Raw genomic sequence first — 72,089 nt, 5'->3', positions numbered from 1 at the left:
AACATTGCACTTTTTGCGAAACAAACCCAAAGCCAAATTAAAAACGGATAAAAGACCCGAAATACCCTGCTTTCGTGCTCGTGACATTTCAATTACCAGTTATCAAACACTTGTAATATTACACATAATAGATTCATGTCAAACTTTGGGATTTCTTAAGTGTTTGGTCTTTTTTATCTTTTGCTTGGCAATTTTCTTGAAAGAATTGCATAAGAATGTTAAAGCTCCCAAATGAGAATTACGTGAATCTATACTCAACTTGATGTTTTCATACTTATTGCCGTTCATTTTGGCTGCCACCTGTTATGCAAAATCTTAATTTATTGCGCCCAAATTTCGCTCATTTGCATTAAAAAATTTCATCTCTTAGTCCTGTTTGAGGATAATTGAAATTCTTTGATTTGACCACCAGTTATAGTGGTAAGAAAGCCAACTGTGAAATTAAAAATTTACTTCATTTAGAGCTTGGCAATACCTAAGGGAGGTAATGAGACTCTGAACTGATCGATACGCAGGAGAGCTTAATAGACCTTAGAAGGTTTTTCTATCTCTACCACAGTAACACTGAATGAGTTGTCAAACAAACAAAGAATAGCGACCAATTTTCTAAATAAAAAAAAAGGTCGGCTATACATTTTTAATAAATAAGGTAAGACAAGTTACCTTGATTTAGATCAGTATTCTCAATAGGTGCCGGTTCGATTTTTTCGGCTTCATCAAGTACTCCTTGAAACAAAAAGGTAAACACTGTCTTTCTTTTTATTTTAAACTAGTGAACAATATTGTACCTTATTTTCCATTATCTCATTATTAGTGATTGTTTCAAAATCAAGTCAGACTATTTTTTTTTTCTTTATTTCAAATATTGACAATAACTGGAGACAAAATAACAAAGAAATTTTTCAAAACTTTTAAACCTAACAAAATTGTCTTAGAACACGAGATTTGTAGAATTTAGAACTAACGTAATGAACGATGAGGGTTGGATAACTATAATGATGTAAATGAACTGTGTTGATTTGTATGTACGAAAATATCCATCTGACCCAGATCTCTCCAGAAGTAGAAAAAAAAAACTACCATTAATACAACATATTGTAGAGTCTTGGCAATACAAGCTAACAGAACAGCAACGAAAACGTACGGAGCTTTTATCTACATAAAGATGACATTAGAGAAGAAACTTTAGCCTACCCTGTTGTGGACGACGCACATCAACATGAGCCAGTTCGATAACTACACCCTCGACTTCCCCTTGAAAAAAATAGTTAATAAAAAATATAGTCAGAGATTGCACTGTGTTGTCATTCACAGTTTTCATGTCCGTACTGTGTTCACTAGAAGGAAAAAATGTCTTACCTCCCAAGCCGCCATGTTGTTCAATGTCTTCCATGCCCTGTGGGTTCCGTTGTTCTCCATCTCCTTGGCCTTTTTAAAGAAAGAAAAGAAAAAAAATTGTGAACGAGCCAAGAAACAAATAAGTGATGGAACGAAGGATTTTTTCTGACGAACGCAGAACGAGATCTACAATTTCAAACTACTAAAACGTAATAGACAAGAAAGGTTGGGTAATTAAAATGATAATGATAAAATTTATTTGTGTGTATGAAAATATCCTAAAGTCATAGATCCCTCAGTTATAGAGGAACAGAAATACAATATAAACTAACAGAATAGCATTGAAAACTTGACATTGAATTAGAAACTCTAACCTTACCCTGTTGTGGATGATGCACACCAACACTCGCCAATTCGATATCTTCACCCTCAATTTGTCCTTGAAAAGAGAAAGTAGATAAAAAATGTACACAGACTAACCCTGCGTCCTCGTTTGAACTTTGTATGATATGTTAACTGACATCTGAAAGGTTTTTACCTCCCTCGCCCCCATGTTCTACATTTTCTTCCATTCCGTGCTGGTTAACTTGCTCTCCCTCTCCTTGGCCTTTAATTTTAAAATTTAAAAAAAAAATAGGGAACATAAAAAGAAGAGAGAAGACATAAAAAAATATTTTTAGTCACATATTGCCCTTCATTTCCCTCGTTTATAGTTTTCACGGTATTTCTAGAAATACGGGTAAGGATTTACCTCCCTCGCCGCCATGTTGTCCATTGTCTTCTACTCCCGGTTGGTTCGGTTGTTCCCCATCTCCTTGGCCTTTTAAAGAAAACAACGAAGAAAAAGTCAATGATCGAGTCGGGAAATATTTAGTTCGTACAACAAATGAACCGACCAATAAAAGAACGATTGACCGAACGAGCGAGTAAATGATTAAATGAATGCCTCTATGCATGCATGAGTGAATTGATTTATGACTGAGTGACTGAATGAACAAATCAATAGATCAATAAACTATGTTTGCAGCAATCTGTTACTTTACATCGTTTTTCGGTTTATTTCTTATCAGGAGCTGATAATTATATCGCACCTTCCTGATCCCGACCACAGCAGGTGGAAACGGTCTTCAAGTAGTTCCAGACTTTTTCCATTTTGTTCTTCAGAATGCCTCTGACCTGGATACAAAATAATCGAGATTTCGCTCACTGCCTTGAGCTGAGCTCCGATGACAAAATAGAAACTAACGAATTTCTGTTGTCCAATGCTTTTGAAACATTGTCAGTGTCCATTGCAAGTGAACAAAGCAATATTGAGCACTATTATACACTGCTTATAGTCGGCTGAAAACCATTACCCTTCCCGTACCTAGCCATTATAAGTCTACTTACGGATTTTATTATCTTGATTACTTATAATGGATTAAAAGCGCATAACTTACCTGTTCTGTTGACATGGTGTACAGGATAGGATTCAAGGCCGAGTTGATCGGAAGGGCAAATACAGCGATCCAGACAGCGAGGTCTCCTTGCGCTTCGTAAGACTTCTCGATGATGGTCCTCATACCAATCACTATCACTGGCATCCAGCACACACAATCACTCAGGATGATGAAGAACACCCGCCTTGCAAGAGCCGTTTCCCTCCTAAAGTTTGCTCTTCTGGCCTGGATCTCTCTTTCAGTACCCTGACGGGCCAGTCGCCGGCTAGACAAGTAAGACTTGACGAGTATCATTAGATAAGCACCCATGATGAACAAGAAAAGAGCAAAATTCAAAGCGAGAAAGATAGCCACAGAATACTCCCAACCTGCCGGCTTATCAGAAGTAAGCTGCAAGGGCAGACATACCACACTTCTACCATAGTAACTATGGTACCTGAATGGGTCTTCAAAATACTGAATACCAAACATAGGCAAAAAGGCCATAAGGAAGCCGATTGCCCATATGATGAAGCACAGGATATGTGTTGTGTTTGGTTTCAGAGAAGCACCTTGGTAAGGAAACACAATATTTTTAAGCCGATCAGCAGATATCAGCGTCATCATCATAACCGACACCTCACTTGACAGAAGGGAGATTGCTCCAATTATTTGACAAGACAAACCAGACCTCCACTGGAAGTCATGCAAGTAATACTCTCCTCTCCACAACAGATCTTTAGTGCCAAGAGAGAGCAGGTAAATACCCATCAAACCATCGGACACTGCTAAGTGGAGCAACATGATGGACTGAACCACGTTCTTTTCTTTAAAGATCACTCGCCAAGTGATAACAAAAACTGCACCAATCAGAGAAAATACTCCTATCACCCAGATACTCTTCCTTGGGGCAGAATTCTTAAACATACTCTCACAGTTGGCAAAGTCGTCGTTGTATGTGAAAGCACAGTCAGCGTCCTCCTTGTGCATATGACAACACATCAGATTTGTGTCGAGACTCCTGCAATTGTAAAATATCATCCACTGAGAGAAGTTATTTCATAAAAACTTCACAGACCTTGTCGACAAGAACTTGCTTTTAAGAATGTATCAGTGGCTGATGGCTGGAGTTATTCATTGACTTATACAAAATATTTTTTTAAGAATCCAAGTCTTCAATTCTTTTTGCAAAAATTTAAATTTCTCAAAGATGTTGTCTACTCAGAATATATAGCTTTGCTCAAAAACTAATAATTTGCGAATGAATTTTATCAAAATCTTACACTCGCTGTATATCCTTCAACATATCGAAAAAACCATATGGAATCTCCCTCATCTTGTTGTACTGCATATACCTGGAAATTAAAAATCAGTAGATAAAAATATCATGATCAAAAGCCGCAAAACTCCATAACATAATTTAATCTTTCGAATAGGCTCTCTTAATCCCACATTGTCAACGAAGTCTTTCGTTTAACAAACCACTTACAACCAACAATTCCTGTATTCTTGGACGAATGGCTAATGCTCAGACGTCGGCTTTTGAGGATTTTAGCCAATCAACATAACCAACACAGTTGTAATTAATTAAATTTTGGATTAGATCGACCATGATATTATCATAATGCTTAGGTCTGAGTTATCCGCCGAAGCCGGAGGCCGAGGCATATAAAGCAGACACAAGATTTCACAGTCCATGATATCATGGGAAAACCGAAATCAATAACTGTTTTATTGTACATTTTAAAACACTCTGCAAAATAAGACGTTTCTCTCTGAATTTGCAAAAGTTTCAGGACGTCATATTGACGAGGGGCTTGGCAACTAGTCAGACTTTGAACTCCACGTTATAACCCAATACCTGATGCAGATATCGGTTATCATGTCAACTTTATACGCTCTTGTATGTTGACCTTATGCTCTCAAACAATCAGAGTTTTAAAGTAGAATGACACCAAATATCTTAAAATACCCTACACAGACGCAGCACCAAAGTTTCTTTACAAACTTACTCCCACTAAGCAAATAATCAATCTGCTGATAGGAAAGAATTTTCCGGTGAGTTGCAGATAAGTTAAGAAGCTTTTACAATAAAAGCAGCGATTTGGAGTGTTTTCATTATATTTCAATTTTTTGGACACCTCAAGGTAACAAGGTTCGTTTCATAACTTTGTCATCACTTGATTAATTTTAACACTCACAGAATTTTCAACTGTTTAATGTCTTTGAAGTTGTCGATAGAGACCTGAGTCATTTCGTTTTCCAGAATTTCTCTAACAAAAAGAAAGTGCAACAATGTTTCGAGATTGATGTGTAAATGATCATTTGATGTGTAAATGATCATTTAAATTACTCACTAAATAAGTTTCATAGTCAACTTACATAATCAAAAGCTTCTTTAAGCCTTTAAAAATTCCATGCGGGAAGTATCCGAGTTTGTTTCTCGATAGATAGCTATTGAAGAAAGGAAGAAAATGAGATGAATGTTCAACATAACGGATTAAAGAACTGGACATTAGTAATCGTTTTCACAAGAATCTAAGGGATCATGAGAATACTCGCTAACATGTTGCAATATAATTACAAGAAACTTTTGGAGAAAGATAACTGATAGTCTGGGAATCAGGAGATTTCTTTTATGGAGTATCACGAACTGCAAATGTCCCAGGTTGTATAACAAAATAACCCTGGTACTGAAAAACCCCTTGCGTGATGTCCAAACCAGCCCATCCTATACAAGAATCGCCATCACCAAGAAAAAGGTCCTACACAGACCCTCATCATGAATTAAAATAAGGAATTGCAGGAAATGAAATGATGTCTTAAAAACATGAAAAGGTACATCGGATTAAGCATTTTTCCGCTTGCAGTAATAAACAAATTCAGCAGTCAGGCCAAAATATGTTACCACTACGATAGTATATTTTCACTTTTGATAGATGCTTAGATTCAAAACTTGTGCAATAGAGAAATGCTCATGAACTACTCACAGGTCAGACAGCTTTACCAGTCCCCGAAACTGTTTAGGATGCAGCTCCTTTAACTTATTCTCTTCAATTTTTCTGTTAAATTGCAAATCATATATCTGTTCTTGGCCAGTTTTCTTTTCATTTAAACGTTGAATGTTATACCAATGGTCGGTAGTTAGAGTGCCTTTCGAATGGATGTCCAAAAGTAAGAGCCAGAGCAATCACAATAACCAATTAAAGCAAAGGGAGACTATGGAACCAGTCTACATTAGAAGTATAAACGATTCAAGCACAAAGCTTTACGCACCAGAAAATGCCAGAGATCAAGTAGCGTTTGGTTTTAGTTTGGTGCTCGATTGGTTGATGGGGTGGCACAGGTTTTTAGATTGATCATAGAGGGATTAAAGTAAAACGAGAGCAATCTTTTTCTTGTTTCAATTTCTTTTGGCATTATATTAAATTAACTGAATAAATTTTGTTTTTGACCTCAATAGCTCAAGAATTATCGAATTCAAAAGCAGTTCTCAGAAAATTCCCCCAGAAAACTACTTGTTCGTACTTTACATGGGGTATCTTTTGAAATTTGCTGAAATTTGATGTAATTATTTTTAATTCCCCAAAAAATCGATCGATCAATCAACTAATAATTAACAAGAGAGGATAATCCTCCCCAACAATTATTCGGTCATCAAAACTATCCATCATTACTCACATTGTCGTTATGTTGGTAAGGTTAGCAAATATCGTTGGCGGTAAATTTCTTATTTGATTGTTGGACAAAAGCCTGCAAGATTAAAACAATTAACTACATACTACGTTTCACTGCAAAGCAGAAAGTTCTCGTAGATCATGATGGCAACCGGGAAGATCCAATTAGCGATATCCTTACACATCTCTAGGATACAAAGATATGTATTTATGTTCATTCGGCGAGACACGTATTAACGAACAGCTTTAATTAGATTAAATCGAAGGAAATATGGAATGATAACATTTAACGAAGACTCAATTTCAAGTTCAAAACTTTTATTTACTTTGTGTGATAAAATTCACGCAGAAATGGAGAAAGTTTTGCAACTCGACAAATCAGAGAGAGGATTGCTTTTATCGACGTGCTTTTAATTGTTTTGTTTAGTTTCTTTTACATATTTTCGTTGTTGACTTACAGCGTTGTGAGACTTGTCAGATTGCTGAAGATTTCTTGAGGGAGATCCTCAACTCCGTTATTAGACAGATCCCTAAAAGTTTCAAGGAAAAATGAATTAACCTTTCAGAAAAAAAAAAAAAAATTCCAGCCGGAATGTAACTCCCATAAAAAGTGAAACAATATGGGAAGACACTCTGACGAGCATTCTTTCGCTACGTTTCATAGGCACTTGTTGTATGCTATAATCCTGTTATATGGCGGAAGTGCATTATGCTGCTGCAGATAGTTTTCATGCTCTTTGCTCAAGTAAAGAGCATGATGGGAGGAAAACGTGATCCATCGATGAAACCCAAGACTACCGGGGAACAACTACTGGTCAGAACCCGAGACCAGCGAATTTCGACGCTATCAGCTTTCAGTAACTCTGCCTTCTATAATGCACCATCATCTCAGGATTGCCATGTTGCAATTGATTGCGACATGGGCACTTGGTTTATTTTCCCATGTCTGGTATAAGGAACAGAAAAGTGATGAAGAGTCAATACTTTTTATAAACACATTACATTATATTGATCAAACTCACAGCTTTTTCAAAGCAGTCAAATCTTTGAAAACATGTTTGTGTGGCGTTTCAATTCTGTTGTCTTGCAGCCCTCTGAATAAAATTTGGAATAATACAACAATCATTTTTACTTAGGTAAATTGTCATTACATCGTCTAATTTGGGTCTGTTTCCAATACTTATATTAGTATTACCTAATACTGATCAACATCAAGACTTTTTTCAAGTTGATTTTTGATAGCTTTCGATAAGTTTGAGGCTATCATTGGCAACCTCGTTTTCCTATTGTGTTTTGTTTGTGCAAAACTGTTGTTATTAAATGTTTAAAATTTGGAAGAACCACCCTGCGTTTTAACTCACTCGTTCATCCAATCAGCATACATATAAATGTAAATGAGCTTTTCTGGCCTTCGCCAAAAGTTTACTGTCAATAGAAGTTTTGATCTAAAGTAGCGCCAGGATAGCTTATTTGCATAACTTAAATGAATCACAATTACGCCCGCCATTATGGAAGAGGCCTACACCATAGTGCATGGTCACCTTTAGCGATATGTTTTCATGTTTTCCCTCCTTACTCAAAAACACATAACTTTCCACCTTCATTGCAGAGGTCCCGCTTGTTTTAAAAATAATTTTAACTACTCATTTTGCGTTTTTTTTTGTATTGAAAGTTTCCTTTTCTAAACTCACAAGTGCGTCAATGCTTTTAAACCGTCAAACAAATCCTTCTCTATCTTTTCCAGGTTGTTGTTGTTAAGTAGTCTGTATGAACAGGAGAGTTTAAAAAAAGTGTTACAATTACTCTAATTTGAATTGGTTGAAATAACATTATTTGAACCTATTGCCTGTCTAAAGCTTATAATTTAGGAATTGACTAGTACTGAATGACCTCGAAGGTACTCCTAATTCAATTAATTCGACTTTAACACCACCCTTGTTTAAGTTTTCTTGCATAACACGAGAATTTACAAACTAGACGAAAAATCATGATATCACTTGCTACTAATGTACAAGAAAAAAATTTACTCTGTTTCCTCTAAGTCGTGTTTATTTCGTGTTATGGCTTACTGATTAATAATATATACAATTCATGTAACAGTTATTGAACGCTTGTAAGCGCTTAAAAATACGAATGAGAGAAATATTTTTTACCTACTTTGTACATAAAACACATTTTGTAGATCTCTACAGTGAAAAACTGAAACCATAAACTCTGGGTAATAGAAAAATAATTGGGAACCATTGAAGTTGGCAAAAAGCTGTCATAAATAAATGGGTTTCCAGGTTGCCTTTAAATTCATTCGAACATCTTGAAGCAGTAATGGTCCTTAAAGGCAAAGAGCTCCTTGGAGACTAAGCAACTGCTAGGCCGCTTGCCTTCACGTTGCTGCCAGTGTGTTCGGGGTGTTTCTCTCAGAAGTTGCTTCGAACTCCTAAACTTTCTGTTATGAAAAATCGAGCGTTTGCTTACTTTCTCAGTTAGGTATCGTGTAGTTGCAGGAACCAGTACACAAAGGCTGTCACGCTCGTAATCTTCCGCTTACTTCTTACAAACTGTCGCGATTTTTATTTTCAGGGCCTCGGTTTGTCCTCTTCAATACTTTCGTTTCAGCTATTTTTTTTTTGCTTCGTTGAGTGTTTTCATTCTTTCACTCTCTCTACCATTTTTTTTGTGTGTGTGTGCTTCCGCGACTTACTTGTCAATCAATTCAATCTCAACTTTCTGCCCTCAATCTCAACTTCAACTTTCTGCACTGTTTTAGAATAATTGATATGTTCTCAGCCAATGAGCTTGCTGAAATTTCTGCATGTTCATTATTACAGACCAAAATTGCACTAAACGAATTTCAATTGCCACTTTATTATAGCTATTTTGGAATAACAGAATTCAGTCGCTCAAATACAGGCTTTTTAACTCTGTACAAATAATTTATTGATCTAGTATTGAGCTGGTTTGTAAAAAGTTGCAAAAGTTGTCTTTCATTTTCCTACAATTTGAGTGTTTTCTTTGAATAAGCCTTGAATCTGATTGGTTGTTATGAGCTTGAAAAACATGCGATTGCGAGCATAAAATGGTGCAGGCTATTCATAATGGTAATTCAGTCCAGTTGAGTGCAATTTGAAAAGCTAATCACCGGATTTCGAGTGCAATTTCGGATAATTCAGTAAGTAAATTTGTAGTCTTTTGAAAAATTCACTGGTTCTTATTTCGTGTTATTGCCTAATCGCTTGTCGCTTGTCTTTGCCTTGTTGCCAAAGTTGTCGGGCTTTTGCCCCAAGAACTTGTTCAAACTTGTAAAACTCTCTCAAGATTAGTTGAGCGTTTTTATTTTTTCCCTGTTAGGTATTCGCCGACAGCAGTCTTTCATTTGCTCCTAATTTGAATGGTTTCTTTACTCAAGCCTTGAAATAGAGTCGGTAGTTTTTTTAATATATATAAAATTTCCCATCAGCTGGGAAAAATATGGGATTTAGAGCAAAAAACTGGTGTGATTCGTAAATTAATCGCACCGATTAGAGCCCACCAGATTGCAAGGATCAAAAGAGATTTCAAAATGGATTTAGTAAATCTTGATATATGAACACATTTCCTGTAGAACACTTACCTCCCTGTGGACCAAAGATATAAAAAAAAAAAGAGCTTGCGTGGAAAAATTTAAAGCAAAAGTTAATATCCTGTCAAGTTAACGTAGATCGATATAAAAGTAAGCTTCCTGACTTACAGAGACTGCAGCTTCACTAATGGAGTAAATAAATCACCACGCAACTTCTTAATCTTGTTTCTGCCTAGCGACCTTCAAAACAATTGTTTTTAAGAATTATGATCAACTATCATTTTAATAAATAATCAAATCTAAGGAACAAGATACAGCAACCTTAAGGCATCACAGAAGGAAAATTAGCGTTTTCATTCAAACTGATATAGCGTGAAAACAATAGGTTATATATCAACGACTAAGAATACATGAAAGTCAAATATTTGAACTGCAGATAAAGACGTGAATGAAAGTGATCCTTGCAGTTATGACCACTACTTGAGCAGTAGTGAAAATAAGGCCTGAAAGGCTCATCATCAATCTCCTTAGCAATTTCTGCCTCGCTATATATGTTTCTCCGATCAAGCACATTCTCTACGTCATCTGCTGATAAAGTTAATCCACAATGATCAAATCCGTGAGTGTGAGGCAAGTAGTAAAGTTCACCGGGAAAACCAGGCACTGTACAATACCTGTACTGTCTTATGAAATGGCTGTTCTATTTATGTTTCACTTTATCAAGATCAAGTTGCAGGTACACTTTCGCGTCACGATCTCCGGTTATCTTACTCTCGTTCGAAGGTGTCACGAATATAATTTTGCCTATTCCATCGGGAAACTACGTTTTCCATCGGAATCTATTGGTGTGTATTGGAAATGTAGGGCAAAAAGTCCGCATCTACCTTTGTTTTTTTTTTGGTGCTAAGGTCCAAGAAAAACAAAACAGAAAATTAGGTAAATTGTATTCCACTGTTAGTCTTGAAATGTAAGGAGATTAGGAACAATCGAGATTTCAGTAAAGTTTGGAAACGTGATTTAGAGATAATAGATAAATCGTGTCCTTCTCGGTGAATCTTAACGTAATGTTAGTCATAACTTTGGAGATGTCATTTTTGATATCATAACCCTGGACTGCGTAAAACTATGGGCTGGAAAAAAGGGAGTTTAGATCCCCAATTTACACCCTCCTGTTTTAACTCGTAAAGTATTATGGGTGAGATGGTATCAATGTGAGCCTATATATGTTACTTACAAGTAAGTCAATTCGGTGTTGTTATTGAAGACTCCAGCTGGTAGATCTTCTATTTCGTTGCCATGCAGGTACCTACAAAAGCGTTATATCGTGGATCCTATAGTTTATTCTGAGTTAGGAAAAACCAGTTTCCCTAACTAAATAAGTGTTTAAAATAAGAAGAGTCGCAGGTTAAACATGGAACTAAAACTTAGTAAATAGCGTGCTTTAAAAATGAATAATATATAGTATTGTGACCGTACACCATCTATGAGTATGAAAATATGACCAAGCAATAGGCATGAGACATATGAGATCAAATATTTACAGGAGGTTGAGGTTCTGAATGCAATCCAAATTTCAATGAGGAGAATAAAACGACATTTAGGTAAGCATTTAGCCCGCAGAACCGGCGTAACTTTTTTGGGTTTTCAGGCCAAAGGAAGCAATCGCGAGTTGGGCGCGAAGTGCAAGTCATTCCTTTGGTCACTGGCGTGAAAAATTCAAAGCAAAATTTAATATCCTGTCAAGTTAGAGTAGATCAATATAAAAATAAGCTTTCTGACTTACAATGTCTGCAGCTCAACTAATGATAATAAAATACTAATGATAATTCTTATATTCCCTCCTTTGCTCGATACATCAGCTCCTCAATACTCAGTTCGTCTGGTGTTGTGGTTGTATAAAAGTGTTTTCTTTCCCTTTCTTTCATGTTATGTTTTTTTTTTTTTCGTTTTAAATTTTGCTTTTTGTTTATTTCTATGGAAAATAGTCCGTGTCGCGGTTCTAAAGTAAGAAACCCCGGAAGTAGTGTGGGTGATGTTCATCATGATTGCTGTTTTAACTCTTGTTGTGATTGTTGATTTGTTGTTGCTTTTCCCTCTAGAGAAGTGAGGGGATTCTTTTTTCCCTCCTTATATGACTGAGCTCTTTCTGTGCTCAAAATGTCAGCACATCTTTCAAAACATCTTTCAAAATAGAAAAAATAAAAGCAAACTTATTTCCAGATTTTTCAACTCCTCTCACGTTGGGAGCGAGGCAACTCCTAGAAGGTCAAGGAACGAACCTTTTTCTTCTTTTTTCCGGACTGTTCTGTAATTTCTAAAATTCAGCTCACCTACGTTTGTCATGGTTCTTTTCCATTTATCTCTTTGCAAAAAGCATAAGTTTTCTTCAAAAAAAAGATGAATCTTCCAAAATTTTCCTCACTCATAATGTTTAGCTTTGTAGCTTAGTTTGTAGTATCGCCCAATTAGTATCTGGGTGAAATGGGTTCGAATCCTGTCCGAGTCTGAATTTTTTTAGTTAACTTTTCTTCAATCCGCAAGTGAAAAGAAACTTATTTCGTTTCAAATTCATATCGAAAAGTCGCGCTAAAAATTTAGCTTTCGTTTCGACGATAAAATGTTTCTAACTGTTTTGTTATACGCAATTAAAAAAAATATTTGAAGGACAATGAAAAGAATATAACTGAAGCAAATATTCAGGGGCTATGGGGCGTCCTATAAAAGTAAATGGGCGTAAAGGTTGACAGTTATTTCTATAGCTCCGTTGGTAGTAGTGTTATAGGAGACCTGGGTTCAAATCCCGTCCGAGCCTGAGTTTTTCTCTGACTTCTTTTCTGCAATTGGTAAAATTGCAGCTCACCTGCGAGGATCATGCCTTTCTTTGATTTTACATCGGCGGCTCCAAAGAAATTAAAATTTTTACAAATACACAACTTAAACTTACGCAAAGAGAACCTTTGTTTTGACAATATACTGTTTGTAAATGATTCAAGTGTAATAAACAAAATATCCCTGCTTGACCCAACCATGTGTTCTCAAAGTGGAAGGGGAGAGGTGGGAATGTTTATTTTTAGCAGTCATTGTATGAAAAAAAGTCCGAATTGATTATTTTTTCCTAATGATTTCTTACGTTAGGGGAAAGGCCCCATAAAGGGTGAATTTAAATGGAATTAGTAACGATTGAAATCTGATTTGATGCAGCCGATCGCATGGACCAGTGGGCGATTAAAATTTGGAACCGAGTTTTGGTAAATGCGCGATGTGATTTGTTCGATTTTGATCTCAATATTACGAACTAACAATATGTTCTTAAAGTGGGAGGGGGAAGTGGGAAGGAGGAGGTTGGAATTTGTTGATTATGATTTTGACTAGCTGAGTTTTGAACTCTCCATCTTTCGTTAAATTGCGTCTCTCTGAACCTTTCTTGAAACTAGTGGGATTAATAAAATTTTAATAGAAATTCCATCCCCACTAATAACAACGGCGATGGGATTTCCATGAAAATTTGAAACCGGGCCTTGGTAAATATACCAGTTGAGATATAGGATTTGGATCCTGCCATTATGAACTGTAAACTGGCTCCTCTGCAACGCACGAACTTAAGGGTAAGTAAAATTTGAAACCAAGATTTAGTAAGTACGTGAGCTGAGCTATTGGATTTGAATCTCAACATTACCAACTGTTATGGTTTACACGTGTTACTGGGTCTGTATAAGCTTCCTAAAAATAAGTCTCGTGGAATAAGCAATTAATATTGTTTACTTACAGTCGAATCAACTTGGTGTTGTAGTTGAAGACTCCACTTGGTAGCCCTGCTATCTGATTGTCCTGAAAGTACCTACGTAAACGATATTAAGAAAGACAATAAAGCAAATTAATCATCTCATGAAGTTTTAAGACTTACAGAGTTTGCAAAGTACATCTGTAGGAATAGAAATTAACTCTTAACCTCTTTCCAGACTCCTCTTCTACTGAGGGAGACCCTTGGAATTTCGGCCAAATCCCTCGAGACCTTAGTAACCGTTCATCATTTATAGCTTAAGCAGCGGGAAAGGAGGAGTCAGAGGATTTGGGTTTTGTCGCGATAAAAGTTATCTGATCCTTTTTAGGAGCCGCTACAAAAAATGTGGTCTTGCACAAGGGGAAGAACTCCATGAAAGGTAAATGTAAATGGAAATTTAAACCAAAAACCGTGATTTGAAGTCAAAGGTAAACTTGTCCTTCTAAACAATATTTTTTAAAAAATATTTTGAGATCAATATGATCTGCACTGGAAGATGATATGGTCGCAGTTAATTAATAACTAGGAGGCACGAGTTCGAATCTCGTCCGAGGCTTTATTTTTTTAAGGCTTCTTTTTTTCAATCGACTGAATTTCAGCTCACCTGCAAGGACCATGACTTTATTTCATTCTCAATCCGCAGGTCCATATATTATTTCATTGTGAAGAAAAATGAACCTTCATTTTCGACAATAAATTGTTTTTAAATGATTTATTGGACGCACTTAAAAAAATGTCTTAGGTATAATAAGCACAATATTCCCATTTGACCTGACAGAGTGCTTGTAATGGATATTTGTCCTTTAACGTAGGTTGTTCGTTGAAGCTCATACTTTTTTCTCAGCTTGTGTCCCGCTCTCCATTCATTTTCGGAACAGGTAATGTGTTACGTCTTCAATTTGTTGTAGATTGCCCCAGCAAGTGAGGTGTTGAATAGACTTGGCGTCCATTTCTGCTTTTGTAGTGTTTTCTCTTTTACAACATGGTGTCAAAAGTTAGTTTCCAATTGGAAATTGGTAAAATTTGCAGTTCGCCCAGGAAGATCGTGCCTTTCTTTAAATTTATATCGGCAGCTTCAAAGAAATTAATTTTGGACCAGTGGGCAATTAAAATTTGGAACCGAGTTTTGGGAAATACGCTATGGGATTTGTTCGATTTTGATCTCAATATCACTAACTAACAATATGTTCCTAAAGTGGGAGGGGAAGTGGGATGGAGGAGGGTCCGTGTGTCCTTCGTCCATTCAATTTTCGTTTAAAATCAAAAATTGATGTCAATTTTTTTTATTTTCGTTATTTTTTATCATAAAAAATACGAAAGTGCCAAATCGAAAATTTGACTTTTTTTTCTAATGAATTTTCGAAAGAATGTTGAAACATAAATCATATTTTTACTTCAATCCTGTCAAAAATGAAGGGAAAATTACAACTGAGCGGCAATTTTGCTTTTCCGACAATGCTGCAGTCTGCGGCATGGCTTAGTTTTTCAGTTTTCAGCGGGTCTAAAAATTGAAAATTGAAAATTGCAGAAACATAAATCATATTTTTACTTCAATCCTGTCAACAATGAAGAGAAAAATAAAACTGAGCGGCAATTTTGCTTTTCCGACAATGCTGCAGTCTGCGGCATGGCTTAGTTTTTCAGTTTTCAGCGGGTCTAAAAATTGAAAATTGCAGTCAATTTTCAATTTTTGTTTTTTCGGCAAAAACATTTCAAATCGTTGACAGAACTACCCAAGAAGGAGAGGGAGGAGTCTATTCGCACGTTAATTTTTTGCCCCTAGCGCCCTCTCCCCAGATCCCCTTCCCTCCATGCGAGTTTTTTTTTTTTGCCCCTGACCCCCTTCCCCTCCCCCCCTTCCACGCCACTCTTCTCTGGAGAGGAGGAAGCAAGAAATTCGTATTTACAGCGTAGTCACTTTTCCAAACATGAACGACTTCAGTGCTGAGTACACAAAGGATCTTGTAATAACTCAAAGAAAAACAGACTCCGAGGTGAGCTTATTGCTAAAAGAAAGATTTCCCGGCAAGAAAGGCCGAGGTCAGTTAAGAGGTTTTGTTTAGAAAATGGAAAACATTTACACATCTGCCTGTCAAATGACGAGCTTGAGCAGTGCATGCGGGACGTCGTTGCTCGGGTAAGTATAAGTTTATTAGACTTAAGTGCTTGTTGTTCGCTATTTTCCTCTTTTTTCTACCTTCATTTCTTTGTTTGCATAGCTGTCTATATGAGTACCCTTCAGGGTTCAAAATGATTTTTCAGCTTTAATGTGAATTTGTAGGCTTTTGTCAGGGCTCATTTTTTTCCCGGCTGTCAATGAGCAGTCAGCACATGTCTTCAACACTCAAAATAATTTATTAACAGTACTGAAAGGTATGAAACATTTAATGCGTACGAAACTGCATCAGAAACTTTATTTTAGTCAACATGTTTTGTTGCGACAATTCCCTTTCTAACAAAGCGTAGTGAACGGCTCAAGCTCGAGAAAGCCTCGAAACTGTCATATCTCCCGTTGCTATTCGTAATTTAAACACTTTTCCGTTTCTAGTCAAATCAAAGGTTTCATTGCTTGCCATGATGGCGGTGAATGGACAGTTCAAAACAGCGCGAAACTTTCAATTCCTTCACAGACTCCAGGCGGGCCATTGGGGATGGTATATGAATGGACGAATGACACACGGACCGAGGAGGTTGAAAATATCCATTTCTCGTCTTCTTTGGAGCGACCGATGGAAACTTCACGGAGAAATACAGCGTCACGCCATCGTGATAACGTACATGTTTCTAACAAATGACCGGTGTGAGGATAGTTTCGTGTAAATCAGCCGGCTTCACCATGTTTTAAATAACATACAAGTAAAACAGTGTATCTTTTGAGGACTTCAGATCTGGATGATGTGCACACGATGTGAGGTATATGTTTGTAGTCACGTCGAGTAGTCCTGCATGAAGTTTGATCAATTTTTCTTAAAAGATGACAACCAGAGGGGAGATTTCTCTTCGGGATATTGCTCATAAAATAACATTCTTTCAAAGCCTTCCATGTTTCATTTTTCTGAAACATTTTTTGTTGAGAACATTAGATGTAAACATCGCCAAGTTATGCAATATTTGATTTTGAGCTTTTTTCGCGAATTGCCTCCATAAAAAAGTAGAGGCAGGCCCGCAGAGATTTTTACATATTTAAAAACTAGAATATTATAAACAGCTAGGTGGGTAGTTTCAGTTCCAGAATCGGTGTACTTTTGGAGAAATTCAGATAAACGTTTTCTCTGTTTTACCCGACAACTAAAATAACCCGAAACTGTACCGAAATGAATAATCTATGGGTGTGTTCACATATACTCCCAGGGAAAATTGAATTAATCAATGTGAAGACAAATGATGTTGCTATGTATGGTAGAAGTGCCAATTTGTAATGTTGTATTTAGCTTGAGATAGAGAAATAAACATTTCACTCTTTTTTTGCGACGTTTTTGTATGAAAATAAGGCCCCAGGCCTCGAACAAGCAGCCGTTGTTACCATGGCAACAAGAGTGCTGCAACCTTTGAAAGGGCATTTTTGTGCATCCCCCCGAATGCCTAACTGCGTGCAAAATTTGAAGGGGGGTTGAAAATTTTCATTTCCCAAGATGTTTGATTCTTACAGAGACTTGTTCTTAACTTCAAATTTCTTTTCGACTGGCTGAGTTTTGAACTCTCCATCTTTCGTTAAATTGCGTCTCTGAACCTTTCTTGAAACTAGTGGGATTAATAAAATTTTAATAGAAATCCCATCCCAACTAATAACAACGGCGATGGGATTTCTATGAAAATTTGAAACCGGGCCCTGGCAAATATACCAGTTGGGATATAGGATTTGTATCCTGCCATTATGAGCTGTAAACTGGCTCCTCTGCAACGCATGGACTTAAGGGTAAGTAAAATTTGAAACCAAGATTTAGTAAGTACGTGAGCTGAGCTATTGGATTTGAATCTCAACATTACCAACTGTTATGGTTTACACGTGTTACTGGGTCTGTATAGGCTTCCTAAAAATAAGTCTCTCGGAATAAGCAATAAATGTTGTTTACTTACAGTCCAATCAACTTGGTGTTGTAGTTGAAGACTCCACGTGGTAGCTCTGCTATCTGATTGTCTCTTAAGTCCCTACGTAAACGATATTAAGAAAGACAATAAAGCAAATTAATCATCTCACGAAGTTTTAAGACTTACAGAGTTTGCAAAGTACATCTGTAGGAATAGAAAATAACTCTTAACTTCTTTCCAGACTCCTCTTCTACTGAGGGTGACCCCTGGAATTTCGGCCAAATCCCTTCGAGACCTTAGTTACCGGTCATCATTTATCACTTAAGCGTCCGGAAGGTAAGAGTCAGAGGATTTGGTTTAAAATTGCAGCTCGCCTGCGAGAATGGTGCCTTTCTTTAAATTTACATCGGCAGCTCCAAAGAAATTAATATTTTTTAAAAAAAATACACAGCCTAAACTTGCGCAAAGAAGAGAACCTTAGTTTTGACATTGTACTGTTTGTAGATGATTCAAGTTTAATAAACAAAATATCTCTTTTTGACCTAACAGTGCGTTCTCAAAGTGGGAGGGGGGAGGCGGGAATGTTAACTTTGAGTATTCATTGTATGGAAAAAAGTCCGAATTGGTTATTTTTTCCTAATGATTGCTTGCGTTAGGGAAAGGCTTTATGAAAGGTTAATTTTAACTCGAAGGCGCGTTATAAATAATTTGGCTCCTTCCCTTTGTTTCATCTCAAATGCAAAAATCATCCAATATGGCGACTAACGTTCCCACCATGAGTGAAATGGTCTGCATAGAAGACACACTTAAAGTGTTTTTTTGTGTCCATAAATTTGAAGATATTGCGTCTTGTTGACTCTCATTCCCATAATTGAGCTCATTTTGATATTAATTGGCACAAATTTATCATTTGGCCGCTCAGAGCGCCATCTCCGGTCGACGAGACATTCGCACAGTTGTCTTTTCAAAATTCGCGCCGTGTAACTTCGGCTTATGCCCCAAGCCCCTAATACACACTGGTTTCTCGAGCCTTCAGATTATTCCCATTGAAACTAGCGGATTCATGACACATTCTATGCGCAATGCTCAGACTATTGTTATCTGTGACAACTAAAGTATGGATGATTTCACAAGTAAGTGCGATTTTGAGTCAGAATTTCACAACTCTAGTTCAGTTTGGGGAATAGTCTCGGCTGTCGCTGCTCGAAAGATATATTTATTGGGAAAGTTATTCGTTATGGCTGAGGGAAATAAGCCATCTGTACCCAGGAAAAAGCGTCCAACGGATCGAGGTCCTCAGTTCTCGTTCAACATAGAAGTTCCTCGAACTCAGGAGAGCAGACTTCTCGGCATCAAAGACCGCATAAAGATGGAAAAAGGCTCGTTGAATCTTACAAAAGCGACGACAAGCACAGAGAATGCAGATTTGATGGAAGCTCTCCTGTTAGCTTTTGAGGAGAAAATTGAGAGGAAACGACTGACATCGAGCGATCTGAGCTCCGAACCGATCTCTTCTTTCTACACCATCCACAACTGCACGGTTTTCAATTCCTTAAGCTTCTTCCATTCCATCTTCGCGTATTTCTTTGCCTTTTGCTGATCCTTTTTCTCCAATTTCTCCTCCACAAGCAGAACGTACGCCACAAATAATGCAAATCACTGCATCTTCATCAGAAAACGACTCCATATATCTCTGCAGTGAAGTCCTAAGTTACCTTTCTAATGTATTGTTCCAAAGGTTAAAGATCATTCAGTATTGTTGTAATCATGTTATACTTAGATTAACAAAAAAGAAAAAGAAATCGCACCATTTGTGGAGGAAGCCCGTACAGATGATTCCTTTGGCGACATCGATGCCTGGACATGTCCAAGTGAATCGGTGGTTGGCGGCGGTTCACTCGCGCGCTCCAGAACTTCGCCTGCAATGGTCGCTCTGCTTTTATTTTTCTTCCGTTGGGTTAACAGCACTTCCCCTTGGCATTATTGAAGAAATGCCTGGAACATTTCTTCATCTTTTCTTTTTATTCTAACGGTCATCTACATCCAGTATTTAAAAACAGACATGAAATTACGCCATGGCAATTTTAGGCGACGGCGAAGCGAATCATTTCGAATTTCAAATTTACCGACACATATGAAGGTTTCGATCGGAGGAAGGTAATACAAACCTTAAAAAATTCTTCCATTGTGATGAAAACGTAGAAATTTTTACCGAGAAATGCGCCTCTGGTCAGTTGGCCACGACGGTTGATTGACAAATGATTTAGAGGTACCTAAAGCACCTCTCATTTTATGGCGCGCCTTCGTGTAACGATTGAAATCGGATTTCTGGTTAATTATAAAACTGTGAATCGATAATAAAGGTAAAATTTTTCAGAATGTTTTGGGATTGATGTATTACATCGGATTGGGTGATGATATGGTCGCAATTGGTGCGTGCTCAATGGATGGTAAGACAGCGAGCCTCCTGCCGAAGAAACAGCAGAAGAAGCGGATTGTGCCTGTTAGGCTAAAGTGGCAGGAAAAAGACAAAGCTTTGGCAGCTTTCCGTTCCTCCGTCGCTGGTAAGAAGAACCCGAAAAAAGTTCAAGGGAGGAGTATGAAACTGATCTCTTTAAGGTTTATATCAAACCAGAAATATATGCCCAAACTGTCTGCAGCACTTCACGACATCCAATAGGCGAGGCCCTAGGGCGTTAATTGTCCAGACCCTTGGAACTGGGTGTGACTAAGGACCTAAACAAATCAATCATGGTGCAGTTAGACACTACCTCCACATGCAACACACCACCAGATAGAATTGCTCAATCGTTGATCCCTCTAGGGCAGGTGAAAAAACCTATCTCACCCACAGCAAAGCAACCTTATTCGCCTATGACAACTCTTAGCTGTGGTGAAGTTTTTCTTTGCTCGAAATTGATTTCTTTCGTATTATATGTTTTATTATTTATCAAGCAAGTTGATATTTCGCTACCGCTAAAGTAGATGCGAATAACATACACAGGAAGAAATATCAAGAGTCCGTAAACGGAAACGTGGAAGAAATATGTGAAAACGTTGCAGAAACACGATGCTCAACACGCGTTTCCGCTGTCGGTTTGGTGACGTTTTCTCGTGTTTCCGTTGCTGCGGTCACAGCGGAACCGTACCACTTTTTTACATGTTTCCGTCAGGTTTCAGTTGAAGGAAAACAAACAAATGTATCTGCAAGTGTAACTTCATGTTAACATGTGCGGAAACACATAGTAACGTGGCGGAAACATGAATTTTTTATATTTCCGTCGACGTCATCATACCTAAACGTTCACGGAAATACAAGGTCACGTCCGGAAACACGTTTTTCTCTTGTTTCCGTAGACGTAATCAGACAGAACGTCGACGGAAATACTGCTGACGAATTCAGATCTAGAGTGGACGGAAACACTAGATTTTGTTCCAGAAACACTTTTTTTCTTGTTTCCTCTATTTATCGGACTCTTTCAGCACTCGTTATTCGTGATCTTCCTTTTTCATTACAGGACAGGTAAATATGTTCTGATCGTGCGGTTTTATATAACCCCTACCAGACTTTTATACCGTCCGTTTGTGAAATCTATGCTCCACTATGTAAAATCACACATATACAAGAACTATATTTTCTTTACAGCTTCAATCAATTTATTTTATTCTTCTTCTTTTCTTCAATCGATCGACCGGTGACAATTTTTATTATATGAAAAGTACGTATATATTCCCTCGTCGTCCTTGTCATTTGAACATAACATACCTGAAATTCCTTACTTAACAAATCAACATCAGGAAAAATATACAGCTGGTATTTATGAAATGTCAAATGTTCTGAAAATGTATAGAATTAGTCGCTGTGGACAGCCCAACGAGGGCCGTTAGGTGGGTGAGGGCGTGGTGATTCATCGTCAATCCGGTTGACACGTGCACTAGTACGACGTTGCTTCTCAGTCAGTAGCAGAAAGCGCTTTGGCATGGAATAATCAAACTAGTTGTGCGTGCGTACAGTGATGTATCTGATCAGGTATTTTCAGGGCATAAGCTCGTAGATTATCAAATAAAACCCCTCGTTACATCTCTCGGGTAGAACGTGCGCTATGATTAGTCCATTTAGCGCGCCGTATTTCAGTGCATGGCCCGCTAAATTCAAAAGTTTGTTTTGATCGCCAAAATATCGCTTCAAGAAAAATTTGAATCGACTTAAGGAAAAGTGCACCAACGAGGAAAAAGAGCAAAACTTAGAAGCAGATATCCCAATCTTTCGAGTCGGATTCTTCGAGTTTTTGAGTAGGACAAGCGGCAAGTAGAGAAATTCGACTACCTACGACGAACATAATTCGGGTCGTAAACCAGATTATTTAGTTGCAGCCGAAAGGTCGTCGAATACTTTGAAAAGTCAAAATGCGAGTGCAAAAAGTTTGTAGGGTTTTAGGAACAGCAGTTTGATGGAAATTCTAATGTAATAAGCATACCTGCTGCTCTCGATAAGCTCCTAGGCAAGTTCTTTAAAGGTGTCGACAAGCAAAATGACAGTATTTTAAGCTTTCAAATTGCATATTCGAGTTATCTTCGTCTAAATCGTCTCGTTTTTATTGCTCCTAAAGCTCTAAAAAGTAGGTTCAGCTCTCAAGCGAGTCCACGCCTTTCTTTCATCGCGTCAACAAACATCGACTCAATGTAAACCCGTTTTTAATCTTTTTTTTCAGTCTGCACCGAGTAATCCACCCTGCAACTTCTATGAAAACGCCACAAATCACCAATACTAATCGTTAAAAAGGTGCTTGTGCTGTTTTCGATCGAATTGATAAAATTCATTCATTCGTTTGACGTTGACACTGACATTGAACAAAGTTAGCCGTTAGTTCGCACTCTCTACACAGAAACGCGTTGTGCTTTGCAGATTTCAGGAATTAAAAAAAAAAAACTCTCGACAAGAGTGTTACTTATAGAACGTTTTATCTCACTTCCTTACAGAAAACCTTGGTATACTTAAACTGCTGCTTTCGTGTAATTTTGCATTATTCTAAACTATGCATGGGTAATAAACGAATATTTTGAACTTTTGAACCAAAGTCCAGTTTTTATTGGAAGCCAATAAAATATTCTGGTGCTTACAATTTGACGCTCGTTAATCATCACTGGCCGTTCCGCTTGAACTAAAATCTTTTTCCCTTCTAATTGAATCAAGAGATATAGTAAATATCGTACTAACTTCGTTTTTCTCGGTCCGTACTGCAAGTTAAATAACCTCGTTTTTCCTGTGCACTTCGCGCTTGTGCCATAAACCCAGCGGAAAAAAACTAGGTCCGTATCTTACAGTACGACCCTCGAACTCGATTAGTAAAAGGTATGCGTGATGGAAATTAGTACTCTCGAATCGCTTTGAACGCGAGCAAGCCTTGATTCCTTAAATTAAAACCAAATCATACACGATGAACGAGTACGATTTCAGTTCCCCAAGTATACCAAAAGAATGGCTGCGACAAAGAGAGGCACTTATGATGCTTGCGAAAACGATTACCAATATGGCAATCCTGTCTAATCGGCGATTCGTTCAAGTTTTTCCATTTTCTTGGAGCAGTTAGACAAAAGCTGAGAAGGCAAAGGTGGAAAGGGTCATGTCATCGAAATGCGTCGTTCGTGTACAAGAAAGACAGCTATGTGTACAAGAATAAACAAGAATAAAAGAGAGATCTTGGTATTCCTTTACCTCGTCCGTTTTGACTTTCTTCAAAGGCTGCACTTAAGCCACATATACATGAACACCCTCTTGTTTGAACTGAGTTGTTACCAAAGATTCCACATAACCATCGATGAATAGGAATTTATCTTAAAATGATATATAAGCGGCGAGTCCCTGACAAATCGGTGGAGTGGTACTCAAATGACTAAAAATGTCTTACAATCCAAACGGCAGCGACGCGTCCACATTGTACACAGTCTTTACGAAAGATGATTTGGGAATTTGTATCTCCTGATTAACAGAATGGTTTGAAGAGGTGGTGTCGTCTTATTGGAAATTTGAATCCATTGGCAGAACCAATTTTTCAACTGCGGAGACGATTTCCACGATCGAAGTTTTCAACTATCTGCTCGCTGAAATCCCCCGATTCCTCGAAATATTTTTAAAGTTCTGCCACATTGACAGCGTTGAAATCGGTTCTTATTTTGTTTACGCTTCTTTCTACATTCTTCGCATCTACTTTGGCGGTAGTGAAATAACAACTTGCTTGATAAATAATCAAACATATTACGCAAAAAAGAAATCAATTTTGTGTATAGAGAAGCTTCACGACAGTGGAAATTATCTACAACAAAATGTCGAAGTCCTTACACGGGTCGTGGGTAGCTGACCCAATGTCCGAGCTTTCGCGGTTTGTTTACAACAAAAGTGATGTGACATTACACTAAATCGAACGCCGAAAAGGTAAATTCCCCGTTTTGAGGATATTTTGCCACAACTGAATGGTGCAAATTATTTTGTGGTAGCTGATGCGATATCTGGTTTCACCAACATACTTTAGATCACTAATGAAGCTTAGCCACAATCTCTCATACTCTTTTTGGCTGGTACTGGTGGCGACATCTGCCGTAGCGAGTCTCTAGCGAAACGAGGGATATTAAACGAGACAGCAGTAAGCCCTGGCAGGAATAAAAGGTCTCTGTAACATTGCGGATCGTGTTCTTAAATATGGATGTGGAATAACACAGGAGGAGGCCGAGAAAGATCATGATGAGAATCTTCGCAATTTCCTGCTGCGAATGCAACAAGTGGAACTCGAGCTCAACCCAGCCAGGTAGAAGTTTAAAACCCCAAAAGTGATTTTTACGGGATTCCAGCTCAACTTCAAGGTGTTAGCCCAGCCCTAACCATAGCAGAAGCAATTTTCAGTATACCGAATGCTGAATTTTCTGGCAAAGTTAGGTCCAAACTTGAGTGATGTGGTCAAGGATTTAAGAAAATTCACCTACAAAGACGTTCCCTTCCAGTGGACTGACTCACATGGCAAAGCTTTTGTTGAGTCCAAGAAGCTTATCGCTCAGGGCCCTATTTTGTGTCATTTCAGTCCTCAGTTGCCTATACTACTTCAAGTGGATGTGTTTAGTGTTGGCGTTGGTGGAGGGTTCTGGAAAAATGTGAACTCGTCGCAATAGGAAAAAGACTATCTGATGAAAAGCGGAAGTGGTGCAAGCTAATATTTCAAGTCTCTCTACTATATTTTGTACTGCTTAGGTCGGGTACAAAACATGATTATATACGCCGAAAAGAAAATGGGCGGAAGAAAAACTTTCACAGGCAAAAGACAACAGAGCAATGTGTCCTTGTATTAAAGAAAATTTTCCAAAGCTCATTCTAAGTAAATGTTACATGAGTATAGATGCGCGATGGAAACATGCAACAAAGTGGTTTCGGAGAAGTTTTCCTTTGTTTCCGCTGACGTCATCAAGAGATTACGTCACCGGAAACACATGTTGCTTTCAACTGAATACTGGCGGAAACATGTAGAAAAGTGATCCGGTTACGCTGTTTCGGCAGCGACGGGAACAGCAGTAAACGTCATGATCCTCTCTATGCAAGCACATGTTAGCTGTTACGATTCCGCAATAGAAACAAAGGTTGCAGCAACTAAGAATTAAGAAACCCAACAAAGTCCAGTAACTTGCTGATACTCGTTAAGTATTTACGGATAAATGTAAATCCAATCGTCTCAGTAAACACATTTAATGAGTTGTAGTTGAGTGACTTCGTGTAATTTACACGCATTTTACACTCACACTTACAAATGCGTGTAGTGACACGCAGTTTGCGTGTTGCGCGCGTGCAGCCTTTTAACTGCATGCATTTTTTACTGCATGCATTTTAAACTAATTATTTAGTCATGGAGCTTGTAAAGCACGCTAAACGTGTAAACTTGCGATCGCATTCTACTCGAATATGTAATTACAAGAAGAGTATAAGCCGGAGTTAGAAGAGGGGACTACTAACTCTATTTCAACCGAGCTGTTTTTTTTTTTTAAGGATAAAATTAAATCGGTCTCCCCAGAGAAAAAGAATCAAACCACTAAAAGGGCTTATTCAGAGACAAGGTAGAATAAGCTGCAAAGTTCTCACACAAATGCAAGATGGCTACACTTATCGGCTTTCCATAAAAGTTCTAAAGGATACGTATCGTTGCCATACAGTACGTTAAAGACATCTCTGATCTCTCACTTTTTTGCTTCATTAGCTTCCAAAATAACCTGGCGACTTTGGCGGGTAAAACGAAAACTGAGAACGCAGATCACAGTTCCATAGGGCAATTTTACCAACATGGGCTTTGTTTTTTCTTTAGCGTTTTGACAATGTTCACGCAATCAATCAAATCCTACTCAAGGTGTTGGCTTACATTCTTTGGGTATATCGATCGTTTTCAAATTCATCGGAATCTGAATTTTGATCTTTACCCTCGGAAATAATCAGGCTCTAGGTTCTGGATGCAATCCAAATCCCAACAAGAAAAATAAAGCGATATCTAGGTCAGCATTTAGGCTGCAGAACTGGCGTGATTTTTTGGGTTTTCAAGCGAACGGAGGCAAGCGCGAGTCGGGCGCGAAGTGCAAGTTTTTCCTTTTTGTCACTTGTGTGGAAATATCTAAAGCAAAAGTTAATATCCTTTCAAGTTAAAGTAGGTTGATATAAAAGTGAGCTTCCTGACTTACAGGTACTGTAGCTTCACTAATGGAGTAAATAAATCACCACGCAACTTCTTAATCTTGTTTCCCTTTAGCCACCTACAAAATAAGTGTTTTCTTGAGAAACTGGTTTCTCAAGATTTGATAAATAATTACATCTTAAACAAAAAATACGGCAACCTTAACCTTATTCCGGAAATCAATTAGCCTCAACACTGACGACAACCGGTGTGAGTATAATTTCACTCACATTCGGTGATTGACAAAATTATGTGCAAGTGGTGTTTGAACACAAATAAAGACATACACATTCTTTAAGTATCAAACATGAATTTATGCTTTGATGTTTTTATAATTCGGCCAACTCAGTATTGCTATCGTAGACTCCAGGTGGTATCTTCTCCAGCTGGTTGTCTTCCAAATCCCATATAATAAAAATGTAGCAAAATACCATTGAGGTTTAGCGTAAAATAATTCTTCTAGCGTATCCGACGAGAAAGTAAACCACTTATATATTGAACTGCGAGTTAGAAGAGATTGTAAAAACCTAGGTGATTTTTGAAATGCTCATTGTTTAGGCTACCTCAAAAAAATTTTAAAACTAATTTGATGATAATTCTAACATCACACGTTTAAACTCTTGCTGCAGTAATGCAACTCCATTCCTTTGCACGATACATCAGCTCTTCAATATTAAGTTCGTTTGGTTTTATGGTTGTGTGAAAATGTTTTCTTTCTCTTTCCTTTTTTAAATTTTATGGTTTTTTTTTTAATTTTTATTTTTCTATAGTTAATAATTTGTGTCGAGGTTCTGAATTAAGTAGAGACTCCTGAAGTAGTGTGTGTGATGTTCGATTGTTTTTACTCTTGTTGTGATTATTGGTTGGTTGTCGCTTTTCCCTCAGGAGAAGCGAGGGGAATTAATTTTCCCGCCTTATATGGCTGATGTCTTTCTGTGCTGAAAATGTCTACCTGGGTGTTTCATTCAAACTTCGGGAGATATTTGGACTCTTTGTACAAGTACATTTACAGAATTATGGTCTGGCATTCTTAATTTCGAGTACTGAAAAAAATGGAAGTAACTGCATGCCACCGAAACGGGAAATCCGGCGACACACCACATTGTGTGATTTGTAGCTCTAATTAACTATTATGAAGTGAATTTTGCTACTGAAAAGCATTTTTAGTACGTTGATCCAAATAGTACTCCCTGCCCTTAAATTTGATAAGTTCTTCAAGCCATCAAACCTGGTTATTGTTGTAAAGATCTACGCTTAAATAGCAAAGTTAAAAGAGTGCTACGGTTTCTTTATGTCCAACACTGTCATTCTCAAATTATCCCTGACCTGGTTTTTTCTCTTCCTCTCTTAATAACAAGGTCACTTTTCAACTTAAAGAAATTTGCATACAAATTTTGTGAATGGCGAGAGGCAAGTTTTCAACGTCAGAGGTTTTTTGACACCCTTGTCATGAAGATATAACTATTTCTTCAATTCCACGTAGGCCCATTGGTAATTTTTTATCATTATTATTTTTTTCTTTCTAGCGTTAAAAGTTCAACTCGAAGTCAAACTCAAATTATAACTTGGACTCGGAAACCAAACAACAAAAAGAGGTAGATTGTATTCCTCTGACCAGTCTTGACATATACGACAATTGAGATCGGATTTCAGGTAAACTTCAGAACCGTGACTTTAGGATAATAAGTCATTTTTTATGATTCTGAACAACACATGATTTCGAGTTGTTCATTTGACTGTTTTTTGTTTTTTTTTTTTTATTTGGTTGGATAAACTAAACTGGGAATGAGTCTAAACAATATTTAAAATTTTTTTGAAGTCCTTAATAGACAAAAATTTAGTAAATCAGTGAACTCAATACACCTAAAGTGTTGATCAAACATCGTTCGAAATAGAAAAAAAAAACAAACAAAAAAAAAGCTAACTTGTTTCCAGATTTCTATACTTTTGAGCATGGAAAATCCCTACAGGGACTTGAATTTTCTCGAGTTGTCGGCGTTTGTTTCCACTTCACGCCTGTAAGGGCTGTTATCCAGTCATACACTGTTTTGCCTGTCAGCGGTGATCCGTAGAAAGGTGGATGTTGTTAAAAGCGGGAATGGGGAATTGGGAATGTGCAAAAAGTCTCTCAACAGAAAGGTGTTTCAACAGAAATAGAAATGAAAACATTCTCTACGCATAAACCTGGAATTGTGATTTATTTTTTTACAATTCGGCCAATTTGGTATTGCTAGTGTTGACACCTCTGGCTGGATGTCTCACAAGTCCCACAGAAATAGAATGTAGCATAAATTCATTGAGGTTGGGTATTTAAGCAATCAAAAAAATTATTTTTAAGTGTATCGATGAGCAACTAAAACGTTTATTTTTCTACGAATTAGAGATCGGTCAAGGTTATCCAAAACTAGGTACAATTTTTAAAAGCTTACCATTCAGACTTTCGCGACTTAATTTTGAAATTTATTAAAGATTAGATGACTACAACATGTTAAGTACTCAACGACGCCAAATAGAAAAATATAGCGAAAATTTAGGTGATCATTCAACGTCTTGTCGTGCTGTTTATGTTGTTGTTATAGATATAGTTTTCTCGTTGTTTTCCCATTGGAGAGGCGAGAGGATTCTGTTTTCCTCCTTGTATGGCTGATCTTTTTCTGTCCTGGAAATGTCTGTCAGAGTTTTTCGATTGCAAACTTTGAAAAGATATTTAAACGCTTAGTACAATTAGAGAATTTTGGTTTGGCACGCTTAGTCTGATATTAAAAGTATGCTGAGTAACTGCAAGTGGTGCATACCAATGAAACGGGAAGCCTGGCGACTCACAATATGTGCGATTTATGATTGTGATGGGTGGAGCACTTTACAATTTTGGTTTGCTTTTACTTCAAAAACTCCATTCTATGATCATTAAATTCAAAACTTCAAGTGAACTTATGGCAATCGGAAGAAACTGTTGTAAACATGTAAACGATGAGGAGCTGATCACTGTGTTTTCTGGGGTAGAATCCCTTCTTAATTTCCCGTCCGTTGACTTATCAGAGTTCAGATCCACGAGAAGATGTTCCATTGACCCCTAACCATTTCTTGCAGGGCCAAATGGGGGGACAGTTCGTGCCTGACTCCGTTGAAACCACTCCTTTGCCTCCGCGTCAACGATGGCGAAAGGTCCAGGGCATTATTTCACAAGTGTGGAGGAGATGGCTCAAGGAATGTATTCCTGCCCTTAACAGCCGACCGAAGTGGACTTCAGAATTCCGATACCTAAGAGATGTAGAGATGGAGATGGAGGTGGAGATGTAGTTCTTGTGATTCAGCCCGATACTCCAAGAGGACGTTGGCCGTCAGGACGAATTGCCGAAGTGTATCCCGGACGTGATGGCCACACCCGTGTTGCTAAAGTTGCGTGTGGCGTCAAAACTGTCGTGAGACGAATTAATAAACTGATTCCGCTTGGAATTAATGTTCAATCACTTATTTAGGAACACACTAGGACTACCTCCCAGTGTTAGGAGGGGTAAAATGCTAAGAAGAAGGTACGGAAATGGCGTGTCGTGCGTTTAGCGCGCGCGCGCTGAGACATTTAAATTTTACCAGTTCGTACGCAAGTTACGCGTACGATTTCTGGCGTGTGTGTTTTTCAGTTTTAGTCGCATTTTTTTCAGTTTTACCGTCTTTTAACCGATTAAACGTGCCTGCTTTTTAAGGAGATTTTCGTTATCGCTTCCGAACAATCATTAAATTCAAAACTTCAAGTGAACTCGTGGCAATCGGAAGAAACTGTTTGAAGAAAAGCGGAAGCAGTGTAAGTTAAGGCGGCTGGTACCAGTTTTCATCTTTTTGATGGTTTGTAGCTTTGAAAGAATATAACAAAAAGACTAACCAAGGCCAGTTGAACACTTTTACAGGGTTGAAGTATATAACCATTGGTTATCCAAAAATAGGTGTTATTTCGTCACCAGCAGTTTCCATGGCAACACTTTCAGAGGATTATTCAGACGCCTATTTTAGCTTATGGCTCAAATAATTTGAAAACTAACTCGGCGACCCCTTGATTTTTCTTAGTGACTGCTTTTGGCACTTGAAAAAGAAAATGCACAAAGACTTTAAAAAAAATTATACGGAGCGGAATTTCAGAGAATTTAGAAAAAGGCAATTTTCACGCATCGCAAATGTCCTTCCGTAGAATTTCCTAATTTTTTTCTGATGATTCCTTTCAATGTTATTATTATATTGGAACATTAAAAAGAAGGGGTCACCGGACGTTTTTTCATGCAAAAGCTTTCGTGAGTCTAGCAATTCCCACGCGCGTTCTCGCGCATTTAAAAATCCGGATTCCATTATATCGACGGTTGTTCATGATTTGTTACGGCTACCGCTGACAATTGCGTGTGCTCGCGCGAGCTCCTACTGCATCCGATCTGATGTTCAGAAACGTTTACTGCTCAGAAAGTCATTCAGCAGCCGTTAAAGACAGCCTTCTGGGCCCACCTTGGAAGATATACTTCCAGCTTCTGACTATATTATCCATATTTTTATTGAAAAACAACGAGCGAAAGTTTGAAATGGAAAACACGTGTTGGTTGGCGCTTCGATCGGAATGTTTGTTTAGAGATTGCGAGTCTTCTAATAGGTAAAACGTTATGCCTGAGATTTTTTCGGGCATTTCTCCTTATTCTTCGTTCCTGGTTTCTTCGAAGTGTCTAACTATGGCGGCCAATATCCTCTTCGTCCGTGTGACTCGTGTTGTCTTCGCCGATGAAGTTGCTGGTGGATTAGACAATATGGCGACTAGTCCTCTTCTACCAAACCTCGTAACCTTGTGTACAGTTTGTGAAGGTCATCGTAAGAGAGATCACTGTCAGCGATGTTTTGTGCCATTGATCTTTTAATTGGTCCGGTGTCGGTTACGTTGAACAAGTTGTCACTGAATGTTAGAAGAAGTTCGTGGCGTTGATCTAGGTAGAGCATGTTTGCCACTGCGTGGGGAGCACTGATGATACTGGAATTCTCAACGATGTTTTTCCTGGAGAGGCTTAAAAACGATCCAAAAAGAATTTTTCTCAGCGCCCTGACATTTTCTAAAGCATCATGGGCGTCAAATTGTTCCTTGAACTAATGGTTGTAAAAGTTACTTTGGTTTGGTTTGCAGTATCCACTAGAATCGAGCTCAAGTGCTTTATGTTTGTTTTTAATCAGTTTTTTCATCAGATGTAGACTATCCGCAAAGTAAACATTCATGTCAGTAATGCCATCCTTGAAGTTTTCATCACTATTTCTTAGGAGAGTAAGGACATCGAACGTTGTCGAATTATGACCAATTAAAACAGTTATTTGATTTTCATGTCGCTCAGAAGACTTGACTTTAGTTATAAGAGTCAGGAAGTCACCAAGTGCTTCCTCTATGGTTATACTTTCGACAGGAATGCTTCCTTGGCACAATGTCTTTACTCCTTTTATGGTCTTTATGGTCAGGCCATTGACAAGGTAGGCACTGTAACTTATGTTGCTTTTGGGAGAATGTAAATGGAGAATTCATGTTTCCCATTTCCACTTACAGCAGACAGTTTGCACATCTCAGCTAGCTTCCCTGTGCAAGTCGTTTATGTGTCAAAGATAACGAATTGATATTTCTGTTTTGAATCATATTGTAAGTGCACAATCTTTGGCCTTACAGTGTAGGGTGGTGTTATTTCTTCATTTATCCTTTTAGCTCAGTGAGTGATATTTCTGTAGGCATTTCAAATACATTTTGTGACACTGTTTGATGATTTGTTGGGTCCAAATTTAGACCTGCTGAAGACTCATAGGTGACCCCTTCACTGACTTCCCTCCTGAGTGTTTGCGAGGTTTTTTGTTAAGATAACTGGTTACGCCTTCTCTTGAATTTCTTTTTTTCTTTTTGTTGTTTGTCATAAAAAACCTTCTTGTCCATTGCTTCAGCATGTCTTTCATAGAGAGAACCAAGCTCAATATTAAGAATCTCTAATGTTTTTCCAATGTGGTTGTATCTAATATTGGTTTGTGCCACCCCACATGCTACTCAAAAATCATTACTTTCACTGCCTCCATAAAAACAAGTTTTGGAGTTCTAAGAACCAATGGTGCTATTAAGACTTTCATTCCTCTGTGAATTAGCACATGGAGTCAGTTTGTTCACTACAATGTCATTAGAATATTTGTCCAGAATGTCACTTAAGGCAATTTTTAGGGAATCTCCAAAGAGATTTTTGCCATTTGGCAAGTCTGTATATTTGTAGGCAACAGGATTTTGCTTGAAACCACACCATGAAACATTACAACAAGTATGCTCCCCAAAGGCATGGGGAATAATGTTTTTGAGACCTAGCTTTAAAGATTCAGGATCTCCCACATTTGGCTGACACAAAAGCTGAAGCACTCAGTGATGTAATTTATAACCTTTGAACTGAGAATTGAGCAATTCAATCCTTTGAAACAGTCTCCAAGATTGTATAGTCTGGTATTAAGGGATTTCTTGGCATGACCAACATTGGACCATTTCTCAACACCATAAGGGACTTTGTTCTTTATGTCTGCAAGGGTTGTTGAGTCATCATCCCCTACATAAATTGAAAATTTGACTCCAGATTGAGGAGCTTTTCTCCACAGTTCACAAGCAACATCTCTTTCCATTGATTTTGATGACCATAGTGATTATTTCAACAATCAAGCTTTTTTTCTTTCCCAGTTAATTTGTTGGCTACATACTCGACACATCTTGCATCTTGTGGAATAACTCACAACTTTTCCAGCAACGAGACCCATGGCAGCCCCATGACCAGTTGCAGAGTTGTGTCCCCTTCCCCTTTTTTGCCAACCCATATCATAGGAGACAGCTTCTCCAGGGAGATGGTCTGCAGATAGACCAGAAGATTTCTCGCCAATTTTTTTTTTCTAAATTTAATTTAAATTTACAGCTGTCTGTAGCAACCTTCTCTAGGGCATTTCCAACTTCTCTTTCTCTTCTTTTAAACAGGTTAAAATTCTTTGTTGGTACATTCTAGAGAGTAAATTATTTAGGTGGGTATTCCCCATGCCAGCATGGAGGGATCCCAATTCTGCCCTTGTGTTGATATCGTTAACAAGAGGACCACGGCTTCCAGCTCTGTGTTCAGCAGAGGATTTTACTTCACTTAGGTGACTACAGAAGCTGCATTTAATGCTGAAGATACTACTAAGACCACTTTGGTTTTCTTCCATAATGTTTGTAAGGGATAATGGACCTGTGGGTGCAATAAATGGCCTAGTGATCAGACATTTATTTATGCATAGAAGCAAATAGTTTGAGGAAAGCAAACAATTTAAGAAAGTGGAAGTTCAAGATGACAGGAGGTAAGATATTGTACTCTGAAATTTAATCAGCAAGAAAAGTCATATTTGAGCCTGTCTAAATGCCCATACGCAATAGCTAAAAAAAGTTTCCTGCACTGTGTTAAACAATACTAGTAATATTTTAAAATATTTTATTTAACCTAAAAATTATTTTACCCACCTTACACAACAATACCAGAGACAAACATTTTAATATACTCATATGAGATTTATAAAAAGATCTATTATTTTTACCGACTTATTTTGTTTTGTGTGTCTCTTTTTTTTTCCCTTTATTTTCTTAAGGCTCCTACAGGAACTTACCTCTTTTGCAACTTGAGCAAGATTTCAACTCATTTCGAAGAACTGGAAGTTCAATCAGTCTTGTACCACAAATATCAACCTCATATTTAGTGTGCTGTAATAATAAAAATTTTTGCTTAGCTATTTGATTTCGGGTATTTAATTATCAAGAATCAAAAGAAGAAAGGGAAAGAAGAAAATGTAACAAATCTCAGTCGAACCAGCCAAAATGCAACAGCGATGTAACACATAACTTACCTGTTGTGACCTCGTTTTATTTTCCTTGGAGGTTCGCAGTCTTTCTCTTCTTCTGGCAGATTTTCTTTCACTTGAGTTCTCTCTTTTTTTGCTGTCACGAGATTTCGTATCGATTGGATTTTTCGTTTCGATGCGAAGTAGCCTTTATGTCGCCGAGAATCGCCTTCTTTATTTTCGTTTCTGTCTCTTGCATACGCAGTGGCCGTTGAATACATCAAATACACTCTGGTGGGCAAACTTCTTACAAAATAAGAAAAAAATGCGTAGACCGTAGAAAGCCTCGCGCCGCCATGTTTGTTGTGAATTTTTCGCCTTTTAAATCTTGCGCTTCCTTCGCGCGTTTCTCTCGCGCGTGACGCATGAGAGTGACCAACTCCCCTGTGAGGAAACTGGTACCAGCCACCTTTACACTCGCATTTTCATTAATAAGAAACGCAACAAAGTGCAGTTATATTACTGGCTGATGCTCGTCAAAAATGTTACAAACAATTTTCCTTCTAATTGTCTCAGTTAAAACATTTAATGAATTGTAATTGCCAGATTTCGTGTAAATTACACGCATCTCACAGTCAGACTTGCAATTGCGTGTAGGAAACGAACGCAGTTTGCGTGTTGCGGACAACAAGTTGGAGTGGACAACAAGTGCATTATTGATGTTAGACGCCAGGTACTTTCTGGTGATCGTTAAGACTTTAGCCTTTGACTCGTTGATTGGAAATTTATTTGAGTCAGCTCAGTGACGTATCTCATTTGCGGAGATATTTAGGGAAAGTTAAAGTTGAAGTAAATTATTAAAGTGAGCAGATGCTGCAAGGGTACCATCATCATAGAGGTCTTCTTGTTAACTGACATGCAGTGGTAGATCGTTGATGAATAGTATGAAGAATATTGGGCCTAAAATACTTCCCTGAGGAATTCCACGTTCCATCGGCATCCCACTTGACTCCTTTCCACTCAGGTGAACTACTTGCTTCCTTCCGGTCAAATAAGACCGACACCATTTAAGCTCCGTATTCACCATGCCATGTGCCTCCAGTTTCTTCAGTAATAGTTCATAGTCAACCATATAAAATGCTTTGCAGTAGTCAATAAGCACCACTCCAGAGACCCTGTCCTTGTCCAAATTAAATAGGTCATCGATTATCCTGATGAGGGCAGTTTCAGTTCTGAGGTTTTTGCGAAAACCAGACTGCCTTAAAAAAATCAAGTTATTATCGCAGAGAAAAGTGCATAAGATGCGCACATGGCGCTCAATGACTCTCGACAAAACCGGTAACACTGAAATTGGACGCTAGTTACACGGATCACATTCAGCGCCATTCACGGGGCGTGTAATGAAATCCACAAGCTGTTTGGAATGCAAATTACGAAGTCCTTTCGCAAGGCGATGTTAACCATAGCCTAGTTTCTCTCTGAAGTCGATGTTGATATCGGAAACAATCAAAGTTTCTTTATTTAATTAATGAACTCTTTCGATGCTCGCTTCAATGCTCATGTCGTCAGCTTTGTTAGAAGGTGGTCAATAAATAAATGCTTGCAACTTTGCACAATATAGCACGGAGACCGCGCCAATTTTATAACACGCTTCTGAAAGTTAAAGTTGCTTTCGATTTGTACAAGAAGTACGTCCTAAGCTTTAAGGCTTTTTAGCTCACTGATACGCCCGGCCGATATACGATACTCAATATCCAATGCAACTAATTCGCCAAACATGAAGGAATATTTCGACTTATTGTCCTTCATTTAAAACTGTGTTTGAGATTTTTCCTTCATTTTCGAATTCCTCATTTTCCTAAAACAGCTTTTAAAACACGGGCAGCAAGCACAAGCTCTTTAAAATGATTAAAACAAACCTGTATAACTCAAAGCAAATGGCTACTTTGTTGAGGGTAAACTGTGTTCTTACCGTGTTTGTCTGTTGTGCTAGTCTCCGAGGCATTACGACAAGCACGACAGTCCTTATGGTGCAACAGTAGCGTCATCTTTTATTAACTGACAATCTATTTGCCAAACTTTAGGCGTTATAGATTCCTTTGACTGTCTTCACCTAACCTATTTGTAAATGCCTTATTTTGGGCAGATGAATGATTTTCTAGTCTGCGTTTTATGCCTTTTTTATTCTCTTAATGATTAGCAATGTTCATATGCTAGGAATAGCCAAAATCAAAATAATTTAGAACGCGGTTTTGTTAAACAATGGCTAAAATCTGTTCAGGCATGATATGAGCTGTTTAGCTTCATGGCTTAAAAAACGGGCCATATTTCATGCATACTGCATTTGTTAACGTAAAGCGCTGTTTTGCTTAAAAGGCCTGAAAAAACAAGGTATAAATTCAAGTCATTCGCGCTTGAAAAGAGCTGTTTCGCCCTATGGCTTTAAGAACTTGGCGTATTTCGTTTATACTACACTTGTCTGAGGTTAGGTTAACCACAAGACCAGTAATTTCGGTGAACGTGGATGGACACCGTTAGATTCCCATAAACCCCATCGGATTCCATTCGACAAATAGGTATCGAAGGATACCATCGGACAACATTATGTGCCCTCTCTGATTTTCATCTGATTTCCGGTACCTTTTTCGCGTCAAACGTATCTTACTTCCCTTGGAAGGTGTTAAGAATAGAATTTTGTCAATTCCATCGGAAGACTACGTTACCCATTGGTGTAAATTGGTGATGTACGTCAAAAAGTCGATATCTACCTTTTTTTTTCTTTTTTTTAACTACTTAGGTCAAAGAAAAACAGAACAGAAAATTAGGTAAAGGTAACGAGATAAGGAACAATGGAGATATGATCTCTGGTGAGGTTTAGAAACGTGATTTAATGTCCTTTAATGTTCATGTCCTTCTCGACAATATAAAAAGTAATGGTAGGGATAACTTTGGAAATGCTATTAATGATGTTACTACCCTGGACTGGGTAAAAATATGTTCTGAATAATCTGAATTTAGATCTTTACAGTTTAACGTGTGTTGTATTATAGGTGGAATGGAATCAACATTAGTTGCTTACAAAATATAACAATAAGTGTTGTACAAAACACAATTTTTAAAGTTTGAAATAAAATAGTATCGGTAGTATCAAATATGAAGCTACAAATGTTTTACTTACAGGTCAGTCAACTCGGTGTTGTTAGCGAAGACTCCAGGCGGTAGATTTTCTATTTGGTTGCCAGAGAAGTAACTACAAAGATTAGGCATATGAAAAAGCGTGATTAAATAGTTACAGCAGGTTAAAGAACTGGATAGAATTCAAATCCTAATAAGAAGAATACAAAGATCATTTAAATGAGCATTTAATTTTTTTTTTTTTGCTGATTTTGTCCTTGTTGTCCTTATTGTTGTTGTTTTTCTATCTACAGAGGCGAGGGATCATATTATGATTTTTTCTATCCATCATTATCCAGTACGGGTTGTTTAGACGTTTCTTTAATGCTCTTTTGAATGCAAGTGCCTCTATTTGCTGATTACTTGATATTGTTAAGAACACTATGTTTCCAATTATATTTGTCTTTATCTCGAACTTGAGTTGTTAACTGATGTAGCATTGCGATCGTTTTGTGTATTACGCCACCTGCTGTGCTAGTAGCTTAGAGTTCTAGAAACTGTGTGATATTCATTATTCATGAAGGAACATGCGTTTTAGTAAAATCCTGGAACAGTTAAAGTAAAGCTAATAGGTTTGCAGGTTGAATAATTCAGAAAACAAATCATTAGACAACTTCTTGATATCGTTTATTCTTAACGATCTATGGATGTGTATGAAAATTTGGTCAAAGATTAGACAGGATAACATACGTGATAAAACAGTTACAGGAGGCTGAGGTATCTAATGCGACCCAAATCTAACTTAGAAGTAAAAACGATATTTTAGGTGAGCATTTAGCCCACAGCACTCACGCAAACAACTTAATTTTGTGCGTTCTGAATTTGAGATTTAGAGAACAGACATCAAGAAAAATTTGGTGACACGCCTGGCAACGAATTTTAAAAAGCACATCAAAATTTTTCATCGATGCATCAATGATTGTGATCGGGGAAGCGCTTCACAATTTTTTTTGTTCAAAAACCTCATTTTAAAATCAGTATATTCAGATTTCAAGTCAACTCATGCAATCGGAAGAAACCGTTTAAGGAAAGTGGATACAGTGCAAGTTAATCTTCGAAGTCTCGACACTCGCATTTCTAATTCATAAGAAACCCAATAAATTGCAGTTATTAGCTTATGCTCGTCAACAATCTTACGAATAATTAAGAATCCAATTGTCTCAGTACACACATTTAATGAGTCATGGAGCTAGTGAAGCACGTTAAACGTGTCAATTTGCGATTGCATTCTACTCGAATATGGAACTGTACGAGAAGAGTATAACCAGAGTTAGAAGAGGGCACTACTAACTCTGTTTAAACCAAGCTGTTTTTTTTTTTTTTTAAAGGATGAAATTATTTTACACCGCAATTCAATGGTTTTTGCTCTAAAACCTCAAAAATCGGTCTCCCCAGAGAAATCGCTTATCACATCACTAATAATAATTTATATTTATAATTCGGTCAACTCAGTATTGCTATTGTAGACTCCAGGTGGTAGCTTCTCTGGCTGGTTGTATCCTAACTTCCATATGATAAAAATGTAGCAAAATATCATTGAGGTTGAGCATAAAATAATTCTTTCAGTGTATCCGACGGGGGAAAAAAACCTTTATTTGACTACGAGTTAGAGAAGGTTATAAAAAACTAGGTGATTTCTTAAATGCTCACCGTTTAGGCTACCTTAAATCAATTTTTAGGAAAATTCATTGCCTAACGAGGGAATTCCGCGTTAAATTGCACGCGAAAACTGACATCGCATGAATCGCGAAGCACGGTTTTCGTGTGCAATTTAACGTGGAATTCAGTCAGGTAATGGATTGTCCTTGAATCGCATAATAGAATAAAAATAAGAAAAAATAGAAAACAGCAGTAATATTGTTTGTTTTTATCCTGAGCGCGCAACGATTGTGAATTTGATAAACCGAATAAAAAGTACTTATAATGGTTACTTGACTAAACCTCGGCTGCGAGACCGCTGAAGACAATTCACAAGCAAACCTATTTCAACTCAACTCTATGTTCAAACGCTTTTGTACTGTATGGTTTAAGGAAATAATTATAAAGGGGTCAATTTCTTATCATGAAACATTCAGAGGAGATAAATAACCGAAACAAAGCCAGAACGAAAAGGGGCGCGAACTCGAGAGGTTAAAAAGACCGATACCCGCAATACAATTTAGACAAATTTCTCCTCTTGAAACAGACCTGTAGCATATGCAGAATGGACGGAATTCTGTGAAATTGACCAAATGAAGAAAATGAACGTTTTTATTCTTTTTTATTGATTTTTTTATGCAATACCGTTCACTCAGCTGACTCGGAAGAGTAACTCGACGGCAACTTTTCAATTCTCAAACTACTCGACATATCGATTGTCAGTAAAATAAAAGGAATGCAGGAAAATGCAGACATAGTTTGAGAGAGTGATCTCTGGTAACTGACATTGTGCAATTTCATATTTCTGTTTATGAGCTGTTTTGCGTCAGAGCTTTCAGGACGAGGCATATTTCCCGTATACTGTACTTCATATTTCTGTGTTAAGTGTTTTTTTTAAGGCTTAAAGAACGAGATTTGAAGTATTCCGCGCTTGAAGAACGAGGTATCTTTCAAGTCATTCGCGCTTGAAATGGGCTGTTTAATAATTCAGGACTTTAAGAACGAGGCATATATCCCGTATACTGTACTTTATATTTTTGTGTTAAGCGCGTTCTTTTTTTTAAGGCTTAAAAAACGATATTTTAAGTTTTCCACGCCTGAAGAACGAGGTATCTTTCAAGTCATTCGCGTTTGATATGGGCTGTTCCGCTCCATGGCTTTAGAAAAACGAGGCATATTTAGCTATGTACCACGCTTGCTGCATTTGCTCAAATAAAGCGCCGTAAGTCGCTGTAAGTCATTCGCGCTTGATATGACCTGTTTCACTTTATGGCTTTACGAATGTAATTTTGCCCATTTTGTCGGAAAACTACGTGTCCCATAGGAATCTACTGATGCGTATTGGAAATGTACGGCAAAAAAAGTTAACATCTCCTGTTTGTTTTTTTTAGTGCTAAGGTCCAAGAAAAACAAAACCGAAAATTAGGAAAATTTTGTTCCACTATAAGTCTTGAAATGTAATGGCATGGGTTCGAATCTCGTCCGTCTCGTCTTTTCTGCAATTGGTAAAATTGCAGCTCACCTTCGAGAACTATGTCTTTATTTGATTTTAATCCGCAAGTCAAAAGAAACTTATTTCATCACAAATTCATATCGAAAAGTCGCGAAGTAAAATGAACCTTCGTTTCGATAATAAAATGTTTCTAAATGTTTTGTTATACGCACTTAAAAAAAAATTTGAAGGACACTGAATGACCAGAATGTAACTGAAGCAAATACTAAAGGGCTATTAAGCGTCCTATAGAAGTAAATAGGCATAAGGGCGGAGGAGTTGACATTTACTTCTGTAGCTCAGTTGGTAATAATATTTTGGGAGGCCTGGGTTCAAACCACGTCCGAGCCTGAATTTTTCTAAGTCTTCCTTTTCTGCAATTGGTAAAATTGCAGCTTACCTGCAAGGATCATGTCTTTCTTTAATTTTACTTCGGCAGCTCCAAAAAAATTAATTTTTTTACAAATACACAGCTTAAACTTGCGCAAAGAAGAGGACCTTTGTTTTGACAATATACTGTTTGTAAACGATTGAAATGTAATAAACAAAATATCCCCTGTTTGACCTAACCATGTGTTCTCAAAGTGGAAGGGGAGAGGTGGGAATGTTTATTTTAAGCAGTCATTGTATGAAAAAAAGTCCGAATTGATTATTTTTTTCCTAATAATTGCTTACGTTAAGGGAAAGGCTCCATAAAAGGTGAATTTAAATGGGATCAGTAACGATTGAAATCGGAATTTCAATGCAGCCGATCGCATGGGCCAGTGGGCAATTAAAATTTAGAACCAAGTTTTGGTAAATACGCGATGTGATTTGTTCGATTTTGATCTGAATATTACGAACTAACAACATGTTATCAAAGTGGGAGGGGGGAAGTGGGAAGGAGGAGGTTGGAATTTGTTGATTTTGCTATTCTTGTTAACTTCAAATTTCTTTTGGACTGGCTGAGTTTTGAACTCTCCATCTTTCGGTAAATTGCGTCTCTGTGAACCCTTTTTGAAGCTAGTGGAATTAACAAAATTTATTAATAGAAACTGAATCCCACTCCCACTAATAACAACGGCGATGGGATTTCTATTAAAATTTGAAGCGGGGTCTTGGCAAATATGCCAGTTGGGATATAGGATTTGATCCTGCCATTATGAGCTGTAAACTGGCCCCTCTGCAACGCATAGACTTAAGGGCAGTTAAGAGCTGAGATATTGGATTTGAGTCCCAACATTACAAATTGCTATAGTTTACACTTGTGACTGGGTCTGTATAAGCTTCTTAAAAATAAGTCTCTAGGAATAAGCAATAAATGTTGTTTACTTACAGTCCAATCAACTTGGTGTTGTAGCTGAAGACTCCACGTGGTAGCTCTGCTATCTGATTGTCATCTAAGTCCCTACGTAAACGATATTAAGAAAGACAATAAAGCAAATTAATCATCTCATGAAGTTTTAAGACTTACAGAGTTTGCAAAGTACATCTGTAGGAATAGAAATTAACCCTTAACTTCTTTCCAGACTCCTCTTCTACTGAGGGAGACCCTTGGAATTTCGGCCAAATCCCTCGAGACCTTAGTTACTGGTCATCATTTATCGCTTAGGTAGCCGGAAGGGAAGAGTCAAAGGATTTGGTTTAAAATTGCAGCTCGCCTGCGAGAATTGTGCCTTTCTTTAAATTTACATCGGCAGCTCCAAAGAAATTAATTTTTTTTTGAAAAATACACAGCCTAAACTTGCGCAAAGAAGAGAACCTTAGTTTTGACATAATACTGTTTGTAGATGATTCAAGTTTAATAAACAAAATATCTCTTTTTAACCTAACAGTGTGTTCTCTAAGTGGAAGGGGGGAGGTGGGAATGTTAATTTTGAACATTCATTTTATGGAAAAAAGTCCGAACTGATTATTTTTTCCTGATGATTGCCTGCGTTAGGGAAAAGGCTTTGTGAAAGGTGAATTTTAACACGAAGGCGCGTTATAAATAGGTTGGCTCCTCCCCTTTGTTTCAGCTCAAATGCAAAAATCATCCAATATGGCGACCAACGTTCCCACCATGAGGGAAACGGTCTGCATAGAAGACACACTTTAAGTGTTTTTTTTTTGTGCCAATAAATTAGAAGATATTGCGTCTTGTTGACTCTCATTCCCATAATTGAGCTCATTTTGATATTAATTGGCACTAACTCATCGTTCGGCCGCTCAAAGCGCATCTGCGGTCGACGAGACACTCGCACAGTTGTCTTTTCAAAATTCGCACCGTGTAACTTCGGCTTATGTCCCAAGCCCCTGATACAAACTGGTTCTTCGAGCCTTCAGATTATTCCCATCGAAACTAGCGGATTCATGACATATTCTATGCGCAATGCTCAGACTATTGTTATCTGTGACAATTCTGTGACAAAACCTCTAAAGTAGGGATGATTTCACAAGTAAGTGCGATTTTGAGTCAGAATTTCACAACTCTAGTTCAGTTTGGAGAATAGTCTTGGCTGTCACTGCTCGAAAGATATATTTATTGGGAAATTTATTCGTTATGGCTGAGGGAAATAAGCCATCAGATCTGTACCCAAGAAAAAGCATCCAACGGATCGTGGTCCACAGTTCTCGTTCAACATAGAAGTTCCTCGAACTCAGGAGAGCAGACTTCTCGGCATCAAAGACCGCATAAAGATGGCCAAAGGCTCGTTGAATCTTACAAAAGCGACGACAAGCACACAGAATGCAGATTTGATGGAAGCTCTTCTGTTAGCTTTTGAGGAGAAAATTGAGAGGAAATGACTGACATCGAGCGATCTGAGCTTATCATCAACGGGAAGTCCGAAATACACCATCCACAACTGCACGGTTTTCAATTCCTTTAGCTTCTTCCACTCCATCTTCGCGTATTTCTTTGCCTTTTGCTGATCCTTTTTCTCCAATCTCTCCTCCACAAGCAGAACGTACGCCACAAAGAATGCAAATCACTGCATCTTCAGCAGAGAACGACTCCTTATATCTCTGCAGTGAAGAATCTCCGCGAACTCTGTTTTCTTTTTTCTTTAATACGCTAACGACATCATGTTGTTATTGTGGAAAACCCCTCGCTTGCGAGTCATTTGTCTTCAATCGACAGAGTCGTGTAGTGTCGGTGACAATTTCATGTGTTGGTGGAGATTCTTTCAAATGGCTCTCCTCCCCTATCATGGGAGGATCTCCTCCAAAGTACTATGTAAATTTGAGGTGAGCACTCTTTTATTTTTGCTCGAAATTTACAGAAATTTGTTATCTCGACAGAGACTGTAGAAGTCCTAAATGTAATAAAGTCCTAAATGTAATAACTGTTGGTCCTAAATGTAATAAAGCCCTAAATGTAATAACGTTCGGTCCTAAATGTAATAAGGCTCCAATGCAATCGTTTAACTGCGCTAACATTGAGATGTGAAAGTGACAGCTGTTATAGAGACGAAAAGGATAGTGCGTTACTATTTCGTAACATTGCGTGACTTCCGGTTGAGTTAATAATATCAAATGTAATATAAGATGATTTTGTAACATAATAAGAAAGCACATTGAAAAATCAAGTTTGGGTACGTGTGAAATCGAACATCGATCCCGAATTTTACAGGAAATCGCGAGTTATCGAACATCGGAATTATCGGAAACAACATTTTGGTCCTTCGAGCCGGATTTAAGCTAGTTTATCGGAGTCGGAGTGGATATTAATCGAACAAAATCGGACATTCTTGAATTTGGGGGTGGGGCGCACAGCCATCAAAGCCCACGATGGAAGCCATTAAATCGTTGAAGGAATCGAAAAGAACACTGAAATCGGCGATAACAAAGACACTAAATGACTTGGCGGTACGCTTGGCCGTTAAAGAACCGGATTGCGCTCAAATCTCCGCAAGTTTAGAGCACATCGAAGCGAAGAAAGAAGAAGCGCTGGCGATCATGCGGGATCTGGAGATAGAGTATGAAAAGCTAAAGAAAACTGCAGACGCAGAGAAGACGAGCGATGAAGCAGATGCTTTGGTCGACCGAGTGGATAACGATACCAACACTGCACGTTCCTATTTAGCGGCTCAAGCAAAAATATTCTCGTCTAAACAGAAGGAATCCTCGGAAATCGAAGGACACACAAACGCACAGCAAGGGGCGAGCGATCCAAACAAACAATTGGAACGCATCAGGATACCAATATTTTCGGGAAACAAAATGGAATTTCACCAGTGGTTCGCCGCCTTTTCCACTTGCGTCGACAAAACGTCACTTGCACCACAGTTCAAGATGCTGAGGTTAGAAGGTTGTTTACGTGGAGAAGCCGCCGAGACGATTAAAGGCCTGGGTTATTCGCAAACTGCATACGACGCCGCATTGTCAAGATTGCAGCGAAAATACGGCGGGGATCGGCGTAAAGTTCAAGCGCAAATCGAAGAATTAAGAAAGATGAGGCCAGTTAACGAAGGTGATCCAAAGTCGATGGATAAATTTGCTGATGCCCTTGAAAGAACCATCGTTGTTTTGAAAGATAACAGTCTTCACGCGGACTTAGGGGGCGGAACCCTATATGGAATCGTGGTCGAAAAACTGCCCGAGAATTTTCTTAAAGAGTATTATCATTGGGTCAAGGAACAAGGAAAGAACGAAACAATGGTAACTCTAAACGAATGGGTGGCCGTGGAAGCGGATTTGCAAACTCAAGCGTCGGAGGTGAAACATGGCTTTACTCGGATATATGAAGACAGCAAGTGGTCGCGGCGAGACGGGAGAAACAACAAATCATACGGCGCGAGTCTACAAGATGGCAAGAAGATCAGTAACGAAATCGAGAGAAAAGGAAAATTGTGCAGAGCTTGTGGAGAAACGCACCATCTCGAGAAATGCAAAGTGTTTACTGGATGGTCTTTTGAAAAGAAATGGGAGGCAGCGAAACGATTTGGAGTGTGCTTTCGTTGTCTGGATTACGATTATTTAGGACACCAGTGTCCAAAAAGTAAAGCCTGCGATGTCGCTGGATGCAAGAAAACACATCACCCTCTGTTGCACGAATCACAACCCCGACAAGAAACAAAGGTACCCAGCACGGAGGGGGATACACAAACAACGACTCTAAACACCATCGAAAGACACGAAGAGAGGATTATTGCACTTCGTACAGTCCCTGCGATTCTCAAACACGGAAAGAGGCGATTATTAGTGAACTGTTTTCTTGACGAGGGCAGCGACACCACCTACGTAAATGAAGATGTGATCGAGACGTTAGGAATTAGTACAGAGAAAGAAGAAATCACCATCAATGTAGCAAACGATCAGAAGGTACGACTTATGGCTGCTACTCTTGAAATTGGCCTAGAAAGCGTTGATGGAAAAGTCGATACAACGATCGTGGTGAAAACCAGTGACAAGATTTGTGGAGGAATGAAACCTACCGACTGGGTAACAATGAAGCAACAGTGGAATCATTTAAAGGACATTCCTTTCCCACACCTAGCAGAGAAAGGAGTTATCGATGTTTTGCTCGGATCGGATTACTATCACTTGATGTTTCCCATGCAGGAAATTCGAGGTCAGGAAGACGAACCAGCCGCTAGACTTTGTCCTTTGGGCTGGACCGCTATCGGAAGAATCGGAAAATCGACACAACCGAGAGGAACAGCATGTGTCAACACTGGCTACTTACATACGTTCCGTACGTGTGCACAGCAATTAACCCCAGACATCGTTACTGCATCGGATGAAGATTTGAACGTCACACTCAAGCGTTTCTGGGACCCCGAAACACTCGGCATCGTCCCACAGAGTCAAGAAGAAAACGAGTTGACACCCCTGGAGAAGATAGCCCAGAAAAAGGTTGAACAGTCGCTGTCATACAACGGTGATCGGTACGAAGTTTCAGTACCGTGGAAACAAGATCGACCTAACCTGCCAAACAATCGACAGATGGCCGAGAGAAGATTACAGCTTGTTGAAAAGAAACTTCAGAAGGACACGCAACTGGCCAACGCCTACTAGGGTGTAATCGATGACTACCTGAAGAAAGAATACATCAGAGTTGTACCCACATCGGAACCAAGACCAGAAAGCGAGTGGTTTTTACCGCATTTTCCAGTGGTACGCCCAGATCGAGAAACAACCAAGGTTCGCATCGTGTTCGATGCGTCGGCACAGCTGAATGAGAAGAGCCCGAATACAGAAGCGTTGCCAGGTCCAAAGTTACAGAGCAACATATTCGACATCCTGGTACGATTTAGAAAAGAGCTGGAAGTGTTGGTTAGTGACGTCAGTCAGATGTACCATCAGCTGGTTCTTAAACCCGAAGACAGGCCTTTCCATCGATTCCTGTGGCGAAATCTTGACATACAGAGCCCACCGCAGGTTTACGAGTTCTCCAGATTCGTTTTCGGAGGCTGCTACTGCCCGTTTTGTGCTCAATTCACATGGCAACGCCACGCTGAAATCCACAAGACACAGTACCCTTTGGCCGCAGACGCTGTTAGGAACCACTGCTACATGGACGACCTGATGCCTTCGGTGGCAACAATCGAAATCGCAAAAGAAACAAGAAAACAACTGACGGAACTGGGAAACTTGGCTGGGTTTCACCTGAGAAAATGGATGTCCAATCAAGCAGAAGTTTTAAAGGACATACCAGCCGAAGACCGAGCACAAACCATCGACTTAGAAGAAAACAAGCTATCGACAACCAAGACCTTGGGGGTACTGTGGACCGCAGACCTAGACACATTCTCCTTTAAATATTCGTTGACCCCAGAAACAGAGCTCACCAAGCGAAAAGTACTAAAGAAGACAGCAACCATCTTTGACCCGCTTGGTTTCCTAGCGCCGTACGTTGTTAGAGCCAAGATCCTCATTCAGCAGGCCTGGGTAGAAACGACCGGTTGGGATGTCCCCCTCCCAGGCCATCATCAGAAGCAATGGAAGTCCTGGTTCGAAGAATCCATCGGTCTACAAGGAATCCGCATTCCAAGGTGTTTAAAGGATCGTCATTCTACAGCAGTCAAAGCCTCTCTTCACACGTTCTCGGATGCTTCCGAAGCAGCATATGCCGTAGCTGTTTACATTCGACACGAGTACGAAGACAAATCTATCACGACACGTTTACTTGGTTCGAAGACCCGGCTTTCTTCATTAAAGGCAATGAGCATCCCACGACTCGAGCTCATGGGGGCAGTAATCGGACTACGGTTGACGAAATAGATTAGTGCTGCTCTGGAGATCCCTTTGTCACCAGCAACGTTCTGGGTTGATAGCATGAACGTTGTCTATTGGATACACGGACAGAGTCGTAACTACAAACCATTCATTTCCCATCGCGTAGGGGAAATCCACGAACAGTCGGACCCCAACCAATGGCGTTATGTTCCCACAAAACAGAATCCAGCGGACTTCGGAACCAGGGGACTAACAGTTTCAGAATTAGCAGACAGCGAGATGTGGTGGAAAGGTCCGACCTTCTTGGCGTTTCCAGAAAGTGACTGGCCTAAACCAAAAGCAGCGAATCCAAAAGAGGAAGCCTTGACAGAAGTGAGAGCTGAACGAAGACCAGATCTAAAGAACCAGCTTTCCAGACAAGAGGAAGAGAACGACAATCAAAATTCAGAACAGGAACATTCAACCTTCGTTATTCTCGAAAAGGAAACTTGGCGTTTAAACCCAGCAAGATTCTCCAAATGGTACCGAGCTTCTTCTCAGGGACAGTTAGAAATCGGATACTCACTGGTTCGGGTGAGGAGTTGGGTCATGCGATTTATCAAGAACTGTAGAGTCCCTGAAGAGCAACGCATCAAGGGAGAATTGACGACAAAGGAACTCTCGGACACCGAACTTGACATCATCAAGGAAGTACAGAAAGAGGTTTTCAACGAAGAAATTATTGCACTAACGGCAAGAAAGGAATTGAGCAAAAGAAGTCATCTGCTCCCCCTTACACCGATGTTGGCTGGAGGCCTATTACGATCAAATACAAGACTTCGGCGATCAGATGACCTGGCGGCTGACACCAAGTTCCCGATTATTCTGCCAAAGAAACATCACGTGACACAGCTGATTGTGAAGTATCATCACGAGATGGAAAGTCACGAGATGGGTGTCAACTATACACTCAATCACCTGCGATCAAGATACCATGTGATTCACAGTCGACAAGAAGTAAAGGCATGCATTCATAACTGCTTTGAATGTAAGAGGCGTTTTCGACTCCACCCTGCCAAGCAACAAATGGCCCCGTTGCCGCAGTTTCGCTTACAGATGACTAACAGACCGTTTACCAATTGTGCAACAGATTATGGTGGCCCTTACTTGACCATGCAAGGACGTGAAAGAGCTCGAACCAAACGATACCTGTGCCTTTTCGTTTATTTACAAACCCGCTGCTGCCACCTGGAAATGGCCACATCCCTAGACACAGGTAGTTTCATGAACGCGTTCACCAGGATGACTGCTAGAAGAGGATGGCCCAAGATAATGGTTAGCGACAACGGATCAAACTTCGTCACTGCAGACAGAGAAATTCGAGAATTAGTCGCAGAATTAGATCAAGAACAAATCCGACGCACAACAGCAAACAAAGGCGTGGAGTGGTACTGGAACTCACCAGCAGCACCGCACTTCGGTGGTGTATTCGAAGCCTTGATTAAAGCCGCAAAGCGAGCTATTTCAGCCATTTTACAAGACGCAGACGTCACAGATGAAGAGCTGCAAACCTGTTTTACAGGAGTCGAGAGTTTGCTTAACTCGAGACCACTAACGACCATCAGTGATGACCCAAACGACGAACCAGTATTGACGCCAAACCACTTTATCATTGGTCAGATGGGCGGAGACATAGTTCCAGATAGTGTTGACACGACCGAGTTCAACCCTCGTCAACGATGGAGGCGAATTCAAGAGCTCATTCGTCGCGTATGGCAACGTTGGTTGAAAGAATATCTGCCATACATTGGTTCTCGACACAAGTGGTTCTCTAAGGAAAAGAACCTGAATAAAGACGACGTAGTGATTGTGATCGACCCCGATGCAAGACGACGAGACTGGAAAGTAGGCAGAATTCTTCGCACCTACCCTGGAGCGGACGGTCTCGTGCGAGTAGTAGATGTTAAAGTTGGAGATAAGATTTTGAAGAGACCTATTACCAAACTTTCACCGCTAGAAATGCAAGAGTGACACTGATAGAGACAATGACAATCTAGTTTATATTTCGGTTTGAATTTTGACTCAGTATTTCGTGTTCAATTGTTATATTTTTCGTTTCGTTATAGTAAGAATTTCAACATTAAGGCAATGATTGTAATTCTGGAGGGGGAAATGTTATAGAGACGAAAAGGATAGTGCGTTACTATTTCGTAACATTGCGTGACTTCCGGTTGAGTTAATAATATCAAATGTAATATAAGATGATTTTGTAACATAATAAAAAAGCACATTGAAAAATCAAGTTTGGGTACGTGTGAAATCGAACATCGATCCCGAATTTTACAAGAAATCGCGAGTTATCGAACATCGGAATTATCGGAAACAACGTTGCACCAAAGAATCGTCTGACCAGTATTCATGGCATATTGCGAGCCCACTGATATTAATCAGCGTCTTTTTATTTGCTAAAGACGTAGATTGAGAAGCATTGGCTCCAAAACCTTATACTGATACTAATGTGCTTTTGGCAGCAAATTGACGGACGTAAAAGCAATGAGAAAGCTGACCAATAGCTCTCTTTATATCATTGGCTCAGACTCTTAAGTGTGACAGATTTTGACGATATACTTCCGTCATCAGTGCTGAAGTTAACACCTCATGAACCGAATTACAAGGAAAAGGAAGTCCACCGACTTATGCGTTAGAAAAATTCCGGGCTCGGAAGTGCATTTTTTGTACTCTCTTCCCTTGCCAGAATTGTATGGGTCTGCATAAAATATATTCATATGCGTTTTGACCAAGCGTGAGGTCAAAATGGCTGGATGTTGGCCGAGTTCTTTTTTTTGCGTTTTTACCGAAGTCTCGGTCCATAAAAAAGTAGAAAGAGAACGAGGCTAATACCCAGAAATCTTGACCATACAACCTTGGTCTCGACATGTTGCCTTTTTTCCACGCAAGAGTAAAATTGAACCATTGAACTACAATATTTAACACAAGATGGTCAGTTGATGGTCTAATCAACCATTCATTTTTTTTCCCTTTTGCCCTTTATGACAGGTTCATCAGTTCCCGAACCGAAGTATTGGGAAAACATATATTTCACAGTTGATCTCGAGTTTATATTTCATTTTTTGTCGTCATCTCTTCTCCCCGCCGTGAGGGGAGAAAATGAATAGATAAATAGATGAATGATAAAGAAAGCTCAACAGTTTCCATTTAATCATATGGTACATGAACTGATTACTGAGGTGGAGTAAAGGCATAGAGGGCTAGAAATGCAATATCTCAGGTTCAAAATTGAATAAATCAGGATAGTCAGCCTTAAAAATGAACCCAAATGCTTCATTAAAATCAATTGACATTGAATAACATTGATGTGCAAAATTTCAGTAACACTACTGATAATAATAATTTTCTTTTGGATTAACATGTGGCACAGCGAAATCATTCAAACTGCTCTAAAATGGTGCATCACTACTAAAGATTTAACACGAACGATAACATCAACAATAGCATGCTAGTTCATCATCAATTGTACTCAATTTCTTGTCAAAAAAAGTCTTAATGATTACGTACCAATTGATTCCATTCTTTTAAGCTTCCAGCCAAGCACTAGCCCACTTTGGGCTGGAAATGATTTTCTTCAACTCGATCAATAGACCGCTTTAAGGACCATACTTCGACTACTGATATTTCTTATGTCTAGCAAGTAGAAAGACGCTGATTTACATCAGCGAGCCCGTAATGTGACATGTATACTGGTCAGCGGTGTTTTGGTGCAACAGCTGTCACTTTAACATCTCATTGTGGATGTCCACCATAATAACAATGTATTGAAGGAGTTAAACGATTGCATTGGAGGCTTATTACATATAGGACTAAATGTTATTACATTTAGGACTTTATTACATTTAGGACCAAATGTTATAACATTTAGGACTTTATTACATTTAGGAAAGTTATTACATTTAGGACTTCAACAGCTTCTCTCTGAACCTTTTTTGAAACTAGAAGGATTGATTAAATTTTAATAGAAATCCCATCCCCACTAATAACAATGGGGATGGAATTTCTATTAAAAATATGAAACCAGGCCTTGGTAAATATACAAGTTGGGATATAGGATTTGGATCCTGCCATTATGAGCTGTAAACTGGCCCCTCTGCGCCCCATCGACTTAAGGGCAATTAAAATTTGAAACCAAGATTTAGTAAAGGGGGTAAGTTTCTAAGTAAGAAACTGTGGTGGTGCGTCGGTGGGAGAGTGTAGCAAGTAATTTAGTGTTAATAACTGAGTTGAAAACGTCCACTGGCCACCGTAAAGGATAAAAAAGGTGACGTTTCGAGCGTAAGCCCTTTGTCAGAGCGATTGGAGGAATTGTGGGTTGTGTGTGGGTTGTGTGTGGAGCTATGCTATTGGTGGGAATATGGTGACAAGAAGACAAGAATGAATTAGTTGAATGAAAAGCGCTCGTTGATACCGTGGGAATTAAAGTACCGATTTGGAAGATAAATTGTGTTCTAATGTTTTGCGGCTTCCCGAACTCCCAAGATGTAAGGAAAGGCCGCAAGCTGTCATATGTTGTTATGAATGCTAAGGAAAATTAAAGTGTCTAGCGACTGGTTTGGATGTGTCCTTGTCATTTCTTTCCACTTCGCTAAGGTGTAAAGGTGTAAAGTACAAAGCCAAATCCCTCGAGACCTTAGTTACCAGTCATTATCATCATTTATTGCCTGAGCGGGCAAAGGGGAGGAGTCAGAGGGTTTGGGTTGTGTTGCGATAAAATTTAACTGATCCCCTGTATGAGCCGCTACCAAAAATGTGGTCTTGTGTAAGGAGAAAAACTCCATGAAAGGTGAATTCAAATTAGATTTTGAACGATTGAAATCGGATTTTTGGTAAATTGCAAAACTGTTTTTGAAGCTAAAGGTAAACTTGCCCTTGTAGACAACATTTTTTAAAAATATTTTGAGAATAATACGATCTGTACTGGTAGATGATATGGTCGCAGCTAATAAATACCTAGGAGGCACGGGTTCGAATCCCGTCAAAGGCTTTATTTTTTTGAGGCTTCTTCTTTTCAATCGGCTGAATTGCAGCTCACCTGCAAGGACCATGACTTTATTTCATTCTCAATCCGCAGATCCAAAAAAAGATATTTCATTGTGAAGAAAAATGAACCTTCATTATCGACAATAAATTGTTTTTAAATGATTTATTGGACGCACTTCAAAAAATGTCTAAGTTATAATGAGCACAATATTCCCGTTTAACCTGACAAAATGCTTGGATAGTTTTCCTTGAACATAGGTTGTTCGTTGAAGCTCAGAGTTTTTCCAGCTCGTGCCCTGCTCTTGGTTCAATTTTTCGGAACAGATAATGTGTTACGTCTTCAATTTGTTATAGATTGCCCCAGCATGGGGGGTGTTGAATAGACGTGGCGTCCATTTCTGCTTTCGTAGTGTTTCCTCTTTTTCAACATGGTGTCAGAAGTGAGATTCCAATTGGAAATTGGTAAAATTGCAGCTCGCCTGCGAGGATCGTGCCTTTCTTTAATTTTACATCGGCAGCTCCAAAGAGGTTATTCTTTTTAAAAATACACAGCTTAGACTTGCGCAAAGAAGAGAACCTTACTTTTGACATTATACTGTTTGTAAATTATTCAAGTGTAATAAACAAAATATCCCTTTCTGACCCAACAGTGTGTTCTCAAAGTGGGAGGAGCGAGGTGGGAATGTTCATTTTGAGCATTCATTGTATGAAAAAAAGTCCGAATTGATTATTTTTTCCTAATGATTTCTGGTGTTAAAGGAAAGGCTCCATGGAAGGTGAATTTAAATGACATAAGAAACGATTGAAATCGGATTTCTGGATAATTATAACGCTTTGAGTTGATAATAAAGATAAACTTTTTAAAAATATTTTGGGATCGATATTATTACTTCGGATTGGGTGATGATATGGTCGCAGTAAATTAGATCAACATAACGTAACTTGCATCCATCCCACCATTTTCCTTTTTTAAACTGTGGGATTTATAATAATCCAAATGGGATTTCTATTAAAATTTGAAACTACTTTCAATTGGAAAATTTGCGAATTGGGATGTTTTTTCACTAACAACTCTTGCAGCCTGACAAAAGGAGTAGTCAATAACCATGCAATTTCTTGATGTTATTGTTGTGAAGAAGTTTATAGCTATTTTAATACCTTTTCCTAGCAACAACTCATTGTAACCAATCAGAGAGATGTGCTCGAATATGCAAACAAAATAGATGCCCGAAAAATGCGGAATTGGTCACCAGCGATAGTTAAGAAATTATAGTGAAGTAACTGGTGAAAACTGATTCTCGCCGCTGTTCAACTCACACACTCTAAAACCCACGTCACTCTCTTTTTCGCATATTATGGCTGTAAAAGAGTTTGAATACGCTTGTGCTCATCTTTCATTGATAAAAGTGGAAATTTTCTAACTCTAACTGGAGCATGAAATCAAAGGCTTATCATCGGATTTAACAAGAGTTCATTGTGAATAACGAGGTTTTAAGGTCTTTTCCGAGACAATCCGTTAAACATCAAATTATGAATCGCTAAAGTAGATGCGAAGAATGTAGCAGGAAGTGCTTTGGCGTAGAATAATCAAAGTAGTTGTGCGTGCAGCATGCGTTAAGCTCTTAGATTATCCAATGAAACCCCTCGTTACAACTCTCGGGTAGAACGTGCGTCAAGATTTGTCCACTTAGCGCGCCGTATTTCACCTTACGGCCCGCTAATTCAGAAGTTTTTTTTGATCGCCAAAATATCTCTTCAAAAAAATTCGAACAGACTTAAGGAAAAGTACGCCAACGAGGAAAAAGAGCAAAACTCAGAAGCAGATATCCCAAACTTTCGAGTCGGATTCTTCGGGTTTTGAGTAGGACAAGCAAAAAACTCTCAACAAAAGTGTTACAGGACGTTTTATCTCACTTCCTTATAAAAAACCTTGGCATATTTAAACTCTTGCTTTCGTGTAATTTTGCATTATTCTAAACTATGGGTATTAAACGAATATTTTGAATTTTTGACGCCTCAAAGTCCAGTTTTAATTGGAAGCCAATAAAATGTTCTCGTGCTTAGGATTTGACGCGCGTTAATCATCGATGGCCCTTCCGCTTTTATTTAAATCTTTTCCCCTCCTATTTGAATCAAGAGATATTATAATTTCATCCCAAACTTGTTTTTCTCGGTCCGTACAGTAAGTTATAGAACCTCGTTTTCCCGCGCACTTCGCGCTTGTGCTATAAATCCGAGCGGAAAAAGCTCGGCCCGTATCTTACAGTACGGCCCTCGAACTCGATTAGTAAGAGGTATGTGTGATGTGAAATTAGTGCTCTCGAATCTCTTTGAAACGCGAGAGAGCCTTGATTCCCTAAATTAAAACTAATTAAAAAATTAAAACCGATTCATACGTAATGAACGAGTACGATTTCATTTCCCTAGTATACTAAAAGAGTGGTTAAGACAAAGAGAGGCGCTTATGATGCTTGCAAAAACGATTACCAATATCACAGTCCTGTATAATAAACGCAAACGGCGGTTCGTTCAAGTTTTTCCATTTTCCTGGAGTAGATAGACAAAAGCTGAGAAGCCAGAGGTGGAAAGGGTCGTGTCATCGAGGTACGTCGTTCGTGCACACGAAGGAGAGGATAAAAGAGAGATCTTAGTATTTCTTTTACCCCCTCCGTTTACACTCTCTTTAAAGGCTGCACTTTAGCTACATGTACATGAACACCCTCTTGTTTGAACCGAGTTGTTAACAAAGATTCCACATAACCATCAATGGATAAGCATTTATCTTAAAATGATATGTAAGCGGCGAGTCCCTGCCGGATCGGTTGACTGGTACTCAAATGATTAAAAATGTCGCACAATCTAAACGGAAGCGATACGTTCGAATTGTTGACAGTTTTCAGGAAAGATGATTTGGGAGTTTGCATCTCCTAATTTATTGAATGGTTTGAGAAGGTGGTGTCGTCTTTTTCGAAATTTGAATCCATTGGCAGAACCAACAACTGCGGAGGCGTTTTCCACGATCGAAGTTTTCAAACATCTGCTTGCTGAGATCCCCCGTTTCCTCGAAATATTTTTAAAGTTCTGTCACATTGATAGCGTTGAAATCTGTTCCAATTTTGTTTACGATTCTTACTACATTCTTCACATCTACTTTGGCGGTAAAGAAATAACAACTTCCTTGATAAATAATCAAACCTATTGCACATCAAAGAAATCAATTTTAAGTATAGAGAAGCTTAACGCCAGTGGAAATTATCTACAACAAAATGCCGAATTCCTTACACGGGTCGTGGGTAGTTGACCCAATGTCCGAACTTTCGCGGTTTGTTTACAACAGAAGTCACGTGATGTTACACGTGAAATCGAAAGCCGAAAAGGTAAATTGCCCGTTTTGAGGACATTTTGCCACAACTGAATGATGCAAATTATTTTGAGGTAGCTGATGCGATATCTGGTTTCACCAAAATACTTCAAATCACTAATCAAGCTTAGCCACAATCTCTCATACTCCTTTTGACAGGTACTGGTGGCTACGTCTGCCCTAGCGAGTCTCCAGCGGAAACGAGAAATATCTAACAAGGCATCAGGAAGCCCTGGCAGGAATGAAAAGTATCTGTAACTAAACATTGCTGATCGTGTTCTTAAACATGGATGTGGAATAGCACAAGAGGAGGCCGAGAAAGATCATGATGAGAATCTTGACAATTTTCTGCTGCGAATGTAACAAGTGTTACTCAAGCTGTACCCAGCCAAGTAGAGGTTTAAAACCCCATAAGTGATTTTTACGGGATTCCAGCTCAGTCCTGACGGGGTCAGCCCAGTCCCAACCATGGTAGAAGTAATTCTAAGTATGCCGAATGCTGAATTCCCTTGCAAGGTTTTGTCTAAATTTGATGTGGTCAAGGCTTTAAGAGAATTAACCAACAAAGACGTCCCCGTCCAGTGGACTGACTCACATAAAAAAGCTTTTTTTGAGTCTAAGGAGCTCATTGCTCAGGGCCCTATTATGTGTCATTTTAATCCTCGTCCCCAGGATCTTCGGCCTTTTCTCATCTCGGAAACCGGGCTGAATTTTCTCATATGAACCCAAGGTGAAACTCGTCCCGGTAAGCGGGCCAGCCCGGTCAACCGGGCTCATATGAAGAGGCCCTTAGTCTCGAGTACTGGACATTTAAAATGTGCCAATTAGCTGTAAGTGGTGCATACCGATGAAACGGGAAGCCCGGCGTCTCACAACATATGTTTTCTTTCTAATGATTTTATCGGGGGAGTACTCCACAATTTTGGTTTGTTTTTAATTGAAATATCCATTCCATAATCATTCGATTCAAAACTTCAAGTGAACCCGTGGCAATCGGAAGAAACCATTTGTAGCAAAGCAGACGCAGTGCAAGTAGATCTTCCAAGTCTTGGTTATCGTAGTTTTGATTAATAAGAAACCCAACAAAGTCCAGTAACTAGCTGATGCTCGTTAAATATTTACGAATAAATGTAAATCCAATAGTCTCAGTAAACATATTTAATGAGTTGTAGTTGACTGATCTCGTGAAATTTACACGTATTTCACATTCGCACTTGCAGTTTGCGTGTTGTGCTGGTGCAGCCTCGTAACTGCATGCCTTTTAACTTCATGCATTTTAAACTAATTATTTTGTCATGGAGCTCGTAAAGCACGCTAAACGCGTAAATTTGCGGTCGCGCCCTATTCGAATATGGAATAACCAGAAAAGTGTAGACAATAGTTAGTTAATTTTAACAACTTTTGAAATCAAATCATACTCAAGGTGCTGGCTTACATTCTTTGGTGTATCGATCGTCGCAATCTGAACTCTGATCTTTACTCTCGGAAATCATCAGGCTCTAGGTTCTGGATGCAATCCAAATCCCGATAACAAGAATAAAGCGATATTTAGGTGAGCATTTAGCCCGCAGAACCGGCGGGATTTTGTGTGTTTTCAGGCGAACGGAAGCAAGCGCGAGTTGGGCGCGAAGTGCAAGTCATTCCTTTTGTCACTTGAGTGGAAAAATCTTAAGCAAAAGTTAATATCCTTTCAAGTTAAAGTATATCGATATAAAAGTGAGCTTCCTGACTTACAGGTACCATAGCTTCACTAATGGAGTAAATAAATCACCACGCAACTTCTTAATCTTGTTGCTCCAAAGCACCCTGGAAAATAAGTTTTTTTTGAGTAACTGGTCCATTATTGATTTAATAAATAATTACATCTTAAGCAAAAATACGGCTGCCTTAACCTTATTCCGGCAATTAATCAGCCTCAAGACTGACGACAACCGGTGTGAGTATAATTTCACTCACATTCGGTAATTGACAAAATTGTGTGCAAGTGGTGTTTGAACACAAATAGAGACGAATACATTCTTTAAGTATCAAACATAAACTTATGCTTTGATTTTTATATAAAACGGTCAATTCAGTATTGCTATAGTAGACTCCAGGTGGTAACTTTTCTGGTTGGTTGTCTCCCAAATTCCATACAATAAAAATTTAGCAAATATCATCGAGGTTGAGCATGAAATAATTTTTATGGTGTATCCGACGGACAACTAAAACGCTTATTTGAGTGCGAGTTAGAAAAGGTTATAAAAAGATAAGTGATTTTTTAAAATGCTCACCCTTTCGGTTACCTTAACTACCGAGACTTACAATTAAGTAGAGACCTTGTAGAATTTTAGGTATCATAAAATAATCCTTATAGTGTACCCGACGGGTGACTACAACATTTGTTTGACTTCGAGTTAGAAATGGTAAAAACCTAGGGGATTTTAAAATACTCACCGTTTAGGCTACCATAAATCTTTTTTTTTTTTTTATGTTTTTCTTTTTCTTTTTAATTTCATTTTTGCTCTTTGTTTATTTTTCTATAATAAATAATTGGTGTCGAGATTCTAAATTAAGTAGTGTGGGTGATGTTCACCATGATTGCTGTTTTCACTCCTGTTATGAAAGTTCAGATTTGTTGTTTTACCCCAGGAGAAGCGAGAGGAGTCTGTTTCCCTCCTTATATGGCTAATCTCTTTCTGTGCTGAAATTGTCTGAGTGAATGTTTTTTCCAAACTTTGGGAGATATTTGGACGCTTGGTACATGTACATTTAGAGGATAATGGTGTGGCGCACTTAATCTCGAATACCTGACTTTAAAAAAAATGCTAAGTAGCTGCTAGTGGTGTATACCAATGAAACAGGAAATCCGGAGACGCACAAAACTGTGCGATTTATAGCTCTAATTAACTATTATGCAGTGAATTTTTGCTTAAAAACAGTTAAGTAAAAAGAGTCCTCAACACTGTCATTTTCAAATTTTTCCTGACCTCTTTTTTTTCCGTTCTAAATAACAACTTTCTAGCTTAAAGAAATTTGCAGATAAATTTTGTGAGAAGTGAGTTTTAACTCTTGTCATGTAGAAATAATTATTTCTTCAGTTCCACGTAGGCCCATAGGTATTTTTTTATCATTGTTATTATTTTCTTTTTTTTACGTTAAAAAGAAGTTCAACTCAAAGTCTGACTCTTTGGTTTGGTAAATTAAACTGGGAATGAGTCTAAAAAATATTTATAAACCATTGTGAAGTCCCTTACTTAACAAAAATTTAGCAAATTAGTGACCTCAAACAGTTTATAGCACACTCAAAATGTCGATAAAATATCTTTCGACATAGGAAAAAAAAAACAAACAAACTTGTTTCCAGACTTCTCTACTCCTCCCATATTTTGAGCAAGGCAAATCCTAGAAGGTCAAATAACGAGGTTTTTTTTCCTATATTTTTTCCGGCCTATTCGGTAATTGCTAAAATTTCAGCTCACCTGCGTATGACATGGCTCTATTTGAGTTATCTCACTGCAAATAGCGTAAGTTTCCTCCACGAAAAATTTAATCCTCGCAAATTTTCCTCACTCCCAACGTGTGGCTTTCTAGCTCAGTTAGTAGTAGCTCCCAGTGAGTATCTGGGAGGCATGGATTCGAATCCCATCCAAGGCTGAATCTTTTTCAGTCAACTTTTCTTAATTGGTAAAATTGCAACTCACCCGCTAGGATCATTATTTGATTTTAATCCGCAAGTTAAAATAAACTTATTTCATTACAAATTCACATCGAAAAGTTTTTCAGATGAACCTTCGTTTTCGACAATAAAATGGTAGCAAATGTTTTGTCATACACACTTAAAAAACATTTAAAGTACAACGAACAGAATATAACTGTTTGACTTAACAATATGCCTGGATACTTGTCCTTGAACATAGTGGACGAATAACGGAGAATTTTCATATTCTTATGAAAAATAACTGATAATCCCTGTGTTATGGGAGACTTCAGGTGATAGCTCTTCTACAGGTCGTATCGAGTCTACTGATCAAGGATATATCCTGAATTTGGTTAAAAACCTCACCTCTCGTATTTTTGTTGTGCATTTTCTATCTGGCCAGGGGAAATTTAAAAATGTACAATAATTTTCCGTAAAATGTTTGGGACACCCGATCCATTTCGAGAGCCATTCTATGTTTAGCATAAATGTGATCCTTTACAGCACCATTACTACTTTGATTCTTGCCACTAATTGTGTTCAGGCGTACCAGTCCCACTAGTTCCAACTCGTCCTCCTAGACGAAGACACTGGCCATATACCAGTATTTTATTACAGTTTTGTCTGCAGATAGATTTGTAGTCACCTTAAAGGTTCAAGTCAGGAATTTTTGTGACGGCTTCATAGGTCTGTGTGGCACGCTGATATTTCATAGTCCGTGGGGGTAGTGGTAGTTTATCTTTTTGTCTATGACTGTTAAATTAAAATTTCCTTTTGAATGGCTGAGGTTTGAACTCCTCATTAGTCGGTAAAATGCGTCTCTTTAACCGGTTGTATCAAGTATTCAAATATGATGGTATAAATGTGTTACTCACAATGCTGTTAACTCGGTGTTGTAAGTGAAGATTCCAGGTGGTAGCTCTTCTATTTGGTTGTACTTCAAATCACTACAAAAAGGATATACACTGCATATAAGTTCTTTTCTGCGCTAGTAAAAACCAGGTTCCTGATTCTATTCTGGGCTTTTAAAACTAAGCATATTAAAAACTGCTAAGATTTAAGAGTCCATAATATACTTTCGTTATCCAAGTTAAATAGTGCAAACTTATTGCTTATACATACACCTTTAGTCTTCTCATCAAAAAGTGTCTCTTTTTGATGAGAAAGCAAAAGATATATGCAGTTGAAATTTGTTTATTTTTCTATACTAAAATTCAAATGTCTTTTCCATATTTCGGTATGCAACTTTTATTAGAATTAGGAACTGGGAACTGGTAAATATACTAGCTGGGATGTAAGAGTTGGATCCTACCATCATGAATTCTAAACTGGCCCTTCTGCTACGCATAAAATTTAAAATTTGAAACCAAGATTTAGTAAGTACGCGAGCTGAGATATTGGATTTGAATCCCAATATGTATTGATATAGGTCATTAAGAGAGGTTGTCAGTAATTTTCAAGAATCCGGCGACAGAAGCAAAAATTCAACTTTTTTTTTATTTGCTCCAAAAGACCCTTTTGGTGAACTGTTTTCAGAAATAATATTCAAAAATTCCAGAGAGTTTTTATTTTGGCAAAAAATACGAACGTTCGAAATCGGCCAAAACGTACCTAATTTGCATAATTTCTATCGGGCTTTCAGTGCATTTTCACAACGCTCGTACAAGACAACGAAAAACTATCTTGGATTCATTTTTTTCCTAAGTTGTTTTTCATCCCTTGGAATAGCTTTCCCACCACATTTCATCTCCAACTAAACTTTCTTTCGTCTGTAACCACCCGCGTAAAGTACACTATGTTTTGTATTCCGTTTGTACGCTGAATTTTACCATATTTCAGACGACCATAACATCGAGGGTATACGAATGTATATAAAATAAAAGGGCTCTTTTAAACTAGCAATTCTTTGTGTTTATCATGTAAAAATATTATTTTTGGTCCGTGGAAAGCGAGCGCGCCAGATCAAAATATACAGCGTGCATTTTCACGGAGCTCGGTCATTTTCTGTGCTGTACTTTTTTTGCAAATCACACGCTATTGGGACAAAACTCGACGTGTTTGGTCTCTACTTCTGTTTTGATTCATTTCAATATATCAGTTTAACTTAAAAATTACCCTACCTTTATTGTTAAGTGAACAAACCACCGTTTTAGGTAAAGTTTTCGAGTTTATTTTTCTCGAGTGCTAAATAAACAAATCGCTGTTTACAAAGCTACCAGCTCTGTCGACGTGTTTTTAGCTGAAATTGGCCCGTCGCTTATATTGTTCTTTAATTTATAATCTATCCCACTGGCATAACATGGCAGAAATCACGAGAAACCGCAACGGACACACAAGGAGAGTAAACGTTCACATTTCGGAATATTAAGCGTGGGAAATCGACCATATTTCAAACTATTCCTTATAACGTATTAAGTCAATGGTTCCTCGCGTAACCTAACACCGCGTAACACAACGCGTGACGCTTTCATGGATAAATACATATGAGTCCAAGAATTAATATTTAATCTTTATCGAGACGCAAGCTTGGAACGCCTATGCTCAAACTTCCTAATAGCAAGCGAAACAACAACCTCAATAAACCTCACCCCAGCACCCCGGGGTTGTAAGATTGTATCTAAACACATTTTGTTTTTCGACCACGGCTGGGTGGGTTACCTCACCTACCTGGGGTCCCCCACCTCCATGTAAACAGGCCCTCAATTACAGTGACAGTGCTGGAAATCTATAAAAGCAACCAAGCAAAACACCGAATGTATATACGAGGTTCATGCACAAGCGAGTATTTTCTTGTGACAACTACCTATTTCGAATATTTTATTTGTGCGAGGATTTTATTTGGCTCACACTCACGTATTTACAACAACATTTATAGTTACATGTAATTTGCTCTAAAGTTATGCCAGTGGGATAGATTATAAATTAAAGAACAATATAAGCGACGGGCCAATTTCAGCTAAAAACACGTCGACAGAGCTGGTAGCTTTGTAAACAGCGATTTGTTTATTTAGCACTCGAGAAAAATAAACTCAAAAACTTTACCTAAAACGGTGGTTTGTTCACTTAACAATAAAGGCAGGGTAATTTTAAAGTTAAACTGATATATTGAAATGAATCAAAACAGAAGTAGAGACCAAACACGTCGAGTTTTGTCCCAATAGCGTGTGATTTGCAAAAAAAGTACAGCACAGAAAATGACCGAGCTCCGTGAAAATGTACGCTGTATATTTTGATCTGGCGCGCTCGCTTTCCACGGACCAAAAATAATATTTTTACATGATAAACACAAAGAATTGCTCGTTTAAAAGAGCCCTTTTTGTTTTATGTACCTTCGTATACCCCCGGTGTTATGGTCGTCTGAAATATGGTAAAATTCAGCGTACAAACGGAATACAAAACATAGTGTACTTTACGCGGGTGGTTACAAACGAAAGAAAGTTTAGTTAGAGATGAAATATAGTGGGAAAGCTATTCCAAGGGATGAAAAACAACTTATGAAAAAAAATGAATCCAAGATAATTTTTCTTTGTCTTGTACGAGCGTTGTGAAAATGCGCTGAAAGCCCGATAGAAATTATGCAAATTAAGTACGTTTTGGCCGATTTCGAACGTTCGTATTTTTTGCCAAAATAAAAACTCTCTGGAAGTTTTGAATATTATTTTTGAAAACAGTTCACCAAAAGGGTCTTTTGGAGCAAATAAAAAAAAAGTTGAATTTTTGCTTCTGTCGCCGGATTCTTGAAAATTACTGACAACCTCTCTTAATTAGTCGCGTCGTCATTGGTTATGGAGTGTCCTGAGAGAGTAAATATGGATTGGGGCAAGGTGGCTGAGGTTTATTTATTTTGCATGGGAAAAGAGCGAATCCAGGAACTAAGGAAAAGAGTTACCTCCTGATGCGGAAGGACAGTAGTACGCCTAAATATCATTTAAAAAAGTATTTTGAAGTCCTTCCATGCAACTGAAGCTGCATGGAGCTGGAGTTTGGAGAACTATGATTCTTTTGAGAAGTCTTAAAAGATCATCCTTCCGAATGGCTGAGTTTCTCTATGCAAAAAGTCTAATTTGATTATCTTTTATATTGCTTGCGTCAGGGAAAACCCCATGAAAGGTGTTCCTCTGATTTGTTTTGAAACTTTAAGTGATAAGTTATGACCGAGATCGGATTTCTGGTAAAAAATGAACCCTGATTTGAAGATAAAGGTCAATTTTTCCTTCTGCAAAATTTTAAATGTATTGGCATTGGTTAAGAGAATGTAAAAAGTTTATCAGATTGTGTTCTCTTGGATTGATATTATGACATTAGACCAGCTGATGATTTGGGATGAATACGTCAAATAAATATAAAATAAAATGCATCCCTCCAACCATGTTTTTGAAAGCAGTGGGATTGATAACAATAAGATGGGATTTTTATAAAAAATTTGAAACCGGCATTTGGTAAATTAAGTACTTAAGAAATGGACTGAATTCAGTAAGATCTTTCTTTCATTTGTAATCATGAATGCTAGAGAGAGTAAAAGTTCATCTATATTTTGTCATTATAGCTTTTTTTTCATATTTGAGAAGGCTGTGTACTAGCCGATATGATGGCCACTTTGCACTTACAGCCATTGCAGCTTGACTAGCTGAGAAAATGAATCATTTCGCAACTTCTTGATCTTGTTGGAATGTAGCCATCTGGAAGAGTTGAAACTTTATTTAGCAATCACACAGGAGAGTATCACTGCTGTATTGGTAAAGAGAGTGAAGAGGCGGGAGGGGTGGGCGAAGCTATACAACTATAGAGAGAAAATTTGGAAGGAAGGTCACCTTTCGAATTCTCCCTGCCTCATTTTATCTCACTAAGCGTCAGAAATTTAGCAAGACGTAAATAATTGCGCGTTAATATCAACGTAAGCATATATATTGTTTACTTACAAGACGGCCAACTCGGTTTTGTTTTCGAAGACTCCAGGTGGGAGCTCCTCTATCTGGTTGTCTTCCAAATCCCTGAATAGGGGATCAGTATCCTTGATTAAAGTCGAACGTTTCAAGCCTTTTCTTGTTTTTGTGTATTCCTCCCCCCCCCTTCCCCCTTCCCCCAACCCACCCTTCCAAAAGAAGAGCTGATATGCTTACAATTTCTCTGTAGAACAGGGCAAGCGACGTGGAACAAACTGTAAATGTTTTCCTTTACATTCAATGCGGGTAACTGCGCGCATAATTCCATCTGCCGTGGTACACCGGCAGGGATCTGGACACCCTAGAAAAAGAAGATATGCTGTTAATACCGTATTGTTGATGTAAGTTAGTGAATACCTGTAAGTCTTTTTGTCGGAATTGCTACAAGAGTGCATTTGAGTCCTCTGAAAAAGCCTCAAGGTGTCTCATGAACACTCAATACTAAAGGGGGTTAGTTTCAAAAGAAACTGTGGCACTGTGTCTTTCGCTCTAACGAAGGGCTAACGGTTGAGACGTCAGCTTTCAAACTCTTTACGGGGGCCAGTTTACGCTGTCAACTCAGTTGATAATACTGAATTACCCTGTAACATCAATAACAATCCAGTGTAAGGAAAGAGAATTTAGTGCTGGATCAACAAAACTATAGGGTCAGCCTCTTAGGTGCGGAGCCAGGTTAAAAAGCGTTAGGATTTGTTAACTTTACCAGCAATGTATAGAAACTCTGCAATTTCCGATATATTTCCCTCTTAGTCTGATTGGTTAAGAGTCACATTTTTGTAACTAAAACTCACTCTCGATGACAAGATGGATTTGTTTCTTGTCAAAACCATCCTGCGTTTTCACCTCACAGCTGTAATTGTCATTGTTTTCTCCAGTAATGTTCAGCTGATATAGTACACTTGTACTGTTCTGTACCAGAATGCCGTTCTTTCTCCAAACAATGACTGGTGCCGGTGCACCTTGTGCTGGACACCAAAGAGATGAGGAATGATTGAAAAGAACGAACTGAGTCTCGACCACTTTATTAAGGTTGGGTTTGACTGGAAAAAAAAAAAAAAAAGAATTCATAGCAATTACAAAAGCAGTTGAGTACAAGAAGCATTACCTATGGCCATTTTCCTTTCATCAGAAGTGTAAAACTCTCAAAATATGCACTGTCTTTCAGTGGCTTATTAAAAATTCAGTTAGTCAATACTTGCCTGTTGTATTAGCTGTTTTGTTACTGTATGAACCGCTGAAATTGTTATGCAACCACTGGCGATTGAATTTATCTGATTTTCTCAACCACAAGATCTGTCCGCTGGATCGCACAGTACTAGAAATATTCCTCCCACAAAATACGCCAAGAAGATTGGAAGACTCGTTGTTTCCATCACGAACCTCAAGGTACATGTCATCAATGCATGGTGTTGGATATGAAGTCTTCAAGGTGAAATTCAGTTCCACATAATGTCCTTTTGGAGCTTGCAAGAGCTGAGTTGAGTTAAACGATGGGACAACTCGTTGAAGGCGTACTTCCACTATTAGTGCAACTGCTTGTAAAACCAAGAGAAAATGAGAGTACACTTCACCAAAGCTATTGAAACAGAGCATCTTGAATGGAAAGATGATTTAAGTCAATACGAAAGCTGTGCAAAGAAACAAAACTAAAAGAATTTCAATTTAAGTTTATTCACAGAATCGTGGTGACAAAGAGAGAACTATTCAAATATGGTATTAAAACTGACGAAGAATGCTGCTTTTGTGGGGAAAAAGACTCAATCGATCACACCTTTATTCACTGTCTCTTTACGAAATCATTCATACAGAAAGTCATTCGGTGGTTTAACACAACGTACAATTCACAGTTCTCCCCAACTACGGAGGAACTTTTATTCGGAATTACCTCCAACTTAAACGAGAATAGTACCACCAAGAAATTCGACTACGTCACACTATTCATGCGTTATTATATCTATAGTTGTAAACTTAACAACAAGCCCATTGTCCTCCACGACTTTGTGAATGCAGTTCACCAAAGGGACCTAATTGAAAATACCGTCAATAACTAGCTCCTGACAAATGCGGTTAAAATATCTCAACTCTCTTTAAAAAATACAAAATAAAATAAAAACAAAATTTAAATAATAAAAAAGTAAATAAATAAAAAACTTAGTGGTACACCTGCCAACAGTGAAACTCTCACCAAAACACTTCAAACAATACTCCTTAAGTTCTTTTTCTTTTTTCACTTTTGTTACAGTTCCTCATTTAATGTATCAAAGTTTCAATGCACAAATGTAATTTAGCAGTAATAGCTTTTCAATCAACGTATTGTATTCGGATATGGTAAAGTTATCGTTTTATGTTATTCATATTGTATTATTGAACTTTATTGTAAGTAGACTAACATCTCCCTTTGGAGAGTACGGCGCAATAAAGAGATACTATTAAAAAAAAAAATAATGAATTTCATTTGCGGAAAAAAAAAAAAAATCTTGAATGGAAGCTTGTTTTCAGAGACGTTTAAGGAAACGCTAAACTTGAAATAACGTTTTTATGAAAAGCTATATACTTTAGACAACGCGGAGACTGGTTATATGAAAACTATGTGGAGGAGACATCACATTGGAAAGATATAACAATATTACTGATGAGGAGCAAAAGAGGAACAATAGAGGGAACTGTATCATCAGTATCACACATTCCAAGGAATTAATGAAGCTTTAGACTTAACCCTTCCCATGTATACATACATCTTGCTCTAATATAGACCTCATGTGGTGTATATTAGAATTATAAATGGTTTTGTAGAAGTTTAAGGTCAATATTCCGAGATTATTACATCTTATATCGATTGAAAAATTGGCCAAGAGTGGATAACGTTCGTAACTTAAGCGGATTACTCGCTGATGCTTTGAAACCTGACATGATCTGTAGATATTCAGAGATATCTAGATGACACAGACGTCATTAACTTCCTTGTTTTGTATAGGTAATCACATGATTTCGAGTGCAATTTGGAATAAATAAGCACGAGTACATTTTTTTATAGACTAACAAAATTGTACGAGCCCCTAGGGCTCGTGCAATTTTGTGGTCTTTGAAAAAATTAACAACTGCTTGTTTATCCCAAATTGCACGAGAGAAATCATGTGATTGCGTGTTAATAACATACATGGAAAAATACGCGATGGCTTATCATAATTAAGCATAAGCAAAGCGCGCGCATCAAGTGCAAAAATAATTTATTCCAACCGTGCGTTCGGTCAAAACAACCGCGTACGATCAAAACAATAATATGCAATGATATCTTCACATCTTTAAGGCGCAAAAAAGTTCAAAGTCCCGCTAAACAGTTCAAGGAATTTTTCAGTCTGTGTTCGAATCAATTTCGATGAAATGGAATCTTCGTTTCCGAGGTTTAACCATGTTTGTTTTTAATTTCGGCGTTGGATCGCTCGAGCAAAGTGTTAAGCTGAGTCGGCTCGTAATTTTCGATTTCCTTTCCCCTCTCTAAACACCACTTTTTCCAAACCGACAACCAAAAAGCAGTGCTTCTTACAGTGTTTTCTTTGTTTGAGCTGTTTTTCAGTTGTGGTGGTGAAAGAAAACCTACTAAAAAAGCCGGCCATTGTTTCGCTCGCAAATTATAAAATGATCAAATTTTGTTGCGACATCCAAGGCTCGCATTTGATTGGCTATCTGTGAGTTTCTTTGATTATTGACCAATCAGAATGTCTAATTTGTTACTCTCTTTGCACTGGATTAACCCTCTTCTGCACTGAATTAACTCTCTTCTGCACTGAATTACCTACAAACTGCATTTATCTTAACCAATCAGAACTGAGTAATTTTTCCATGTATATTATTAGAATTTTAAGAAATCGAATTTAATATGCCGATTTCAGCATCATGCATCGCGCAATAATCGAAAAACGGAGTTGATAAAAAAAATATCGCATGTCGATTGAATTTAACCAGCGCACGATTAATTTACACCGTTATTAAGATATTTTTTTCCGTTAGATATATAATTGATCTTTTCTTTCGGTTTTCGGTTTGCTTTCAAAATTTGTCGGCTGAAATTTTCTAACCAAGCGCCGTTTGGACAGGTTTTTTTTCCATGGGAAATGCAAATGTCATAATTACGCGAGAGCGCATTCAGTGCTGAACAACGAAAAGTAAAAGATTCTGAGCACCGTGGATAAGGTTCGTTTTTTCTGCTTTCTTTTCTTTTTTTTTTAATATATAATTGAAGAGACGATCGTTTTGTAGTACAATGAAGTTGGAAATTGAACGAAGAACAGCAATAACGTATTTTGTTTTGTCGACCATATGCCCTGCATAAATTAAGTCACGAACATGGTTTGCAGCGAACGTAACCAATCGGACTCGAGAGAGAGGCGAAAATAAACTTCGGTGCCGAATTGTCTCATAATTTCCCAGGGAGCAGTAACTCGATTTTCGTACTTTCCTCTAGCAAAATTCCTCCACAGTGTGTCTCTCCCGTGCGCGTGTCACTTACTTTCTCCCGAGTTGATATTATTCGGGCGAGAATATTTGAGGAAAACATAGGGTACTCTCATAAGAACCATACTTTCAGTCTAAAAGTAGTTATTTCCAATCTTTTGAAACAGGTTTAAATGAAATATTTAGTCGCTTAAAATTACACTTTAGGAAATAAAGACAACAGTGCTTACAGAAAGCAATAATAAAACCCCAGAAAGTCCTTCTGGACGCCATCGTCCTGTTTTCAGCTGATGGGCTGAGGGGAAGTTTGAAGATTGAGTTGAGCTTAAATAATATACTCAAATAAAGTAAAATGATCGAGAACGCATTTAATTTATCGGGGAAAATCCCCTTGTATGTTCTTGGAATCTCATTACATACCTCAGATTCCAAGGCTGTTCAGAAAACGACAAGATCCATTTATATCACAATTATCATGACAAATACTATATTTTTAGAAACTGCTATGTTTGACTGACACTTTCATTGAAACTTCTCTGAGCTACATTCTACACATTTGACAATAAGAACAATTTGAATTATCATAATATTATGAAATTAAACCTTATGCTAGAAAAGAAGGGTTGTAAATAAATTATTTTTATGTTTACTTCTCTCCTACCTTTGCAATTACATTTTCCTCAATGACGTAATTCTTAAGAAGGATTTTTTCTCCAGTTTTTCTTTCTTTTGTTTGCGCTTCTGAGTAGGAACCAGAAAGAACGAGTCGCCATAAACAGTTCACCGGATATAAAAACATGAAAATGTTGTTATTGTTGTAATCGCAGCGAAGAATGTCGAAATAAATATTAACAAGTAATATGGAAAATATCAAGAATCAATGAAAAACTTTCTATTCGTAATTCCCTTTTTAAGGCTGCGCAGTATTTGATGGTAGACCTGAGTAACTATGAATTTTTCATCGGCTCTTGAAGAACGCTTATGTAGTTATTCATAATTGCGATGTTTACATATTGAGGTTGCAAAAATACCAAAATTTCCTTTAGAGTCGAAAGATCTGCCCAAAACTGGATTCTTTTTCCGTCAAATTTAACTGACGTCTAATCTTATCTTTCCTTGTATCGAACTTTTTGGTAACAAAAATAAGTAAATAGTACCTGAAATATATTTTCGCTGTTCCCTCACTTCGATTCAGTTCGAATGCCTTAAAACAGCGATGAAGTCATATAAAGAAAGCCGGCTGCATACGGCTTTTTCAGATCATTATCTTAAAATAAAAATTATTATGGAAGAATTCTGTATTAATTTCAAATCATTATCGAAAACGTCCTCAAACATCTGTGCCATAACGTCAGCAATTGTGCCTTCGGCCAGTTTTGCATTTTTATGAATATAATTGACATGGCACGAGTCACGAACAAACTACCGACCTTTAAAAAAACTCTTTAAGATAAGTCACTTTGCCAAGATCGAGGACTTATTCTCTTACATCTTCTCCATGTGAGTTTAAATGTCACATTCGACCTCACGGAGTAACGCTAGCATCGTTATTGGCAGATGTTACAGAACTTTCCAACATTCCAAAAACATACATTCACAGACATCTTTGAGATAATTTATCCCCCTCCCCCATTCAACGTTGTCAATTGTCAATGTTTCTATGCCATCTTATTATATCTCTTTGTTTGTGCGTGCGCTATGATTGTTTATTTTAGCGGGCCGTATTTCACTCTACGAAGAAACACGTTATAGTCTGAGGATTTCGACCATTTGAAAAAACTATCGACAAAAGCGTTACCTACAGAACGTTGTATCAGAGTTCCTTGCAAAAAACCTTTGCCTACTTGAACCGTCACTTTCTTGTAATTTTACATTATTTTGAATTGTGGATCTTAAACAAATATTTTGAACTTTTGACTACTCAAAGTCCAGTTTTTATTGAAAGCCAATTAAATGTTCTTGTGCTTAGGATTTGACGTGCGTTCCACTTGAATTGAAATTATTTCCCCTTCTTTTAGAGCCAAGAGATGTACAGCAGTAAACATCCTACGAACTATATTTTTCTCAGTCCGTACTGTAAGTTACGGAACCTCGTTTTCTCCGCTCGATTTATGAATCCGAACCAGGAAAAAAAACCGTTCCGTAATTTACAGTACGACCTTTGAACTCGGTTAATAAGAATTATTTGCAAATCAACATTGAGAGAGGCAGGGGAGGCAGAGGGTGTCCCAACAAATGTGTTGGGAGCGCTGCACAACGGAGGATGTAGAGATAATCCTCTTCCTGCCATTGTGCTTTCAAAACTTTTGTATGGCCTTTTAGTTATGCAACTAGTATTTCTGGTCAAGAGACGCCACACACAAGTTCGTCATTACCTTCACAGACCTTCAAGTAAGAGACCGATATCTTTTTTAATAAATTCCCGCAAAGATGTTGACCATTCATTACGTAGATTTCATCCCAGTTGTGAGGAATCATCTGCGCGCCCTAGAAAAAAATCCAAATATGGATGATGAACGTTTTTGAGAAATTTGTGTCAATACATTTTTTTAGGCATGATTTAGCCGTAAAGATTATAGAATCTAGAAGTTTTCGATTTCTCAAATTTCTTCATTTTTTTCAATATTTGTTTGTATTTGCAGTTTGTAACATCTTAATATAAATTTATAATGATTTTTTTCGTGAAGAATAAGTGGAGGATAATACGTGGGTGCGCTTAGATATGGAATTTCTCTTCCAGTATTCAACTCAATAGTTCAAAGTAAGCGCAGAGAACAAGCGGGATATCGAATTGAACACGAGAAGAGAAATTCTATATCTACAAGCAGACATGCATTATTTGTTTATCATTCACAAG

At 38.2% G+C, this 72,089-nt stretch overlaps 4 protein-coding genes and 1 pseudogene across 4 annotated transcripts in view; 4 read left to right on the top strand and 1 right to left on the bottom strand.

Annotated features, from left to right (window-relative positions):
• The window catches only part of LOC131798300 (G-protein coupled receptor GRL101-like), a 15,587-nt gene extending 1,200 nt beyond the window's left edge, over positions 1–14,387 (bottom strand). The window contains exons 1-18 of the mRNA XM_066163578.1: positions 14,375–14,387; positions 10,041–10,044; positions 8,125–8,196; positions 7,456–7,527; positions 6,892–6,963; positions 6,438–6,509; positions 5,747–5,818; positions 5,139–5,210; positions 4,958–5,029; positions 4,040–4,111; positions 2,778–3,777; positions 2,430–2,514; positions 2,090–2,158; positions 1,877–1,945; positions 1,718–1,777; positions 1,360–1,428; positions 1,195–1,254; positions 664–726 (exon numbers count right to left, since the gene is read on the bottom strand). Of these exons, the coding sequence (XP_066019675.1) occupies positions 664–726; positions 1,195–1,254; positions 1,360–1,428; positions 1,718–1,777; positions 1,877–1,945; positions 2,090–2,158; positions 2,430–2,514; positions 2,778–3,777; positions 4,040–4,111; positions 4,958–5,029; positions 5,139–5,210; positions 5,747–5,818; positions 6,438–6,509; positions 6,892–6,963; positions 7,456–7,527; positions 8,125–8,196; positions 10,041–10,044; positions 14,375–14,387 (2,068 nt within the window). The remainder of the gene's footprint in view (positions 1–663; positions 727–1,194; positions 1,255–1,359; positions 1,429–1,717; positions 1,778–1,876; positions 1,946–2,089; positions 2,159–2,429; positions 2,515–2,777; positions 3,778–4,039; positions 4,112–4,957; positions 5,030–5,138; positions 5,211–5,746; positions 5,819–6,437; positions 6,510–6,891; positions 6,964–7,455; positions 7,528–8,124; positions 8,197–10,040; positions 10,045–14,374) is intronic.
• A 28,897-nt stretch (positions 14,388–43,284) lies between these two features.
• Positions 43,285–43,837, top strand: LOC136279590 (uncharacterized; annotated as a pseudogene).
• A 539-nt stretch (positions 43,838–44,376) lies between these two features.
• On the top strand, positions 44,377–47,811 carry LOC131770692 (uncharacterized). The gene is made up of 2 exons (XM_066163519.1): positions 44,377–46,488; positions 46,606–47,811. The coding sequence occupies exons 1-2, from the start codon at positions 44,377–44,379 to the stop codon at positions 47,809–47,811; spliced, it is 3,318 nt and encodes a 1,105-aa protein (XP_066019616.1).
• A 54-nt stretch (positions 47,812–47,865) lies between these two features.
• LOC136279522 (uncharacterized) lies at positions 47,866–48,916 on the top strand. The gene is made up of 2 exons (XM_066163473.1): positions 47,866–48,762; positions 48,896–48,916. The coding sequence occupies exons 1-2, from the start codon at positions 47,866–47,868 to the stop codon at positions 48,914–48,916; spliced, it is 918 nt and encodes a 305-aa protein (XP_066019570.1).
• Positions 48,917–48,999: 83 nt separating this feature from the next.
• Positions 49,000–49,776, top strand: LOC131788487 (uncharacterized). Its single transcript, XM_059105581.2, has one exon. It carries the CDS (start codon positions 49,000–49,002, stop codon positions 49,774–49,776), a length of 777 nt encoding a protein of 258 aa, XP_058961564.2.
• The last annotated feature ends 22,313 nt before the right edge of the window (positions 49,777–72,089 follow it).

This window comes from Pocillopora verrucosa, chromosome 1 (assembly GCF_036669915.1).
Source record: "Pocillopora verrucosa isolate sample1 chromosome 1, ASM3666991v2, whole genome shotgun sequence".
Classification (NCBI taxonomy): Eukaryota; Metazoa; Cnidaria; class Anthozoa; order Scleractinia; family Pocilloporidae; genus Pocillopora; species Pocillopora verrucosa.
Note: the sequence above shows the minus strand (reverse complement) of the source record. Positions and strands in the feature narration are given on the sequence as shown.

Excerpts from the sequence above, each read along its gene's own strand:
- LOC131770692 (XM_066163519.1), top strand. The coding sequence starts at position 44,377 with ATGGAAGCCATTAAATCGTTGAAGGAATCGAAAAGAACACTGAAATCG. Across the intron at positions 46,489-46,605 it reads GTGATCGGTACGAAGTTTCA|GGTGTAATCGATGACTACCT; the intron begins GTACCGTGGAAA and ends AACGCCTACTAG.
- LOC136279522 (XM_066163473.1), top strand. The coding sequence starts at position 47,866 with ATGAACGTTGTCTATTGGATACACGGACAGAGTCGTAACTACAAACCA. Across the intron at positions 48,763-48,895 it reads TGATTCACAGTCGACAAGAA|ATTATGGTGGCCCTTACTTG; the intron begins GTAAAGGCATGC and ends ATTGTGCAACAG.
- LOC131788487 (XM_059105581.2), top strand. The coding sequence starts at position 49,000 with ATGGCCACATCCCTAGACACAGGTAGTTTCATGAACGCGTTCACCAGG.